The following is a 71,994-nucleotide window of genomic DNA, read 5'->3' on the forward strand; positions in this document are numbered from 1 at the left end:
CTTGGACATCAAACCAGATCATCCCATTCCCCATTTCAGGAAGCCTCTCCCCGCTCCTGGCTGCAGGGCCTTGGCACTCTCTTGACATGGCACCCTAGAGTATGCTGTTCAAAATATTCCCTGCTGGGGTTGTTCCCTGTGGCCCCAATAAAAGGAAGAGATATTGTTAGACCTTTGTTTGAAGAGGAGACAGAAGTACTAATTGGTGTCTGGGTGGTAGAAGCTTCACTTTGGATCCCTATAGGCAATGCCTGAAAAGGTGCTTATTAAATACCCTGTTCTTAGGGCCTGACTGGTAGCTTAATTTCTCATTCATCTGTAGGTCAACCAGTGAAGCTCTTTGGTGAGTAATTGCAAAAGGTAGGCCCAAAGAAAAGAGATACATACAAACTCCATCACAAATTAGCTTTCCTCCAACCTCTACAGATCTGAATAATCTGATAGTCTTTGGGGCAGAAATACATGGTCTTGATATCATTATGGAAAATTAGAAATACTGCCAATACTCTGTACATCATCTGAGGTCTAATTGGACCTTTCGTTGTATACAGATACAGGCAAAGAGGGGTCCAGGTGTGTGAGAATTCCTTCCTCTAAAGGAGGTAAACATCTTGTCCCTGTTCAATAGCCAGTTATTTGTAAATATGCTCCTTATTGAAGCCCACAGGGTGAGTTACAGGGAAACATTTATGGAGGCACCTAAATCAGTGTCCCAGATTACTATGGTTCCAGGACACTTTACCTCTCTTTATCTGCTTCCCTGATGAGAAGTAGAAGAGCTGAGCTTACTGGGGCTGGATTTTCCTCCATATATATAAGATTATAATGAGGAACATTTGCTGGGTCCTGAGGGGATAGATGGGACATCAGATGTAATTATTTCTTACATTGTTTTGAAGACACTGTTATGTTCCAAAAGGTGGGCTGAGTCTTAAGGTTGGTCAGCTTTAAAGGTAATTTGAAGCAGATGCTCAGGTGATCAGATCCACATTTCTTGACACCCTCCACCTCCCCACCCAATAGTATTTTCTGGGGGTGCTGGGGAAACATGGATTGGGAGGGAAGATGAAAACAGTTAGGAAGGATATAGTATTTTTGACTGGGTTGCTCCAGGTTACTACTCTACAGACATCTGCCCATAGAATGAATCTATTGTTTTCTTAAATCAAATGTATCATTTATGAGTCTCTAAATTTTCTGTTTTTATTAAATGGATTTCTCCTAATACATCATTTATTTCTTATACTTCAGTGAAAATAATACTATTTTCAGCATTTGATAGAGAATTTACACACATATCCCATGGGATTCTTTCTCACAATGACACTGTGAGGTAGGTTTTTTTATACTCATTTCATCTGTGAGAAATCTAAGGCTTGAAATGGTTAGATGCTTTGCTTAAAGTCACACAGCTGATATATGGCAGAACTATTACTTGAATCAGGATCTTGACTCCTAGTCCAGTTTGTTCCATGACACCAGAGTTGTAGGTCCACTCAATTCTCCCATCTTCTCAGCCCTCATGCCTCCTGATGTCATCATATAGTCTCCTCAGCAGCTGTGGTTGAAGGTACGGGCAATAATCCCACGGTTTCTTTTGGAGAGAAAAGCAAAGGGTTCTTGGCTATTATAAAGCTGTGCTATGGACTATGCTTCTGGACCAACTTCTGCTTCTTTCCCTCATGTTTAGAGAACTTTTTCTGTTTTTCATGGAAACTGTGAGATCAACTCAGTTGCAACTTTTCTGCCTAAAATAGGAATCACTTATGTTATGATCTGAAGTCCTCTCAGATCTTGACCCAGGTCTCTGTGTGCCCTTGTGTTTTTCTTTCACATGAAAGAATTGTGGTCTTAGAGGTATTAGCAAGTATTGGGGATCATGTAATGCCTCAATCAATCTTTAGTGTTTGATTCCTCCACTGCTTATTTTTGGCCACAGGCCCTGGATGTTTGTCCTTTGCCTTGCAGCAGTCACTGCTGACATGGAGACAGGATGGTAACCTTGTAGCTCAGGGATCAGTAAATGTAAGTTCTTGTCTGATTGTGTCATAAAATTGATCTGGGACTTTGGGTCATAACTTTTTTCTAGACTTTAGTCTTCTAGCCTGCAAAATGATGATTTGGGCATAGTATATGTTGGGAATCTCAATAATTCCATACACTTTGTGTGATTACATGGAACATGACACTGGAGGAAATATCTTCCTATTTTCTATCCTGTTCTTAATAATGTGGCTGTGATACAGAATTTTTTGGCTTTCACATGGTTGTTATTACCAAGAGCTTCTGTTTGTTCCAGGTCACCACAACTCTGAACTTTGTGTCTACTCCTGTACAACAGCACCTTGAAGAAGAGGGAGATACAGGAGGTGGTGAAATCAGACAGCCGTTTAGATACTAGGGAAACAAGATATGCATTTGTGAAATGACTGGACAATAATCCAAGGAAGAACCTGATTAATATTGGAGTCCTCAAAGACCATATATTCTGTAACTTGGCAGTGAAGTTTGGCGAGTGAGATATCTCTAAATTAAGGAATTTTGCAGATGTTAGGGTTTTGGGTGGATTCAGATAAAAGTTAGTGGTATAATGCTAGGGGTCAATATTGACTAAATCTAGCACCAGCATTCATAATTTGGGAATATGAGCATGACAGGAAGCACTTTTATGTAACATAAGTTCCTGAGTATTTACTGAAATCTGGCTATGTGAATTGCTCTAGGTCACAGATATATTAAGATATCTGACTTGGTCTGATCTTCTAGGCCAATGCATTTCCCACTGGACCAAGTTGTCTTGCCTCTTCTGTATTTGAAGATCTTGCAGAAGTATTGACTAAACTGAAAATTATTTCTAAGTGTTTTCTGAGAACGAAAGAGTGATGGTGATGGTGGTTTTAGTGAGACCTTATATCTTGAGCCTCCAACCCCTATATCATTGAATTTAACCTGCCTTTTTATTTTTTTCCAGTAGTCCTTTGATCTTTTAAGTGAGATGATCACCATGATTCTTCTCAATAATTCTCATCTCTTCCCACATAGTTTCTTCTTGGCTGGCATTCCAGGGTTAACTGCTGTCCATACTTGGATCTCACTTCCCTTTTGCTTCATGTTCCTCCTGGCAGTGACTGGGAATGGTGTTCTGCTTTTTCTTATTCGAACAGAACGTTGCCTTCACCAGCCCATGTTTTTCTTTCTTGCCATGCTCTCCTTTGTTGACCTGGTTCTCTCCCTCTCCACTTTGCCCAAGATGCTGGCTATTTTCTGGTTTGGTGCTACAGCCATTAGCTTCCACTCCTGTCTTTCCCAGATGTTCTTCATCCATGCATTCTCTGCCATGGAGTCAGGAGTGCTGGTGGCCATGGCCCTGGACCGCTTTGTGGCTATCTGTAACCCACTGCGTTATACAACCATTCTTACCCCAATTGTTGTGGCCAAGATTGGAGGCCTGGTGGTATTGCGAGGTGTGGGGTTGACCATCTCTTTTCCAAGCCTGGCCCATCGGCTGCCCTACTGTGGCTCCCACACGATTGCCTATACCTACTGTGAGCACATGGCAGTGGTGAAGCTGGCCTGTGGGGCCACCACCGTGGATAACCTCTATGCCTTTGCTGTGGCAATCTTTCTTGGTGTGGGGGATGTGGCCTTTATTGCCTACACCTATTGGCAGATTGTGAGGACTGTAATTCATTTTCCTTCACCTGAGGCACGTGCTAAAGCAGGTAGCACATGTACAGCTCATGTCTGTGTCATCCTTTTCTTCTATGGACCAGGCTTTCTTTCTGTGGTCATGCAGCGCTTTGGCCCACCCACAGCCTCTGCTGCCAAGGTCATCCTTGCCAATCTCTACTTGCTCTTTCCCCCTGCACTTGACCCCATTGTGTATGGGGTCAAGACCAAGCAGATCAGGGAGCAACTGTTTAAAATTCTAACCCCCAAGAGAATTGATCCCACCTGAGTATACTTCTCATGATCTGGACCTCAGGGGCCAGGGTGACCACCCCCTGTGGGGTGGGAGACCCACAGCTCAGGTTATTTGCCTGGTGGGGACAGTGAAGAGAAGCAAATAAAGTTGTCCTGAGTGTTTGGATGTTGGGAAATCTCTTCTGAGGCCTATGCTGTTTAGATAATGTGACAGAAATTTGAGAGGGACTGAAGTATCTTAACTGATTAATCAATGACTAATTTTTTAATACTTTTTCCCTAAAAGCTTATGATTTACTTGTGTTGACAGAAGAAATGCTCTATGAGATTAAGAAACAATTAGAACTTTGATGAATATAAACCAAGTGACTTAGGAGTTCAGGGAGAAATGAATTTGGTACACATTTTAAACATATGAAAACATAGGCCACTTCCCCCCACCAAGACACTGATACATAGCAAGTTTATGGGAGCAGAGAGGCTCTCTCATAAAAACAAATTTGGCATCACAGAAACAGGGTTTGAAAACTATGGAGATACTTTAGAGTTTTCAGCTTATGAGAGAAACACCTAATATATTCATGCTCCATCTCACTCCAGAATTGCAGCTAGAGCTTGAGTTATTTATTCCATATACTTTTTCAGCCTGTTTTTTGAGATGGATGACCCTCTATGACTCCTGTAGTGCTATGTAGTTTTATGCTCTGAGAATCATAAAACTTCTTTTATTTCTTCATTTTTAGTCTCAGGTACAGACGAGTTAAAGTTTATTGCACACACAATTATTGTTTTAACTATTCATTCCCAATGCTGTTGCTCATTTTCTTTTTGTTCTTACCATGGCACTCACTTTAGAATGTTTATTTTTAAGTATTTACATGTTCTGGTAATATATATAGTATTGATTGACTGTTATGTATTCCTAATATATATAAACACCCTTCTTTAGTTCCTTAGATGTCCCTGCATCTTCCAGCCATGGTAGTCTGTGTTCTCTCTGATGTGAATACTCATTTCTGTCTTTATCCTCCGTGTGCCTACTCATTTTGAAATTCAGTTCAAATTTCACCTCCCTGAAGATTTTTATAACTAGATCAGTCAGTTGTTTTCTGAACTGAGAGCTTTGTATACATTTATTTTATTATTCATCACAATTTATAATTATATATAATGATTGGTTGAATGATTTCTGTCTTCCATTTCTACTAAATGGTGAGTTGTATTGTATTCTTAACTTGCTACCTGATAGGCACTCAATAGATTCATGTTCAATAAATAAATGTCATTATTGAATGAACTGCATTCTAGCACATTGCCTCACCAGTTACACTGACATATGTGTGTTTTGAATAAATGAATACATACATTTTTAAAGTGTAACACATAGGCACTCCACAAATATTTATTGGAAAATGAAATAATTTGTGACAAAATTACTGTTGCAATTACAATCACTATTCACAGTCTTGTCTTCACTGCTGTCACCATGACTAACACCCCCTTAGCTTAGTCTTTTCAAATGGTGTAATCTCAACTGGTGGTATTTTAGACACTGCACATTCACTGGAGGTCATAGTTATTCTTACAATGCAGACTCACTGCTTCGTGTAAGCACAGAACAAAGAGAAAACTAATATTTGCCTTCGTTCCCCATCTCATTTGCTCATCTTTTCTTTATATTTTCTTCCTTATCCTGAGTATTTATCAGGCTCTCAGTGTGATGATGAAATAATCTTGAAAATATAGAAATTATGTTAAAATGTGATAGTGTTCTGTTAGAAATTGGTTCCAAGTCCTAGAGGACTAATTCTCTATAGGAGATAATGAGCAATAATCAGACATGGGTGCAGTCAGGTTGAAGCGATATTATAAATGATCAGGGCATAGAAGACAAATGGGCCTGTGTTATGGGGTGGGTAGGAGGAGGGCCAGGGCTAAACTTTTGGTCCCTAGGGGGAGTCTGCCTCAATCTTTCCCTAAGCAGCTCCTGCTGTATGTCATATTCAATGATCCTATTTTTCCTCTGCAAAATATTGATCTTCAATATTAGTAGTAAGAAATTAGCTCTTCGAAGAAAGGGCAAAAGTGGACACCTCCCACCAACTTTTGTCTGTGCTTCATGGGTGGAAGTGGAAGAAAGATCTGTAGGGGGGGGCGTGTAGTGACGGGACTGCAGAGGAAGATTCTTCAGTGGATGGAGGATGAGTGGTGTTTAGCACCAATGGGCTGAGAGATGTCTAGGTACTTTTGTCCAAACTAACTTTGAACAATCTTAGTCTGAATATGCATTAACTCTTGATAACATGAGTTGCTCCTGTTAAGCTCTTACTCTATGGTACTGTGAGCCCTTGAACATAAAGTACTGCAATAAATTCATTTAATACCCACAAATACAAATGAAGCAGATGTTTTCATTATTCTCATTTTATTTCATAATGAAAATATTATAATTTCTCCTAATTGGAGACCATTCATTTTGTCATGTCTTTTTCCCCTCTGGTTTAGTTTCACTGTTCTTGTTCCCAAGTGTAATTTTCACTTTTTCTTGTAAAAACAGGCCAGCGAATGAACACAGATTGTTGCTTTTGATGTTCATGTCATTAATGTATTTCATCCACCACCTCTCCCAGTTGTGGATATATCTCCTAGGTGCTCTTCTTCATTAAATGATGGCTTGGTCAGTATTTGTACTGTATTTTTTGGCCACCCATGATTTTGTAATGGCTTCTGTATTCATGTGAATGACCCATTGATGTTCTTTATATTCTCGAATTTTTTTTTTACCCCCAAAGGTCCCTACCTCATGTCTATTATCATGGCTTATCCTTGAGAGATTACTGTATTTGTTTCCCAGCATTCATGCTTCACTCTTTTCTCTCCACACTCCCAAGCATGAGATTATGATTGTGTCTCACTCTTTTGTTTAATATCTTCACAACTTTCCACTGCTCTTTAACATGACCTACAATGTGCATGCTAAGTTTTTGGCTTACACATCAGGTTCAGTTCCTGAGTACTGCATCCCAAAATTTCATGATTCTTTCAGGTCTTTGAAAATATCAAGCTCCCTTCTATGTTGCATCAGGGATTTCGTGTCCTTTCCCCACTCCCACATCTCTCTTTGCTCTTAATCCATTCTACTATAACTAACTTAAATTAGGGAGGGCTTTCCAGAACTCCTCAGACTGAGAAGATTCTCCTTTTTCTGCTTTAATACATTATAGTATTATCTATAATATTCATAATTGTTATTAGGTATCTGTGATCACATACTGAACATATATCATGACATGAGTTATGATGACAAGGACCATTTATCATATTAATGGTTCGTTTTTTTCTAACATCTAGCAGAGTACTTCTATTTGATGTATATTTACTATTCATTGAATGAAAAATGGGGCTTCCCATAATATGTGAATGAAATAGTTATTGAGTGGATGGATGAAGAATAGACTATGCATTTGAAACACTATCGCAAAAGAGAAATGTGGCCATATGGGTGGACTGACAGCTGCTTTATCAAGGATGGGACAAAGGGAAGGATTTCCTTGGTTATGAAAAAATATTACAGAGGAGGTCTTAGCCCATCTCTTTGGGTACCTGCTGAGATGGATAGGCTGAGAATCTATATTCATCCCCTACTTGCCATGGTACACTGTACTTGAGGTCCAGAGACCTGTCACAATCCACCAGAAGAAAAGCAGAGTGCTCAATTGACCTGAGGCAAGTGGCATTTGTCTTAGGTTAGAGTTTCCAGAAAAAGACTCTGAGGCAGAGGTTTGCATGCAAGAAGCTATTGTGAAGTAGACTTGGGAATGACACCTGTCAAAAATGAGGGAAGCGGGATGGAGCAGATAAAGAAGTTAAACCATGATCAATTTCTCCAGATTCCTGAGCTGACTCCAGGGTAGGCTCTTGAGTGGCCCTTCAGTGTTATTTCACACTGAAGAGAGAGGGTCAAGTCTTTGTATTCCAATAAAGACCAGTCATTTATTGAGAGCTACACTCAGAAAGGAATATTAATCTTGGATGAGGCAGCTCTGTTTGTCTAAGGGACAGTGACTCAATATGAGCTTTTAACAGCCAACATTCACAGCAGATGGAACAATAAACACATTTAATCACAGAGTCCAATGAAGAAATTTTTGGAAGAAGTAAGACTGTCATTACTTGCAGATGACATGATACCATATATAGAGTACCATAAAAATTCCAACAAAAAGCTACTAGAACTGATAAATGAATTCAGTAAAGTAGCAGGATATAAAATTAATATCCAGAAATCATTTGCATTTTTATACACTAATAATGAACTATCAGAAAGGGATACTAAGAAAACAATCCCATTCAAAATTGCTTCAATAATACCTAGGAGTAATTTAAACAACGATAAAAAAGACCTGTACTTGGAAAGTTATAAGACACTGAGGAAAAAAATTGAAGAAGACACAAAAAAGTGGAAGCTTATACCATGTTCATGGATAGGAAGGATTAACATTATTAAAATGTCCAACATACCCAAAGTACTCTATAGATTTGGTACAATTCCTATCAAGATACCAATGGTGTATTTCAGACCTAGAACAAATATTTCAAAAATTTATATGGAACCACAAAAGACCCCACATAGCCACACCAATCTTGAGAAAGAAGAACAAAGTTGGAGAAATCATTCTACCTGATATCAAACTATACTACAAGGCCATAGTAATCAAAACAGCATGGTACCAGCATAAAAATAGACACATAGATCAATGGAACAGAATAGAGAGCCCAGAAATAATTTCACATCTTTATGGTCAGTTAATACTTGACAAATGAGGCAAGACACATACAATGGGGTAAAGAGTTTATTCAATATATGGTGTTAGGAAAATTGGATAGATACATGCAAGAAAATGAAATTATACCACTTTATTACACCATACACAAGAATAAATTGAAAATGGATGAAGGCTTAAATGTAAGGCTTGAAGCCATAAAAATCCTAGGTGGAAACATAGGCAGTAAAATCTTGAAAATTTCTCATAGTGATAATTTTTCTGATATATCTGTTCAGGCAAGGGAAACAAAAGTGAAAAATAAATAAATGGGACTACATCAAGCTAACAAGTTTTTGCACAGCAAATAAAACCATCAACAAGATTAAAAGACAACCCACTGAGTGGGAAAACATATTTGCCAATGATATGTCTGATAAGTGTTACTGTACAACATTTATAAAGAACTTGTAAAGAACTTATGAAACTCAATACTGCCCACCAAAAAGAAAAACCAAACCCAATCCAATTAAAATTAGGCAAAGAACCTGAATAGACACTTCTCCAAAGAGAACATACAAATGGCCAGTACACCTATGACAAAAGGATCAACATCTGTAATCATCAGAGAAATGTAAATTAAAGCACAATGAGATATTATCTTACACCTGTCAGAATGGCTTTCATCAAAAAATTAACAAACAACTGTTGGTGAGGATGTGCAGAAAAGGGAACCCTTATGTACTGTTGGTGGGAATGCAGACTGGTGCAGCCACTGTGGAAAACAGTATGGAGTTTCCTGAAAAATTAAAAATGGAACTGCCTTATAACCCAGATATTCCACTTTGGGGAATATATCCAAAGAAACCAAAGCAGTGTGTCATTGCAGCATTATTTATGATAGCCAAGATTTGGAAGCAGTACAAGTGTCCATCAGTAGATGAGTGCATAAAAAAGCTGTGGTACATTTACACAATTGAATATTACTTGGCTGTAAAAAAGAAGGAAATCTTGTATTTTGTGACAGCATAGAGTATTATCCTGGAGAGTATTATGCTACGTGAAATAAGCCAGTTAGAGAAAAACAAATACCATATGAGTTCACTTAGATGAGGCATCTAATGAAGAAAAAAAAAACAAACGAACAAACAATTAAAAAACAAAGTAACTGTGTTGAGTATGTCCTGTGAGAATGAGAAGTATGAGCTTATTGAACAATGTGAGCTTTCCTAGCTCACTGAGCATGAGGTTTCATAACACAGCCATCCGGATATACTGGCTTAAAAGTGATGACAAGCACTGGACAGACGTGAACTTCTTGGACAGGCACAGGTGCCATTCCCTGCTCTGCAGATTTGCCGGACAACTATCCCTAGGGCAGTAGACTTAGCTCTACATACCTCCAGCCAATCTGGAGGGTATGTCCAGGTGGGTCTGTGTGTCCTCTGGGACCCACCAATTGGCGATAACATCTTGCCTGCCCAGGGCTTTGTACACAGTCGCCAGCTTTGCCTTGGGGAAGTATTGAGAATAAAGTTGCCTTTCAGAGTGAAGGAGACAGAACCAGCATGAAAGTTCATTATGCGATTTCAGGTGTAGGCGAACGAAGTCAGGATTGGGATTTATGGTTTTAAGGAAGTCTATCTATGGCTCACTTCTGCTTATCCTATAGACCTTGTGATAGGAGTTGTTTCTTGGTTGGCTCTTCTGGCTCCATTCTTCAGGTACATCCCTTGGTTTGCTGTACTTGGTTTGCTGTACTTTCCACCCTGTAAGTTCAGTGTGTTTTGTCAAGTTCCCACAATTCCTGGTGGTTTGATATACTCATTTATTTATTTAAAAATTTAATCGCATGGTTGTTTATTTATTCAGCAAACATTACTGAGTACCAACTATATCCCAGCACTTCTGGAGCTTGCCCTGTGACTGCTGTCATAGGCAAGGCACAGTCCCTGCTCTTCAAGGAGGGACACACTGATGGATTTTCTGTGCAAGGTAATCAGTGCAATGAGAGGCTGATTAAGTGACTCGACAGGAAAGAAAAGGACACATGCATTACAGAATTTGGGGACAGCTTTACAGAATACAGGTCAGTTGGGCTGAATTTACATTAATACGTAAGATGGCACAATGTCCATTCTTAGCTAATTGTCCTTTGTGTTCTGGTCAGAGAGCTGAATATATCTCCTCTCTTCCTGGGAATACAGTCCCTTCTGCTTTCCTCTAAGAATCACAGAGCAACCACTTGTTTCCTTTAGTAGTTAATGCTTAATAAGCAGCTCTAGGCTTTTCCTCTGCATTCCTGTACCACAGAGCAGAGGCATCTCTGCCTCTGTCTTTCACCTGTTACAGCTTGACTTCATTCTTCACTGCTCCACCAACAGGGCTCCTGTCACAACGAGGAGTGGCCTTCCACTGATGCACAGCTGTTCCCTGACCTCTCAGCTGAAACATGACAAGTGCCCTTAAACTTGCAGTAGAAGGGGAGTAGTTAAGAAAGAGAGTTAATGTTCTCACTGTGTGGAATGTTAAGCACTGAAATGTGAGTTTTGGTAAGATTATGAGATTATCCTAGGGTGGAGGGTCTCAATAAAACTATGTCACTGTTACTTGAAGTTAACAGTGGCCTTGAATCTGGAAGGGAAACAAAGGCTGGTACATATATAACTACTAGTTATTTCAGATTTTGTAGGTGCATGTTCAGAGTTTTGGGGCAATACTGTACTCACCACTGATTTATAAACAAGACAGTTGGAGTGATGTGATATATTGATGCATAATTCACAAGGACTGAGTTCTTTCTGCCTCTGTCTATAGAAACATATATATGCGCATTCCTCCCTTAGGGAACAAATATAATTATTGCAGACTGTGCCCATATTTTAGACAAACATACAGGACAAACATATCTAGCTTCAAGTTTTTGTTTTAATGGCCTGAAGATGACTCACATGGAGTTTACTTACAGCACCTATTTAATTGGTACTGTTTGTTAACATAGGTGTTAGAAACACTGAATTATCATCACATTTTGACAAGAGATATACATAGTAAATGTTTGAAACAGAGAAGCAGACTCATGGAGACCAGGAGAAAAGGCAAGACCCCAATAATCTGATACATTAAAGTTGATAACAATAACTGTATTGATACAAGATAATTTATACAAGATAACTCTTAAGCACCTTGTATGCAAGTCTTAAGTGTATATGTTTTCATGGATTAAACTCTCTAAAGAATTTTAACCTTGGATGTGACATAATGACATGTGCATTTCAGGAAAAACTCTTTGAAGGGCAGGGTGGAGAGTGACTGGGAAGAGTATGATAGCAAAGGAAGAGAGCTAAGAAAACAATCCAGGTGAGAGGAGTTGGGAGTATGAACTTGGCAGAGACATTGAGGGTTGAGAAAAAGGAGTAGATATAGCAGGGCTTAAAAATAAACTCAACAGGAACTGGTGACAACATAAAAGAGATGAGAGATAAGAATGAGAAAAGAAAGTTTCAAGGTTCTATATACTGTTGGACACATAGGTAATAATGTATGGACAAAGAAAGAGGTAGAGTAAATTTGGGAAGAATAGGTGAGTTAATTCACTCTTGAATATATTGAGTGTGAGATATAGCTACTTAGAGAGCCAATGAAAAAGTGGATTTGTGTTTCAGAAAGCTATTTGAGTTAGATGCATAGATATGGAAGAAGTTAAAGTGTATAAATAGTTAAAACCATGTAAAAGGATCAACTCAACAGACAATGTACAGAATAGCAAAGAGGGAAAGATGGAACCCGGGAATCAACAACATATAATGGAAAGGTAGGTAGAGAAGGTGCGGGGGCTCGGGATACAAGGGAAACAACAGTACAGTGCTACAGTATAAAAACTAAAGGAGACATTTGGAGAATAACTGATTGGTTTATAATGTTCAGTAATGCTAAGAGGTAACACAGAAAATCCTTTCAAGTAGACAGTTCTAAGTTAGAAGTATTTGAATGGTGGACGTTAAGCATGTCTCTAAAAGCAGTGTATTCTTACAAACATCTCTAAATAAAACTTGACCCATCCTCATTTAGATGTGTAGACATGTAGATGTCTTATCTATAAAAAATTATCCAAGATTAAAGATAAGAGAATCTTAAAGGCAGCAAGACAAAAGGAGTTACCTATGAAGGAGTTCCCAAAAGACTATCAGGTGATTTCTCAAAAGAAACCTTGCAGGCAAGAAGGGGCTGGAAAGAAGTATTCAAAGTCATGAAAGGCAAGGACCTATTTCCAAGATTACTCTCTCCAGAAAAGCTGTCATTTAGAATGGAAGGACAGATAAAATGCTTCCCAGTTAAGTTAAAGGAGATCATCATCACCAAGCCATTATTATATGAAATGTTAAAGGGACTTATCTAAGAAAAAGAAGATCAAAACTATGAACAGTAAAATTATAACAAACTCACAACTGTCAGCAAAGGAACCTGAAAAACAGAAACAAAAACAAGCTAAGCAAACAACTAGAACAGAACAGAACCACAGAAATGGAGATCCCATGGAGGGTTATCAGCTGGTAGGGGGAGGGGGAAGAGTGGGGGAAGCGGTACAGGGAGTAAGAAGCAGAACTGGTAGGTACAAAATAGACAGGGGGAGGTGAAGAATAGTTTAGGAAATGGAGAAGACAAAGAACTTTTAAGTATGTCCCATGGACATGAACTAAGGAGGGAATGCTGGAGGGAGGGGGGCTCAGGGAAGAGGGAGAGAAAGGGGAGAAAAAGATGAGATGACTCTAATACCATAATCAATAAAATGTACTTAAAAAAGGAAAAGGAGATTTCCTTTTTTGTATCTTTATTTCCTTTCCCCCTTGTGTTGCAGTTTAAGTCTTTTTCTTTTCATGAAGATGGCAGCCAGATGTGGACAAGGTATTAACCCATCAGGAATGGAGAAGTCATGATTTTCATTTCTTTTTTCTCTTCCCTCTCTGAGTCGTCCATGATGGCCCTTATTAATTCCAGCTGGAGTCTCCTCCATCCTTCTTTTTTCCTAATCGGCATCCCTGGTTTAGAGGAAAGCCAGCACTGGATAGCCTTGCCAATGTGTGCCCTCTACCTCTTTGCTCTAGTGGGCAATGTCACCATCCTCTTTATCATCTGGACTGACCCATCCTTGCACCAGCCTATGTACCTCTTTCTGGCTATGCTGTCTGGCATTGACCTGGTCCTGGCCTCCTCTACTGCACCCAAAATGCTTTCAGTGCTCCTGGTTGATGCCCATGAGATCGGGTATACCGTCTGCCTGATCCAGATGTTCTTCATCCATGCGTTCTCTTCCATGGAATCAGGTGTACTTGTGGCTATGGCTCTGGATCGCTATGTAGCCATATGTCACCCTCTGCACCATTCCACCACCCTACATCCAGGGATCATAGGACGCATTGGAATGGCAGTGCTGCTGCGAGGATTGGTCCTCTTGCTCCCCTTCCCTATCCTACTGGGGAGACTTATCTTCTGTCAGGCCACCATCATAGGACATGCATACTGTGAACATATGGCTGTGATAAAACTTGCTTGCTCAGAAACCACAGTGAACCGAATGTACGGGTTGGCAGTGGCACTGCTTGTAGTTGGACTAGATGTCCTGGCCATTGGCATTTCCTATGCCCTCATCCTCCAGGCAGTGCTGAAGGTACCAGGGCGTGAGGCCCGATTAAAGGCCTTTAGCACATGTGGGTCTCATATTTGTGTCATCCTGGTCTTCTATGTTCCTGGAATGTTTTCCTTTCTCACTCACCGTTTTGGCCACCATGTACCCCATCACATCCATGTTCTTCTGGCTACACTCTACCTCCTTGTGCCGCCTGCACTCAATCCAATTGTCTATGGTGTGAAGACTGTTCAGATTCGCCAGCGAGTCCTCAAGGTGTTGTACATAAAAGGGTAGGCATTAATACATTCCAGGCATTGTTTCAGAAGCTCCTGAATCAGAAACTGCCATGGCTTTCTAGGTTGTGTGGTTAGAGGCCATCCCACATTGAGAAGGCCTTCTAGTCCTACTAGTCTCATGGCAAAGTAGTCATGGGCACTTCATTCCACACCAGTTGGGATGTACCTGGAGAGCTGGATGTGTGAATACTTCCCACATTCATTGTTTGGTTCTGATCCCAACATTTCCTTGCTCTTTGTGATGGATAAATTTGGAGATAGATAGATTGACTCTGGAAATGCCATTTTCTGCCTTTATTTAATGACTGTGCAACATCATCCAGAGTGAGAATGGGAATTCCCAAGCTTTGTGTGGTTTTAGTTTTACAGTGTCCTCAAACCCTCAAGCTGCTGTGAGCTCTAAGTCACTGGAATCCTGTGTAACAAGCATCTCTCTCAAAACATTAGCGATGTCCACAAAGTGAGAAAACACCTTTCATTGAAGTATGGCTGCTACTCATTTATTTAAAAGAAACTTAAGTGGGGCCGGAGCTATAATAGGTTCTAGGAATAATACGTTATAATCCCTTATTTTAAAAAGGTAAAATAGATCTGTATTTTTAATTCATTGTATTTTAACTCATTTATGTTTTTTCTTAGAATAAAGAGAGTTGAATAACACCAAATGTTGAGTATATGTGTGCTTTATAAATATTAACTTAACAAAGTAAAAGTAACCATGTAATTATGATCATCTAATAAGTGTAAAATGTGTTAGAGTCTGGTGTTGGTGAACATACCTTTATTAATAAATAGGGAAATAGTTATGCTACTTGAAAAATGAATTTCTCTTTCTGAAATGTGGATATGGAGTAAGGCCAATTAGTCCTCCCGTTCCTGCTAACAAGAACCAGGTTAAAAGTTACAAGAGTGTCATCACAATTGGTTTATTGCTTCCTGTTTATTGGATGTTATCCTAAGACTTGGCTTCACTCTTCTGTGTGCCTTAACAAGAACGCATTTGTTCAGTCCTGGAGAAAATCAAGCCACTGCTATCTTTAGGTAAGATGCTCAGGTGAGGAGAGGATCCCATTGTGGGATTTGTTAGTGGTAGAAGGATTGGAGTGGACGGCTGGTGTTTTCAATTTCTCTTTTCTTTGTAAATTGTACTCCTAATAAAGAGTTTTCTGTTACAGAGACTGTGTTAAGTCTTTAATTAGTTTGGCACCTGTGGGTGAAATAGGAAGGAGTTGTGTGAGCTGTTCTTATTGCAGGGGAATCACACCATGTCACCACCTTTGTTCTAAGTCTAGGACTTCAACTCTGGTAAGCTGTGCTGGGGGAGCCCAGGCTATGGTGTATTGCATCCATTGGAAAGCAACTTTCTTGACTGGTGGGGTACTTAGTTTGGGTAGGTTATGGAAATAAGCAGTTTTTTCTCTCCTTCCATTTACACCCCTTGCTGAATGTTGGCACGTGGATAGAATGGTGGGATTTGAAGGAGTTTCCTTTGATCACAAGATGGAATCATGAGCTGCAGATGGCAGAGCAACACTACAGAAGAACCTCGATTCCCAAAACTGTCTGGGTCACCAACCCTAACTGAAACCTGAGACAGAAGTCAATTTTATCTGGTTTAAGACACTATCGGGGTTAGCAAAAGTAGGTTTACAGTTTTGAGTACACAAAGCAGAGTTTAAACTTGTAATATTTTTGTAATCATAACCCGAGTGTCTTTTATCATACAAGTGTAAACCTATTTTTGCCTATCCTTGTATTTTTGGAAATCTTTGTTGCAGCTGAGTAACCTTAGGGTCTAATAAGTACGTGTTTATCATCTCAGATCTTCCATGTGGGATGTATATTCTGCCTGAAGTATGTTTTTAAAAAATTTTCATTCGGGATAGAGTCCCCTTAACTAAGTATTGATTATGGCCTTCAAGGAATATTAATGGTCTCCTCTAATGCTTATACCCCTATTCAGTCCTCTTGCTCACTGTCTTGTGAAGTTATGCCCAATTTTATTCTTCTTTAAGTACATTCCACCTGTCAATCCATGAACAATAAAGACAGGGCAAGGAGACTGAATCTTCCCTGGATCCGATTTAAGCACCATTGCAGGGACAGCATGGAGGGTCTTGTATTCTAGTACCTCAAATGTGTGTGTGTGTGTAAATCAGTATGAAATGTATCTCCACAGCATCGATCACACTAAACAAGTTCCAATTACCTGAAAAAATATTCTAATAATTATTGAATGAATAAGTGGATTCTCATGCCCCTTTCCAAATAACATTTTAATATTGAAATAGAATCCTTCGATTGTTTTCAAAATTTAATTTTGACACGGATAATCTTTGTATTCTAAATATATGAGCAGAAGTAGAAATAAATTCCCAAAACATATGTCTCTTCTATATGTTACTGATGCTCACTTGATTAACACTTAATTACTGAGAGTGCCCTTCTAATCATTTTGCCCACTTTAGCACAGTTCCTCATTCACAACCTAAGCACTCTAATTAACTATGTTTTAATTATTTGCATCCAAACTTATTAAAGCAAAGCTGGAAAGTATTTCAGTTATGAATCCAAGAAACTACAAGTCACAGAAACCATTCACCAATAATGATTCACTATTCTAATTCTTTCTCAAAACTTGGTGCTTATTCTTTATTAAGATAAAAAAAGATTCTGCTTCTATTTCTGCCATTTAATTTTCTAATCCTGAAAAGTTGGGAATAAGAGTCAGAGCAGAGGTAACTGATGTTAGCTCTAATATGCATCACAAAATATATAAGAAAATATGGTTTATCAAAGTGGGCACACAAATGTGAAAAAAATAAAATTTTCTTTGGAAAAGGTTTATACTGTTTTTCTCAAAGTCTCTTTATTTTACTCTCATTCAAATGTACTATCAGAAGATTTTTGCATCATTTTCTTATTGTTTTATTTTCTACTGTGCCTGCTGTGTATCTCATCTTGCATTATATTTGTGTTTATTTGTGCCTTTTCTGCTCTCCTTGCTCAGGCATGCTAAACATTTATCAATATTATGAAAAGATTTAAATATTTAAATTGTTTTGTTATCGAAGTAAATGTTAGCTCTGTCTCTTTGAATTAACTTTTTCTTTTCTGGGGAATGAGATTTCTTCATGCTTCTACCACCTCAAAGATTTGTTAATGAAGCTACTTAAAAATATTATTATATATTTTACAAATGTCCCTTTTTCTTCCATGCACTCTTCCCTCTAATAGATTAGCTTTTCTGCTTGTTTAGTGAGGGCTTTCCTTTTCTAATTTTCCTCAGATAGCTATAGATTCTGACTCTTATCTATTTGCTCATATATGAGAATTAATTGGTTTGGGTACTTGGGGTAGGTTTTCCCAGAGGCTGTGAAGGTCACAGATTCTGTGCCCAGGTTGCAGGACTCTGTAGGTCATTGTGCAGGAATTTGCCGATAGGCAGAATTCCCTACAGGCTGCTGAAGAAACCTGAAAAGGTGCACTGGGTTTCCTCTCTTTTCCTAAACAAAGAGAAGCTTTTATGTTTGGAGCCAGAGATGCTACAGTGCATTTTTGTGGGTCTGTGGAGCTGGCTTTCCACGCTTTCTCTCTATTTCTAACCTGGAAGACCAACCCTTCTTTGGAATTGACTCCAGGTCTCTCTGTTTGGTCCCACTGCAATGACAGGGTTTGAAGACACAGAAGCATCTCCTTCATTTTTTTCCTTTACTTTTATTGTTTACACAATTACAGATGCCCCCATTCCCTCCCCCGCCCCCTTTTCCCACCTCCACCCCTGCTTCTGCCCTTTCCCCTTCCATCTGGCCATGGGAAGATGCTCAGAATTACCAATTATTAGGAAATTGCAATTCAAAATTACAATGAGATATCACCTCACACCTCTTAGAATGGCTGTCCTCAAGAAGAGGAAAGGTAAGTGTTGCTTGGTGAGAATGTAGAGAAAAGGCAACCTTTGTGCACTGTTAGTAGGAATGTAAATTGGTGCAGTCACTATGGTAAACAGGGTGGAGGTTCTTCAAAACATTAAAAATAGAACTAACATATAATCTAGCAATCCTGCTTCTAGGTATACATACAAAAAACCAAGACCAGTATCCAGATACCTGCTCCCCCATGTTCATTGCAACACGGTTTACAATAGGCATGCTATGGAAATAACCTAAATGTTTATCGACAAATGATTGATACAGAAAATGTCACTGTTTGCAGATGACTTGATAGTATACATAGAAAACCATATAGACTCCACCAAAAAACTACTCGACCTAATAAATGAATGTGGCAAAACAGCAATATTCAAAGTCAATATTCAGAAATGAAAGGCATTTTTATACACCAACAACGAAATATCAGAGTCAGAGATCAGGACAAAAGTCCCATATGCTATAATAACGAGAAAAACAAAGTAGCTAGGAATAAACCTAGCCAAGGAGGTAAAAGACCTGTACTCAGAAAACTACACAACACTGAAGAAAGAAATTAGGGAAGACACAAATAAGTGGAAGCATATACCATGTTCATGGATTGGAGGAATTAACTTCATCAAAATTGTCCATATTACCCAAAGCAATTTATAGATTCATCACAATCCCTATTAAAACACCAATGACATATTTCACAGATATAGAACAAACACTTCAAAAATTTATGTGGAACCATAAATGACCCCAAATAGCAACAGCAATTTTAAGAAAGAAGAACAAAATAGGAGGGATCCCAATAACTGTTATAAAACTCTATTACAGGGCCACTGTAATCAAAACAGTATGGTACTGGCCTAAGAACAGGCACTAGAATAATGGAACAGAATAGAGAGCCCAGAAATAGACCCAAGTCCCTACAGTCAATATTCAAGGAAGGGGACAAAAGCATACAATGGAGTAAACAAGCCTCTTCAACAAATGGTGCTGGGAGATCTAGACAGCTACGTGCAAAAAAATGAACCTTGATCACCCACTTAAACCACACACAGAAATAAATTCGAGGTGCATAAGAGACTTAAATATAAGTCGTGACACCATAAAAGTCCTAGAGGAGAATATAGGCAGTAAAATCTCAGATATCGCACACAGCTATATTCTCACTGATATGTCCCCTAGAACAAGGGATATAAAGGAAAGAATAAACCAATGGGACCTCATCAAAATAAAAAGCTTCCGCATGGCTAAAGAAAACAACAGTAAAATGAAAGGGAACCAATTGTATGGGAAAATATACTTGCCAATGAAACCTCAGACAAGGGTTTACTTTCCAAAATATATAAGGAATTCACATGACTCCACTCCAAGAATACCAACAATCCAATTAAAAAATGGGCAAAGGACCTGAACAGATACTTCTCCAAGGAAGACTTAAAGAGGGCCCAGAGAGTATGAAAGGGTGCTCAGCATCACTAGCCATCAGAGAAATGCAAATTAAAAGCACAGTGAGACATCACTTCACACCAGTCAGAATGACCATCATTAACAAATCAATAAACAATAAGTGCTGGCAAGGTGGTGGAGAAAAGGGAACCCTAGGACATTGTTGGTGGGAATGCAGACTGGTACAGCCACTGTGGAAAATAGTGTGGAATTTCCTCAGCAAAATAAAAATGGAACTGTCTTTTGACCCAGCAATTCCACTGCTAGGATTATACCCTAAGAATCTGAAACGCCAATTCAAAAGTACCTATGCACCCCAATGTTCACAGCAGCACAATTTACAATATCCAAGTACTGGATGCAACCTAAGTGCCCATCAGTAAATGAGTGGATCATAAAATTGTGGTACATTTACACAATGGAATACTACACAGCAGAAAGAAAGAAGGAGCTCCTACCCTTGGCAACAGCATGGATGGGATTGGAGAGCATTATGCTAAGTGAAATAAGCCAGGTGGTGAGGGACAAATACCATATGATCTCACCTTTAACTGGAACATAATCAACAAAACAAAGAAGCAAACAAAATATAACCAGAGACACTGAAATAAAAAACAAACTGACAGTAACCAGAGGGGAAGGGGGAGAGGGATAATGGGGGAAAATAGGGGAAGGTCCATCAAGGACATATACAAAGGACACATGGACAAAGCCAAAGGGGGTAGGTTTGAGGGTGGGAGGCAGGGATGGGTGGGGTTGGGGGCTTTGGAGTGGTGAAAATGGAGACAAATGTACTTGAACAACAATAAAAAGAAGAAATTATATATATTATATGTATAATTATATATAATTAATTATACATATAATATATATAATTATATATAATTAATTATATATATAATATTGTTGATCAATAGAAAAGGAGGAAATCCTGCCATTTATGACAACATGGATGGGCCTTAAGGGTGTTTTTCTAAGTGAAATAAGTCAGCCAGAGAAAGGCAAATACTGAATGTTATCACTTATACGTGGAATTTTAAAAAACCTGAACTCATACAAATGAAGAACAAATTCATGGTGGCAAGAGGTGAGATAAGGGCAAAATGTATGAATGTGGTCAAAAGGTACAAACTTCCAGTTATTAGATAAATGAGTTCTGAAGTGTTTTAAAAAATGGTAACTTTTAGAGAGACAGACAGGAAGGGAAGGAGGTAGGGGGAGAGAGAGAGAGAGGGAGAGAGAAGAATTTTGTCAATCCAACATGTTAAATCAGAATTATTACAATTTTAACTTTTGTGGTATTACTTACATTGTATATATCTCTCATGCTAGACTGTAGGCTTCAGGAAGTCAGGAGTCTTATACATTTCATTTACTTCTCAATACTACATGTCTGAGTTACTGTCCAAGGCAACAAACATCCACAGTAATTATTTATGATAGTGATTTCAATTATTATGCAAACATGATACCTCTGCAAGTGAATGCTACCTTTTTACTTTTACTAGTTTTAGTGGGATTTTATCCTTTGGATAGGAGGACAGATCAGTCATGATTGGAAAGTATAGTTGGGACCGGAGGAGAAAGAGGAGGGCCTCAATTTCATCCCTCACATTTTAAGTTTTACAATACAGTCCTACCCCCCAACCCAGCTAGATATGGTGAAATCTGCTTTGAAAATTTGGCTCCAAGTACAAATACCCCATCATCTGCAGGGAGGATTGGAGGATCCCCCAAAGCCAAGCTCTAGTAGAATGTAAAATGCAAAAGAGAGAATAGAGGCCTCCGAGTTTCTCACTAGGAAAGAGATTATGGGCAGGTGAGTTTATGATATTTGAAAACAAAGCAAAAGAAACTTCACCTGTGTTCTTACAGATCCTCCACGCAGGAAGTGAAACAGTTAGGTTGGGACATTTTTCTTACCCTTGACGTGCAGTAACCCTACCCACTGCTCCCAACAACTTTTGACCAGTTGTACTAGTGACCCTTCTTCCCGTATGAAAAAGCAAGCCTGAGAGAAAGAGAAGTTTCGCCCAAATTATGCAGCCCTTGTGGTGAGAGGAAGAAAAGGCGCCCTCTGTGGAAGTGGAAGCGAAAGCAATCAGATTCTTCTTGAACAGGCAGCATGCAGGCCCCTTTCACAGACTTTAGATGAGATTGATAATGTTACTTGGGGGTTAGAAAATGTGGGGAGGGGCAGGGCACAGCTTTTTTGTGCTAGGTCTTCAGTAGTTCATATTAAGAAAGCTACTTTTATTTTATGAATAATGGGAAGCTATTGATACCATAATGTAATGTAATTACTATAATGGAATCTTGATAAGGGTGTGAACATTACCACATTACTCACATTTTTATTCCGGTGACTATTCTAGTGCTGGTAATATGGTTGTTGTTAAATACTTATTGAATGACTGGGGCTTACGTAGGGTTAATTAGCTGCCCAAATTTGTACAGCAATCAAATAGCTGAATTTAATTTGGGCTTTGTTAAGAAATTCTGGAAAAGTTCAGCATACCATTTTGGGATGTTGAAAGTGTTTTAAAGCAATGTTTAAGAGGCTGGTCTATACAATGGAGCAGATTAAGTCAGTTTCAGATCCTGCTCCCCACGTCTCAACTACTAGCACCCAGTAGCACCATAACATAAGGTAAGATGAAGCTGCCTGTGAGATGCAGCAGCCAGGCCCCAGTATTCCAAACTGCTACTGTTCCCAGCTGCTTGAAGGAGGGAGTAAGTAGGGCAGTGTGAGGAACTGACTGTGGAGTATAAAACCCTCTAGATTTTTTCATCAAAGCCAAGAATACAGTTCAAGTTCTTGTTTCTAGATGTAGTCAGCTGACTCCTTGGGCAGGGTTCAGGTCTGCTGCAGCCTCCTGAGTTCCAGGGCTAAGGGTGGGTCACTAAGACATGTATTCTTACATCCGCTCCCATGATAAAAGAAGTAAAAGTCCATACGTGGTAGCACTGGATGCATGAATATTCAGAAATCCTAAGTTCTTCCTGGAAGAAGATGCTCTTCTATAATTTCAGAAGTCCCATATACTTGAATACAAAGGGTCCCATATTTTTCACGGTTGGGAACTTCATACAAGTATATGACTGAAACTCATGGGGGCCAACGGCACCCTCCTGATCACCGTCCGGCTGGAGGCGTCTCTGCACGAGCCCATGTACTACCTGCTCAGCCTCCTCTCCCTGCTGGACGTGGTGCTCTGCCTCACTGTCATCCCCAAGGTCCTGGCCATTTTTAGTTTGACCTCAGGTCAGTCAACTAGCTTCTCTGCCTGCTTCCTCCAGATGTTCATCATGAACAGTTTCCTCCCCATGGAGTCCTGCACATTCATGGTCAGGACCGGTATGTGGCCATCTGCCACCCACTATGATACTCATCCATCATCACTAACCACTTTGCTGCCATGGCTCGGAATGCGTTGCTGCTCTCACCAGTCCCCACTCTCTCTGCCTAGCTCCATACTGTGGAAAAATGTCATTGAGAACTGCATCTGCGCCAACCTGTCTGTGTCTAGGCTCTCCTGTGACAATTTCACCCTGAACAGAATCTACCAATTTGTGGCTGGTTGGATCTTACTGGGCTCAGATTTCATACTTATCTTCCTCTCCTACACCTTCATCCTAAGAACTGTGCTTAGATTCAAGGCTGAGGGGGCTGCAGTCAAAGCCCTGAGCACGTGTGGCTCTCACTTCATCCTCATCCTGTTCTTCAGCACCATCCTGCTGGTTGTGGTGTTGACAAATGTGGCCAGGAAGAGGGTCCCCATGGACATCCTGATCCTTCTCAATGTCCTTCACCACCATCTTGAACCCTATTATATATGGGTTTTCTATTTTTCTATTACAGTTGTCACAATTTTTCCCTGTTGTTCTCCCCTGCCCCACCCACCCATACCCTGCTCCCACAGTCAATCCCCACCCTGTTATCAATGTCATGGGTCATCCATACATGCTCCTGGACTAGATCCTTCCCCTTCTTTCCCCCGTCATCACCCTCCCCCGTCCCCTCTGGTTGCTGTCAATCTATTCTTTGTTTCCATGCTTCTGGTTATATTTTGCTCATTTGTTGTTTTGATCAATAGGTTCCTCTTATAGGTGAGATCATATAGTATTTGCCTTCTGCCACCTGGCTTATTTCAGTCAGCATAATACTCTTCAGTATGGAGAACTGTTCCACGCGTGGAAAATGTAGCCCAGTTCCCACTTGGAAAAGCCAGTGGGTGCGAGGTCAGCAGGCAGGACCCACACCCACAGACATGTTCTCCTGTGGGGAATCAGGCCTGCATTGTACCTAGACTGCTATGAGACTTGCTCTTGCTAAAACTCCCTCACCCTGGATTGAGGCAGCAAATGTTTACTGCATATCTTTAACTTCCTAAAATCTGAGCTAAACCTCCCAAGTATGGAGTGTAACCAGTTCAACCACTTTCCCCCTTGAACTGTAGCACCCTTTTCATTGAAGTAATTATCAGCATTCTGTCCTTTGTTGTCTGTAAAAGGTAATCACCTACAGTGAACCTGTGCATAGTAAATGAGGACCATCCTCCGATGTAATGTGCCCAGAAAAGCAACAAAAGCCTGTCCAGGCAGGGGTCAGCTCTCTCTCTTGGTCTCTCTCTAGCCCTCTTGCCCTCTCTCACTTAGAGAGTGGCCATGCCGTCCCTTTTTCTCCACAGGATTTCTGCAGTCCGTGTGTATTTGTCTATTGCTGCCACAACACAGGATCCTGCTGGCCGGGATCCGCATCACTTCAGTTCCGTCCATGCTGCCATGAAAGGTAAGAGTTCCTCTTTTTTTCTGCTGTGTAGTATTCCATTGTGTAAATGTATTATAGTTTTTTGATCTATTCTTTTACTGATGGGCACTGAGGCTGTGTCCAGCACTTGCCTATTATAAATAACACTGCTATGAACACTGAGGTGCATAGATTCTTTTGAATTGATATTTCAGGATTCTGAAGGTATAATCCCAGTAGCGGAATTCCCAGGTCAAAAGGCAGTTCCATTTTTAGTTTTCTTACTGTTTTCCACAGTGGGTGCACCAGTCTGCATTTCCACCAACAGTGCACTGAGGTTCCCTATTCACCACATCCTCTCCAACACTTGTTTGTTGATTTGCTAATGTTGACCATTCTGACTGGTGTGAAGTGGTGTCTCATTGTGGTGTTAATTTGCATCTCTCTGATGGCTCGTGATATTGAGCATCTTTTCATATGCCTATGGGCCCTCTTTATGTCCTCCTTGGAAAAGTACCTGTTCAGATCCTTTGCCCATTTTTAATTTGGATTGTTTGTCTTCCTAGTGTTGAGTCATATGTGTTCTTTATATACTTTGGAGAACAAATGCTTGTTGGAGACGTCATTGGCAAATATGTTTTCCTACATGGTTGTTTCTCTTTCCGTTTTGCTGATGTTTTCTTTAGCTATGCAGATGCTTTTTAATTTGATATAGTCCCATTTGTTTATTTTTTTTTATTTCCTTTGCAGTAGGAGATATATTGGCAAAAATATTGCCATGTGGGATATCTGATTCTATATTTACCTTTTAAAAAATAAAGAAATAACTGGTATAAATAATCTCTTGTGCACTTTTCATCTATGTTTTTCTACATATATATCAAAGTTATATGTATGTATATGTATGTAAAAATATTGTCCCATATCAATGTTACAACAAAAAAATAAAAGAAATGCTAAGAAAATATTTTATTTATTTAGTTTTAGAGAGAAGAGAAGGGAGGGAGAAAAAGATGGAGAGAAACATCAGTGTATGGTTGCCTCTCACACACTGCCTACTGGGGACCTGGCCCGCAACCCAGGCATGTGCCCTGACTGGGAATCCAACCAACGACTCTGGTTTGCAGGCCAGCACTCAATCCACTGAGCTACACCAGCCAGTGCTATACCAGTTATTTCTGATGGGTGAGATTTTGCTTGACTTTAAGTGATAATATCATATAATTTGCATGATAGCATGTTGATATATTATTTTATAAACAGAGGAAAAATTAAAAGCTTCTATTGATTGGGCTGCATTTGTCAGAGTCAGAATCGAAAGGATGAATAGTAAACTGGTGGGAGAAACATATCAGTGTTTATGAGCAGAAAACAAATGTGAGAAGCCAGTGAATTCAAGTACACATTTAAAGGCCACCAGTTTGGAACTCAAGAAGAAACAAAAAATAAGCATGGAAGGAATAGGAACTACAAAGCAGTTCTTTCAGTCTCTATTGGCTTGATTGTAGCATCCTTTTTGAAATTTCAGTTTTGTCCATCAGTCTGTTCTGGGGCTATCTCCTCACAGCTCTATTGATTTTCAGGTGCATTATTCTTGGTACCGGTGAATAGAGTTGTGTTACAAAGATCCCAGCAGAAAAGGCTCCTGTCCAGTTTGCCCACTGTGTTGCTATCTCTTTGTTCTCCTCATTGTATCTATTACAGATGGGCCTAATGCCCTGTGTAATATAAAGGGACAGGAAGCTCCATCAAGGAAGCAGACTGCTACAATTACACCAATTCCAAACGCATTTGTAAAAGGAATCAGAAGAATAAGTTCTTGCCTATTTTCTAATGTAAAGTATCTTTCAGACAGTGACATCTGTGGTGGATCAGATGAGACAAAGATATTAAATAAATTATTACCTAACTAAAAAAATTCATATCTCAAATTATTTCTCTGTTGAACATATTTTTTGCCTAAACCTCTCCCAGACTCCTTTCAGATTTATTCTTGATTTATGTAATTGCACTATATGTATCTCCTCCTGTAATTATTAATTATTTTATATATATGCATTTATTTTTCATTAGAATTTCATTTGCATGCAATGGGAGTTTCATTGCTGGGAAAATAGGAAATGGTTGAATACCCAGTTCAACCTGTTCTCAAAATTTAATTTGTCTTGTTTAAACTCCCATCATTTTTGACTTATCTAATTCCTGTGATTGATCCACTTCTAACATTTAGATTTTAGTAAGAAACATCTTACTTTCTGACTAACTTAAGGCTCACATTTTCAACTATCTTTAGAACAGTCACAATTGTTGGACATCAAGACTACAAAGCCATTGATAGAATCCAATCTATACTATTATTCATCTCTCTTGTCCTGACTTTACTCCTTGTCTAGCTTAGCTTCTATAATGCATCCTTTAATTACTTATGCATCTTGTAAACAGTCTAACCTCCTTTGTTCTCTCCCTCCACTGTAGTTGCTTCAAAAAATCCAAACTCTATTCAAATTTAAATGCTTGTCTCCTGTGTGAAAGATTGAAAATTGCTAAAAAGAAATCTCCTACATAAGTTTATTGATTTCACATTAAATTTATTATTACATATCTCAGGTATAAACTTATAAATACCCAGAAATCTTACTGTGTGATATAGTAAATAGGCTCATACTCACCAAGCTGCCCAAGGCAGCATCCTAAGAATTGTATTTGATTTCTACATTGAATGCCTCATTTCTAATTCATCAGTTTATCTACTTGATTATTCTTCCAAAATTTGTTCACTTCAGTTCATTTCCTCTACCACCAGTCTGGTTCAGGCCACCACCATTTCTTGCCTGGACCATGTAATAGTCTTTTGCCTGGCTTCTCTGCTCCTACTCTTGTTTTCTCATCTATTCATACCTCTTTTTATTAAAGCTTTTTTGATCCATATTATCTAAGGTAATGCTCCTGTGGTAATGCCTTGTGATGGCACATGACAGGATCATTATATTTGCTTTCATATAATTATCAAAGCTGCATGTATTTATTCTATATTTTATCTCTGTGTTCAAAAATAAAATTAAAATATGTAAAATTAGATAATATATACACATGGTCCAGTTAGTATTACTTCTGACTTCATATAATAAAAAATCTAACTAATGATGGCTTAAACAAATTAATTTTTTTTCCTTCCATGTGAAAGAGTTTCAGAAAGCACATCCAGGGCTGAAACTGAAGCTTCACCAGTATCTCTCTTTCTGCTTTATTACCCTAAGAATCTGAACTTCATCCTCAAAGTTGCTGATAGTTTAAAGTGATTGCTAGAAATTCAGGCATCGATCCTGTGTCTGTTCCATGAGGAACAAATGAGTGCAAATGACCTACATTTCACAGCTGAGGTAACCCATATCAAAGGGTCTTCTTGGAAACCATACCAAATGATATATACTAACATTTGGAATCCATATTTTGGCAATATAGATGGGTACTCAAATAAAATCATGGTTTTTCAACTTACTAAGGAAGAATGGGGGGTATTGGGTAAGCAACTAGTAGTCTCTAACATACCATTTTATTCCTGTCTGCCAAGCACACATATGTCTTGCTCTTATAGGTTTTTTGTGCATCCTTTAAGAGATAATTTTATTATATATAAAAAATATATAATAAAGATACATTTATTTATATTCATCTGTTGTATATTATAACAAAATTATTTTTGTGGAGCATTCTATGTACTCTTGTTTCTTTGCTATCCAATATATCTTAGAAATTATTCTAAAAAGTACATTTAGAGATGCCTGTTTTCTTTGACAAGCACATACTTAGAAAGAACTCTTGGTGAGGGTAAGGACCATGTTGGCCTCATTCATTAGTATATACAGTGTCTAACAGTTTGTGGAGCAGAAGGTAGTTAGTAAGCATTTGTTTAATGGATCGGACATACAAATAGCAAATGCCGAAGCTAGGGTTCAAGTCTACTTGTGATTTGAATGATTTTATTACCATGATCTCATCCACAACCGTGATGTGTTAAGTTGGGTTGATCAATTTTCTTATATTGTACTCTCTTTGCATTCTTTCGAGATAAATATATTTGTTGGTTAAAAATGTTAACAGATTGCTGAATTCGATTTGCAAGGATTTTCTTTCAGATAACAATACTTACAGTCACATTCATTGGTGTAGGAAAGCCTGCAGAAAAGAGTAATTTATAACACGGAATTGGAATCAGGCATGTGGCTACCATGGTGTCTAATTGTGTGACTTTGGCCATCATCTTTCTATGTGTCTTCTACCCAGTGGAGATAATAGTTTTTACTCCAAAGAGTTGCTCATTCATATCTAAGGAGATAATTCAATGAGAAAATATTTATAAAGAACTTGAATAGTTTAGGTCACTCAGAAAGTACTCAAAACATTGGAGTCTTTATCATAACAAAAGATCCTGAATTTTAGTCTCTTTTCCTCCATTTTAATCCATGTTTGTGTTTCAGGCTTATGCACCAGATCCTTGACTTCTGGATTCTAGGCAAGTTTTTACTTCAGTTTCAAACCTCTCCATCCTTTATATCCCAGCTCCCTACCTGCAGGAGCACCATTTGCAGAGTTCCCAAAGGAGACAGCTCCTCTTTCCCCATGTCTCTGCTTCCCAAGCCACCTTTTTCCAGCTGGGTCTAAGAGGGTGGGGTAGGAGAGGAATAAGGAGCTTATAAAACTCAAGATTTATTCATTTAAACTCAAGTCCCAGCATGGTTAGCACTACGGCTGAGACGTCATCAAGGACTCATCCTTTTACATTTTCTGTAAGTTCCAGAGTCATGGGAGGGTAGTACAGACTGCATTAGATCTGTGTAGGAAGAGTAACAAGGCAGGCAGAGGTCCTTTTCTAATAGGCAAGCTTCAATAAAGAGGGAGAAAAAGGCAATGAGGAGGTGGGTGGGGAGGTGACTCTGGATGCATTAGTAACCAGAAATTTTGTAAGAAAGCTCCTACTTTCTCTTTATTCACTCTGCATTCCTAAAAGAGGGATCTATTTCCTTGCTTAGTTAGGAGACTTAACTCAAGTAGATAATTGGACTTCACCTTTCATGACCAGGAAATAATGGAGGTCTATAAACCCAACAATGGGATAAAGTGTATATGATGTAAAATTTTTTAGTATGTCACTGGACACCTGGCATATAAATTCAGAAAATATATCGAAGAATTTTCCCCCAAACCCTGTCCCAGTAGAGTAGTTTAAACTGGAGAGAGAAAACTTTCTTTGGACTGATAGAAAGTTCTCTTTCATGTTTTGCCAAACTCAGTTTCTCCGTGATCTCTCTCTGATGCTCCTACTTTTGCTTTTGTCCCTAGGCTAGCCATTTGTATATTTTAAAGTTCTCACCAACCTTCTTTGTTTTATGCAGGTCACACACCTGTAATTTGTAATGATGACACCTCACGCCCCCCAAAAAAGGAATCAATGCCTTTTATCATCATGGAACATGATTATGTCTCAGTTTGACAAGGAATTTCTTAATACATACTGTCCTGAGTTGGATAGAATATTCTAAGTGGATCAACCAGAACAGAGTTGAGAAAGATTCTCAACTGTTTTGCTCTTGATATTGTACTTCTACGAAATAAATTAATGCATATAGTATACTTAATGCCTGGTACATCCTTGACACTGGTATATATCAGCTAATATTGTCAATCCAGTTTTAGAGTCCCTATATTAACTTTTACTCTATGTACCACATTATCCATCTGTGTTCAAGTATACACTTCCACGTGTCAGAACATCAAGGAATCCGTTCCCTTTTCCTTCTCTCCTATTTCAGATTTTCTCACTCCCTGCCTCCCTTCCCTCCATTCTCCAGTGCTAAATGGTGAAGAAATGAACTTTAATAGACTTGGCTGGCCGGAGGCAAGTGTTCTGTGCTAATGAGTTTCAGGCTATAGAGATTTGGTCTTTCCACAAGTAAATGGACATGTGGTCAATGGAAGTAAACACATAGGAGAATTGATCAGCAAGAGGCCTTTGAGGAGGAGCATAAACAGGAACGGAGATTATGTCAAACAATCCTAGAAATCCTTTTCAAAGTGCTAAGAAGGGCATTCTTCAGAGATGAGGAAATAGGATATGGGGAGAATAAGGGTCAAAGAGGAGAGGAAAGCCTGATACAGGGAGAGGAGATTTTGTATGGAGGAGTTGGTTATGATTCAAGAAAATTCTTACCAACATAATTAGGAACAATGAAGTTGTTTTGTGTTTTATTAAGGCAAGAGCAAAAGACTTATGAGTCAGAGACCTAACCCAGGATTTTACCATTAACCAAAGGCAAGCTCTTGATCTGTACCTGCAAACAGTGTGGCATGAGCAAGCCCCCAAGTTCCAACATCATGAATTTTGTGCCATTCTCTGCCCCTTGCAGTCTGCCGTACAATGATGCGGATTCCGCCAAGGGCTGGGATCCGTGAGTTGTGGCTGCAGTGGACAAATTCACACGGACTACTGAGTCCTGTGGAGAAAAAGGGATGCTGCCGCCACTCTCTCAAGAGGAGAGCTGCTCAACCCTTGCCTTGACAGGCTTTTATTGCTTTTCTGGGCACATTACAATGAGGATGATCCTCATTTACTATGCACAGGTTCGCTTTAGGCAGGAGAGGGTGTTGCTAATTGCATAAAAGAGGGAGGATATTTGCAAATGTAAAGGGAAAAGTGGTTAAGCTGGTTACACTCATCCTTGGAAGGTTTAGCATAGATTTTAGGAAGTTACTTTAAAGATATGCAGTAAACATTTGCTGCCTCAATTCTGGGTGAGGGAATTTTAGCAAAAAGCAAGTCTCAAAGTGGCCTAGGTACAACGAGGGCCTGATTCCGCATGGGAGAACCTATCTGTGGGCGTAGGTCCTGTGTGCTGGACCTTGCTCCCCACTTGCCTTTCTGAGTGGGAGCTGGGCCCATGCCACGCAGAATTGTCTCCTATAGTACAAACCCTCAGGGACCATCATTTGTAGCATTGATTAGAATGTCTCTTTTTCCTGCTTCAGTGTTCTCTTTAGCACACTGAAACTCTGATTAATGTTCTCCTCTCACATTCTCTTCTTGAAATAATCCATCAATATCAAACACCAAGGTGCAGTAATTCAGGAGTCTTTCTCAATGGGCTTTTTCTAAGAATCTATGTTGTATTAGAGAATATTGTGGTGTATAAGTGGAAAAGCACACTTAATCTATCCTCATGCAGTATAGGGTAGGGTAGAGGGAGACAGATAGGTATAAAAGCTATGTGCTAAGGGGTACAAGGAAAATTAAGATAACAATTGAAATTGCTTACTAAATGGACTGACTACTCCAATTATTTTACTTTCCTTCTGAGTTTTTAATTTTCCCTAAACAAATAAGCATGCTACAGCAGCCTTCTTTTTTGTCTTGCTTTTTACTTCACTTATAAGCTTGAGATGAGGTTCTTATCTACATAGTCAACCCTCCCTATTTATACTTTTTCTACTCCATTCTGGTTTCTATTGTCACCAGTCCAATGAAGCATTTTGGTCCAGGTTACTAATGACATCACTTTAATAAGATTTAATAGCTATTAATATGCTCATGTTATTGAATGTCTGCTTAACTGAAAAGTTGGTCATTAACTTCTTGAAATTTTTGCCTTAATTTTCCTAAGTTGCTGTATTCTAATTTTCTTCATGCCTTTCTAGACCCTCTGTTACAGAACAGGTGGGGGTGGTTCATGATATATTATTACAGAAAGAGTAATATAGAAAGACACCCTTTCTGTCTCTGGGGGTCCTCCCCTCCCACACACATACCTACTAGGTTCGCAATGCCCACCGCCAGAGGAAAGACGTCTCTCAATGCCAGAGACTGGTGAAAAGGAAAGAAATTATTTATTTAAAAGTTGCACAGACTTAGAGTAATGACTTAATGTCTTCATTAAGATACTAAAGTCCTCTAGAATACCCACAGATGTGCAGTCCTTCCCTCTCCCTCTGCCTAGTCTGGGGTACCGTATCTCAGGAAAAGAAGTACAAGTCTGTGATTCAGGCTCCCGGCACCATCAGCTGGGTGGCTGCTGCAGTCTCCAGTTAATCCAAAGCTATGTGGCACCTTCTCATGGTCCACCAGCAAGAGTCCTTTCTCCCCCGCTCTTTTCTTCCTGGCAAAGTCTCTCTTGCTGCCTAAGCTGTGTGGCAAAAAGGAGCACTCCAAAACCACATGGTCCTCTTTCCTCTCCCCCAAAACCTCGTGGTCCTCTCTCTTCTCCTTCAGAACCACATGGTCCTCTCTCTCTAGGCTGCCATGCCTAGGTTTAAATCCCAGCACCCATCTTTCTCTGCAGCCCCATTTCCAACTCCTCCTACAATCAGTTACACCTGCCAGCATTCCCGTATTCTTCCAGCTTTACTGGGCTGCCATAGTAAGTCTGGGCAGGTGTGGCCCCAAGGCATGGAGTCTATCTTCTCCAAGCTCTCACTCAGGTGCTGTAACCAGGGGGAGTTGCTTCTCAGTTACATCTTGGGTGGAAGTCACTCCCATCCCCCTGGCTCAGAGCATGGCCACAGCTGTTTACCATATCTATGAAACCAGTTAAAGGTTATATACATGTTAAATGACCATGCCAGGGGTTAGCTGCAAAGCTATTGCTATACAAAACAGCTCTGAATGACCCTGCTCCATGTGTCCCTTCCCCCAGCTCAGGCTTGTGGGGGTGAGGATATCCTATATCTATTTTTCTAATATTTCCTGGACACCTTGAGTTCTGGACCCCATTACAAATCTCCTCTTGGGGCCCTCCTCTTGGCTGTACCCTGTTTCACCTCCAGTTATATCTCTTCCTCTCTTTTTACCTGTTTAGTGTTGCTATTTTCCAGGATTTTAATCTCAAGCTTAAACTTTTCTGACTATATCAGCTATGTACTGCTTATCTCTGAATTTTTTATCTTAAACCAGGATACTGTTAATATGTTCAAACCCCTCATTTCCAATAGCCTCAGATGAATCTCTATGTGGAGATTATGAACATCTCAGCTTTGATTTATGCCCATGTACACTAAACATACTCAGTTGCCTGTGTTTCATCTTAGTGATTCGATTTATTTACTCATATCAGAAAACAGGGGGCCACTCGGGGCTGTTCACCTATCGTCTCTTTCACAACTACTTTGACACTAAACTCTGTCTACCTAACCACTGGAATATGCTCCTTCTTCCCATTCTCAGTGCTTCAGTCTTTGTTTAGATGCTTACTACTTCTGATCTGGTCTATTGTATCATCCTTTCTTTCTACTTCTGCTCTCTTTTTACCCAAATCCATCCATAATATTGCATCCAACATGATATTCCTATAGCCTATATCTAGTAATAGCTCTCTCCTAATATAAATACTTTTATTATTTTCTCTTTATTTATAAAATTAACTATAAAATTCTTAGCGTAGAAAAGGTCCATCATGAGATGACCTTCTTTCTTTTTTTAACTCCATTTTCTGTTCATTCTTTCAACTCCCCAGCATTATGTCTCCAACCAGATTAAATATTACATAGAATTTCGCTCCAAACATTTTGTCCAATGCATTGCCATACTTTTACACAATTTCATATACCCGAAATCTACCACCCACAGCTATGTGTTGTCCATATCCATCAAAACTCAACTGAGGTGTTAACAACTTTAGGAAGACTTCTTTTCTTCTCAGGCTGATTTAAGAAATTTTCTTTTTTATCCCTTTATCACTCTGTTCATAAAAATAGCAATTAATTTATCCTAAAAATATTGTTTGGCACCACTTCCTGCCAAGCACGGTGCCAATGGCCCCTACGTTTATGGCATGGAAATGGCATGATTAATTGGACTTGGGTGGAAAAGTATTTAACCAAATTATCTCACAAATGTATAATTACACTGTGAAGGTGAAACAAAATACTATAAAAACATGAAATAGGAGACTGTGATGTCTGGAGAGGGTTAGAGAAAGCCTCCCAGAGAACGGAATATTTGAATTGAGATGAAAAGGATGAGTAGGAAGTAAGTGGATGTATGTGTGGAAGCATAGGATGCACAGACTTTCAGGAAGAGTGGGAGCAGGAGTGCATGTTGTATTTAAAGAGCTGAAAGGACAGTGTGGCTGGAGCTCAGAAGGCACACATGAGAGAAAGGGGTGTCCGATGAGACTGGAAAATGAGGAAGGAGGCAAATGATATATGACCTTATAGTCATTCACTCATTTACATATTTATTAAGTAATTTAGTCAGTGAACCAGGAGCACCTATGAAGGAAGCTACTTATACACTATACCTATGGTGATGAAAAAATCAACAGGAATGGCTTCATCCCTCATGAACGTGCAATTTAATATAGTTCAAGTTAAAGCTTTTGTTTTATTCTATTAATAATGAGAAACTAATGGCACATTTCAAGCAGACGAGTGGCAAGATCAGATTTTTATTTGAAAATATTTCTCTAATTTCAATGTAGGTAATGACTTTACAATGAATCCTAGAATACATTGAGGCAAATTCATTATTTTATTTGAGAGATAATGGTACTTTAGTCTTGGATGGTGACAGTGGAGATAGAGAAGTAGGTGGACCCAAGAGCTAATTAAGAGGAAAATTTGACAGGTCTTGATCTTGGGTTTGTAATGGATAATATAGGTGAAAAATATGTTCAAAATTCTAGTCTTCAGCTTGTGGAATAGTCCAGCTCCATATGCCATTCACTGAGATAAGAGATGCTAGAAAAAGACCAGTTTTGGAAGAAAAATCTTAGGTTAATTTTGGACTTGGTAAGTTTTGGATATCTTTGAGAGACCCACATTTGTATGTCAAGTAAGCCTTTAAAAATTTATGTTAGAGGTATAATTTAGTAATCATCAACATGTTTGAAGATATAGGAAAAGAAGTGGAAAGAAAGAGCAGAACAGAATAGTACAGGTGAGAAAAGAAAATCAAAAGGAACCCATGATTGAATCTTGAAAGTGATGTCAAGGTAGTAGATGAAAAATAAGTCAGAGAAAAAGAGAAGGAAACCAGGAAGTATGAGATAAACCAGGAGGTTGTGATACAAATTAAACCAAAGAGAATGTTTCAGGGAAGAGGAACTGATCAATTGTTTTAGCAAGATTCAACAATCTACAGGTAATTTTTTTGAGAGCAGTTTTCTGGAAACTAATTGAGAAGGAAGCCACATTGGAGTGACTTGTGGAATGGCTATGCAGTGAGGAAATGGAGACAGTAAGAATAACAGTGTTTGTGAGAAGTTTGGGAGTGAAGGAAAGGAGAAAAAGAAGTAGATGAAAGGCAAAAAAAAAAGGCTTTCTAATTTTTATTTTCAAAGATGAAAGATACTGGAGGATATTTGAAAGGTAGGGCAGGTCCAGTAAAGAAGGAATTATGACTCGAAATTGGGGAACTGCAATGCACAATTGATATTACAAATACAGGTGAGGAAGGCTAAGATTCAACATAGGGGTGGAAGGTTTTGTTGCCAGTGGAAATGGGGTCCTTTCATGGAGTTGCAAGAAAAGCACTTCCAGGGACCCATACATGGGAGGCTGAAGTTTAGTGGTAAGATTTACTGGGATTGAAATAAGTGGCTGACCCCAGGTTCCAGGTGTCTCATCTCCACCTTATCTGCTGTGGAAAAAGTCAAACCTTGTCTTCATCAGGCCCAGAAATAGGACCAGTATCCAGAAATTCTGTGCCATCAGTTAGGTCCATGTTAAAGCTTAGTCTAGTTCGGCCTCTGTTTCCATTCGGCTAGCTAAGTCCTTTTATTTTATTTATTTTTATTATCTTTTTTATATGTATTTTCCATTACCATTTAGCTCCCTTATATCCCCAACCTCCCAGCAATCACCACCTTGTTCAATCCTTCTTGGGCTGGTGTTGGGCCCTCCCCCTAACCAATCCACATCCTAGATTTCCTGAGGTTCTCTGTTCCTTATCCAATCCAATCCTTTTCACAGGCGAGGCTCAGTTCCTTATGGTCACTATTTTAGTTTCTACTGTGCATATGCTTACCTCCCCCTACACCATTTTGGCTTTTAGTGGCCGTATGCCCAGTGGAGGAATTTCTCTTTTGTTGGTTTATCTTTCCCGTGGTAACCTTGCTAATGACTGGAGACGATCTTTCATTTCCACTTTGTGGATTAGGTCCTGAAGGGGGACGATGCAGCAGTCACCTGGGGAGGCTATGAGTGCTGCAAATTCCTAGCGTAGTAGGCTTATTGTCCAATTCAGTTCCCTAGTTTATTAGGCTCAATAATGTCTGATTCTTTTTGCTCCCTTTCTTTATTAATAACTAGCTACCTATGCTAACAGTTTGACATTTTGAGGATGGACAGATTCTATTTTAATGGGAGTAAAAAAGGAAAGGATAGGACAATGTACAGGCAGATTTGTAAGTTTTATCTTGGGAAGTTAAAGAAAATCTCACGGACGCACTCACTTTTATCTGTGAAGTAATTGCTGATGTTACCTTCCAGAGAAGAAGAATTCAAGGACTGAAAAGAATGAAGAAGTTTTAAAAAAAAGGTCTTGGCAAAAGGGGAGAGTTGATCAGGAAAGCTTTCTAGGTTGGACAGGAAATATTGAGGGCTCATTTAAAGTTGGTAACCATAAGTTTATAGTAAAATCAACCTTTCCTGTTGTTTTAGGCTTATTTCAAAAGCACTGGAATAGTCAGATGCAGGTCTTAAGAAGTAAATGGTTATTTTCAAATAGAATTGGAATTTTAGCAAATGATGGATTTAACTATTTTATAGTCTATTCTATTCTAGAATGCCATGAGTTGGGGAAATGTAAAACAAAATTATCCATCTTGACTTATATTGGTATATGGTAGTAGGTAAGGACCTAAATAGAGGTCCCCCCTGAAATGTCAACAGTTATCTCAAAATACCTATTAAAAGATTTAAAACAACATCCATTAAAGAAACTTCTTGTTCACCATTAGGTTAGATGCCCCCTTCATCATATGTGAGATTATTATAAAAACTAGTTGTGTTTTTAGCCTATCTCCCTTGTACTACTAATACTGCTTTTCTTACACTTGTACTATATTGACGTAACTTGTAGCAAATTTTTAATGTTGTGAGGTTACTCCGTATTATCCTCTTTTTAATCTAGTTTTTTCATCAATTCATTTTTCTTCATAGACCATAGCATTATTCCTCAAGTCTCACCACTGTACCAAAAAGCAAGGAAAAAGAAAAAAAGAAAAAGGAAAAAGAAAAAAACTTTTTAGAAGGAAGTGTCATACCTGTTTTTCTATATTCAGATCTCTCAACAGAGTACACTGTCTTCACCCTTCTTTCAAGGTACTCACTCTTTGTCTAAGGTATATGACAACATATATATTGTCATATGCTTAAAACAATATATGTGTGCATGTACATATAGCATTTTGAATATTAAACATTCCTGCTTATTACACTAAAAATAAAATAAATTATTGACTGGAATTTACCTTATTTGGAAAGTCTCCTGTATATAATTAGTTTACTAAACACTTAAGTGAAAGGGATACTTTTGAAGTCAATTTTTAAAATTACCTTTTATCTGCCTGTAAATAGTTAAGAGAAGCCTTCTGAGCTCGAGTCATTCAATGACTTCACCCAGCAACTCCTCCACTTCTCCAGTCACTGAATTTCTACTCATCTGCTTCCCTAACTACCAGAGTTGGCAGCATTGGCTGTCCCTGCCCCTCAGCCTCCTCTTCCTCCTGGCCATGGGGGCCAATGCCACCCTTCTGATCACCATCCGGCTGGAGGCGTCTCTGCACGAGCCCATGTACTACCTGCTCAGCCTCCTCTCCTTGCTGGACATTGTGCTCTGCCTCACTGTCATCCCCAAGGTCCTGGCCATTTTCTGGTTTGACCTCAGGTCCATCAGCTTCTCTGCCTGCTTCCTCCAGATGTTCATCATGAACAGTTTCCTCCCCATGGAGTCCTGCACATTCATGGTCATGGCCTATGACCGCTATGTGGCCATCTGCCACCCACTGCGATACTCATCCATCATCACTAACCAGTTTGTGGCCAGGGCTAGTGTCTTCATTGTCATGCGAAATGCCCTTCTCACTGCACCCATTCCTATTCTGACTGCCCAGCTCCGTTACTGTGGAAAAAATGTCATTGAGAACTGCATCTGTGCCAACCTGTCTGTGTCTAGGCTCTCCTGTGACAATTTCACCCTGAACAGAATCTACCAATTTGTGGCTGGTTGGACCTTACTGGGCTCAGATTTCATTCTCATCTTCCTCTCCTACACCTTCATCCTAAGAACTGTGCTTAGATTCAAGGCTGAGGGGGCTGCAGTCAAAGCCCTGAGCACGTGCGGCTCTCACTTCATCCTCATCCTGTTCTTCAGCACCATCCTGCTGGTTGTGGTGTTGACAAACGTGGCCAGGAAGAGGGTCCCCATGGACATCCTGATCCTTCTCAATGTCCTTCATCACCTCATACCCCCTGCTTTGAACCCTATTGTATATGGGGTTCGGATCAAAGAGATAAAACAAGGAATTCAGAAATTGCTATATAGAGCAATATGAATATGTAGAAAAAGTTTCTACTTTCTTTTCCCCCTTCCTTCTCGGTAATTTTTACCTAGTCAGCAAGGTAGAGAAATGCCTGTGAATGAGTATTTATTATACATGGGGAGGCTCACTTCATCACTGACCTAGATGCCTTCCTTTATTCTTTTCGCCTGGTTCAGATGAAGGTAGGCAAGGGGGAGAAACTCATATTTCTTGAGTAACTGCTTAGAGCCTTGGCAATTATATTTAAGTAATTTAATCTTTACAACATCCCTGCAGGTATCATTACTTACATTTAACATAGTGAAGAAATGCTTTTAAGAGAGGTAACGAATAAAGATCACATGTCTGGAAAGCATTAGAGACAAAAATCCAGGCTATAGAGTTTAGGCTCTTTCTACAGAAATGCTCCTTCAAGTACAGTTGAAGCTGTAGACCAGACTTCCACTCTACTCTCCTTTGACCTGTGATTGTCCTTCTGGCTGTCCCTATGTATTTTCTATCTATACCTACCTCTTTGAGAGCCAGGGTGTTCTTAGATAAGACAGAGTCTTACCCAACAAAGCATCTGCAGGACCTCCTCAAGAGAAGAATGTTTATAATACTATAAAGCAATACCAGCTTTCTATTCTATCCTGCATAATCTTGTCTCTTTCAGGGAGTCTTGAAAATGAGGATACAGGTGGAAAGAGAAGATACCAATGGGGTGGAAAGTGGAGAAACTGAGCAGAACAGTGGGCTGGCCATTTCCTCTTTATGTTTGAGCTACACATGCAGTGAACTGAAAATGAAGTCTCATTTGATCTGTTGACTCTGATCCAGAGCTCTAGCTGAAGGTGAAAAGACATGGCACAGTATTGGGTTTCTGGATAACAGTGGGCAAGCCAGGAGAAGATATTGCATCATTATTTTTAGAGAATATGATGTAATCAATTGGTTAAAAGGGTATTGGAGACTTGAAATGACAAAAGGGGATGAGGTAACACAGAGACAGTAACTGCAGGAAGAACCTTACACTTGGGAAGACGTTGGGTCTTTAGAACATAGAACCCATTGAACTAACTGGGTCGTGCTACTGAGGATGAGTTCTGACTCTAACTGGTACTCACATCACAGGACCTCAGAGGAGGTACTCTTAGAGTTAAAACCTCTGAGGAGAGGACTCTATCCTGCTGCCATTGGTACCTCTGAGGGAGTTCAGTGAGGCTGATTTGATCCTGGGAGTTCTAAAACTCAAACCCAAACCCAAACTAAACCCCAAACCCATTAACCATGCAACCAACCAACCAGCAAATCCCAGAGACCAGAATCTACCCCACTGCCAGTGCAATGAGTCATTGCTAAGGGATGCTGACAAGACAGGGACAGACAGGAAAGAACAAATGCCCCCTCACGTGTTTCAACCTTCCAGTCTTTTTTGTTGCTCTCTCTGTGGGTGCTACTAAGAGGGAGTCAGCTGACAAAGAGTGCCAGAGTTGATCCTGAGCGTCTCAAAGCAGAGTTTGAATGGGAGGGTTTAGGGCTGAGAGACAGGAGTTAATGACAGCCCAGTTCCTCTTGGCTGAGTCTGAAAGCCTGTGACCACATGGGGGACAGCTGTGACAGCATGCTGCAGTGCATGATGCCTCCCAGGGAGCTGGAGACAGAGTCAGGTCCTCCAGTGCAAGTAGGTGAAGAGATACGATGTAATGTCACAGGGGCAGCTTTCGTAACTATGAAAGAATTTAGCATTACGTTGGCAGCAGGAATAGAGATTGACTGCCCCACACTAGCAATTGGATAGAGCAATGGCATCTCACTGATGGGGTGGGCTCTAGGTTCTCCAAAGCCACACTCAGTAACAGTAGGAAAGAAAATGACACCCATTTGCCTGTAAGAAGGAGCTCTTAATACTCTCATGATCTTGGGCTTTGCTCTCATTTCCTCAAGCCAGAGCCACAGGTGTGTCTTGGTATTTGTCTTTTTTTTTTTTTTTTAAAACAAGAGAATCATCTAGTAAGGCTTCTCTGCATCTCCTGGATGCTGGAAGGGTTTTATCCACCACTATCTTCCCATTGTCCCCAGAGGACAAAATGACCATCCTCAACACTGATTGTCTAAAATGATACTGGTAATATCAGTGTCCTCATATACTGATAATAATGATAGTAACCATAATGAAATAAAGAGATCAAATTTTCTGAGCACTGGCAAACTATCAGTGTCTATGCATGATAATTTTTCATTTTCATAAACACTTTCTGTGGATAATGATAAAAGTGAGTTTTTAAGCAAATCTAGCAGAAAAGATAGAATTCATAGAAATATGATACATATGGCCAGGTGCTAGTTTCAAACATTTGGTGCACTTTGTTGGTCTCTACAGAAGGACTTTGTCTAACTCTGCCGTGCTTTCACCCAGGTGCACACCCAGAAGGGACTCAAAGAGGAGTCTGTTAGCTGGGCTTCTCCAGTTCAATGCAAATGGCCAGCATAATTATGAGACATTTACTCAAACTGGGTATACACAGGGACAGAAACTATCAACTTGTAGGGATTCGTAAAGGATGTAGAGACCAACACACCAGTTGTCATTTCCCATAGTGACTAGCAAAATTGTGGCCCACTGAGGGGCTCAGTAAACACTCCTTTGCTTAAGATGTTGAAGTGGCTAAATGAAGACTTGACAAACAGTGTTTGCAATGGATCTCTAGTTCCACACTAGTAGAGCCCTAAATACAAGGAACAGACAGGCTACATACTTAAGGTTGGATCTCTGGTTCTAAGGAGAGAGGTTATGAGAACCACTGTTTCTCACAAAATGGTCAAGCCTAGTGCAGGTGGTTTAAGTGGTCCTAGACAGGTTTGGGGGGTAAAGGTGATGAAGGAACAAGATTACTCAAAGAGCCAGATATTGAAGGGCAAACACAAATCTGCTGTAAAGTTTCTAAAGCATTAAAAAATGAGTTTAGCAGAAATCTTTGAACGAATCTTCAGTGGCTAGAATGAATTATCATAAATAACAGGCATTTAAAATTGGTAGGATACAAATGCTACAAATTTTCAATTATAAGATAAATAAACAGTTGGGGGAGTGATTTACAACATGATGACTACAGTTAGCACTCTGTACGGTATATTTGAAAGTTGAGTAAATTCTAAAAGTTCTTATCACAAGGAAAAAACGATTTTTTTCTTTTTGTATCTATATGCGATGTTGGATATTAACTAAACTAATTGTGGTGATCATTTAACAATAAGTGTAAGTCAAGGCATTATGCTGTATGCCTTAAACTTACACAGTTACTCTATAAAAGTTACATCTCAATAAAACTGAAAGAAAAAAAATAAATTGATGGGGCACAGATGTTTTGCCCGTTTAAGTAAGAAAATCTGTGAAGAGTCACTTTGCTACTATAGGCTGACTATGGTCTAATTGCACTGGGAAGGGGGATTAGGAGCATGAGGAAGGGTGGGAGGGGGCTTGCCAATGCTGGTTTGCAGGTTAGTCACATTTGCATGAATAATTTACAATGAACACAGGGCCTTTGAGAAAGAGTATCTAAAACCACTGTACACTGCTGTTCAGGAACAGAACAGATTTAAATCAAGACCCAGTGGCAAGAGAGAGTAACAAGTGCCCTGGAATTAAATATCTGGAGGAAAAAGGGAGTCTGTTTGGGGGACAATTGCTCAAAACAGAGACCTAAATATTGTTGAGCGAACAAAACTACGTTTTCTACATATCATAAAATAGAATCGGGGAGCCTGAGTACATAGTCATCCTGCAACTCTGTTGCAGGTTTGGGATATATTGTAAGTGTACGGGTAATAGACACTCAGTGTGGGACATCAAGGCTGTGCAGCCCTGGAGTCTAAACAACTTGGCTTTACTGCCGGCCTCATTGCTGGAAAGTCAACATTGCCCTCTTGTGGCTATCAGTGGAAATAGCAATACTGGAGTGAAGTCAGTATTCACCCTCTGCTTTTGTTTCAAAGGGGACCAACAACTTTCTATTGAGAAAACTCCTGAGATCTCCAACACTTAGGGGAAGGGGTAGTGGGTAGCTCCAAGAAGAACATACTGTGTTTCCTGCACATAATACAAAGGGGAATTTGGATGAATAATTAAAAAATAAAAGGGATATGACAATTCATACTCTAATTTTCATTTCTTCAGTGACATTTAAGAGTCAACATCATCAATGATATGAGTCAAGTATTCTTGAAGGTAGGATGCACGCTGGTAGTTAATAAGATGTTGCATTAGCGTTATTTGGCTAAGGACTATATGTAGTAATAATATTTAATTTTTTTTTGCTTACTCAACCAAAAATAAGCTATTGAGTTTGTGTGTGTGTGAACACAGTACTGATTAGCATAGATAGTTACAAAGAGATAAAGTACTTTCAGACATTATGGTCAAAATAGCCCATGAAGGATTATTATTCCCAATTTTCCAGATTAGGCAACTCAGCAAAAAGATAAATCACTAGTGGTCATTCAGTGAATAGGGACTAGAGTCAAGAGTGAGAAATTAGACATGTTTGCCAACTACATCCATCATTCTTATTAGATTGTCTAGGGATCGAGCTACCTTTTTAAACTTCAACTGAATAGCTCTGTAGTTTTCTGAAGTTTCACATACTACAGATTATAGACAGCAAAGGCAGTGCATGTGAAAATCCATCATATACTGAATTAGACACTGCAAATAAAGTTAGTTACTACAACAAAAGCATCACAGTAAGTTAACACAATGTAAGTTTACTTCTCATCCATATCGCATTCCAATGCATGGGGGCTTTGCTTCATGTCCACATTTAGGGACTGATGCTTCTTCCATATGTGGGTCTGTGCCTAGGGATCTCCAATGGTGCTTCAGAATCTGGCTGTCATACAAGTAAAGGGAAGAATGTCTAGAAGGTTTTAAGTCTCTGGGAGAGACTGACATCATTTTCCCTATCACTCCATCTGTTGGACTCCTCACATAGATCCAGCTGCCTATAGGGGAGGCTGGGTCCCTGAATATTCATTTCTTTTTTAAAAAATTGATATCGATTGATTTTAGAGAGAGAAGAAGGGAGGGAGGAGGGAGGGAAAGAGAAAGAGAGAGAGAAAGGAAGAAATAGATTTTTGTTGTTCTACTTATGCGTGCATTCATTGGTTGATTCCTGTGTGTGCCCTGATCAGGGATCAAACCTGCAACCTTGGCATATCAGGACAATGCTATAACCAAATGAGCTACCAGGCCAGGACTGAATATTCATTTCCTAAGAGAAATAATCTGAGAGACTGTTGTATGAAAAATTTATGTAGCTGCTTCCCAAAACAGACCATCCAAATTCTGATCTAGTCCCTGTGAGTAGTACAAAGTGAAACATCTCCGGGGGTATGTGGTCTTCTCCACCAGGTCCAGATGGGATTCCTCTTGGACCAGCCCCCTCCCACCACATGTTCACTGGTGGAGCAGACACTGGGGACCAGCCGTAAGGATTCCCAGTTGGAAGTAAAGCATGGAGTTCATTTAGGAATAAATCTGTCAATGGTAATGCTGCAATACTTTTGGAGCAAGCATTGCAATATTTTTACCTTGTGATAGGTAAGCTCCCTGATAACAGGCTGGTTCTGTTCTCTGGGAGGAACTCTCCAGACCATTGTTTCCTCTGTCCCCTTGTTCTGCCTTTGGGCATTTGTACCTTCTTCAGTGTCCCGAATTAACATTAAGTGAAGCAGGCACTGGAGCACGTGACTCCATTTGCAGACACTACACTGGGAGCCTGCTTCTGTTGTAAAATATTAGGTTCAATAATTGTTTTAATTCTTAATCAAACACCTTCTTTAAAAGCCAAGCTCATGTCTCTTTGGCAATGAACCCCCTCAAAAAACTAACATATTTTGATCTGTGTTAGGTCAGTTCCATGTGCTAAAAACTCACACTGTTGTGTGAGCACTTGACAATTAGCTTTTGTGATCGTAATGTAAGTGCTTGACATTAAGGTTTTGATTGCTGAGGCATCCACTTCGAAGACAAAAGACATTCATCTGCAGTAAACTCATTGCCAGTTACACAACTAGATAAAGAGCCACTTTCATAAATGGGCCATTTTAGAAGGCTCTGGTTGACCTAGCTGACTAACGTTTTGCATGACCCCATTTTTCCCTTCCTGTGCTTAATTCCTGCTCCTATGTTTTAAATTCACCAATAAAAAGTGAACATGTGAGACCTTGGGCACCACACCCTCCGTCCCAATAAGGGCAGAACCCCAGGTTTGTTCTCTCTGTCTTTCTCTGTACCGCTGACCTCACTGCGTGGCCCCAGGTGTACTCTATATCCTGCAAGACTTGTGAGTAATGAACCTGATTTTTTCAAAGTTTCCTGGTGACTGTTGCCAGGTGAATCTTGTAATCATAATAAGAACCACAAGGGCTGCTCCAGCCTCAGTAGTGGCTCTAGTTGCGGAAATGTCCGTGGGCTTTCTGCCCAGGTGAGTGCCTCTAGGCATTTCTAGCTGATAATACCACCATTTATAGGCTGAGACCCACACAAAACACACACACAAAGAATTTTCTTAGGCATAGTTTAAAATTAAAGTTTTTTTTCTCTTTCCTCATGCCCCTACTTTTCTATAGAACTGTGTCTACCTAAGGCTGTCAGACTTGAGTTGGACAGCTACACATGTAATGTCATCTCTTCCCAGGGCTGGTTTCTGAGTCTTTGTTACTCAGACATTCTAAGTATTTCTCTTCACCTTTGATCTCCCAAGCAGCAGGGCAATTCGTTGAGACTCTGTATTTATGGACTTTCCCTATTATCATTAATTTCTGCTTGAACACTTTCTGCTAAGCTCATCTACTTCTCACAATAACTTGTCAAATGGAATCAACAATTGCAAACACACACAGTCATTTTGAATTGTTCCAATTATTTCTCCTAGAGTTACCACCTAGTGGGCATGTCAGCTTTCCTTACTTGATCTTTCTAGTTTTGGATGCCAATTTTGTCACTGTCTGCAGCCTTAGTCACAATAACTTGCCAGCTGTTGAAGCAAACAATTTCAATTTGTCCACTGTTCAACACAATACAATTTTATTTTTTAATGACATCCAGTCCAATGCATGTGGGAGGGGGAGGCTCTCCTCCCTGCAGTCATTCAGGGACCTAGCGTCCTCCATTGTGTGGTTCCACTGTTTTCTAGGGCTTCAGGCCTTCCAGTGTATTATCTGCAATTGGCCAAAGGTGGGAAAAGAGAGAGAGTATAGTGGATACCAAGAAGGTTGTTTAGACATATGCCTGAAAGAGGTGAACACCATTTCCTTGGCCAGGCATAATATTATAGCCTCACCTAACTGCAGATGAGCCTGGAAAAGTGAATGTATCCGTGTGTCTAGGGGGAAGAAAAATTCTGGTAACCTTAGTCTTGTCTCAGCCACTTGCATACATTGCTTGTCAACTGAAATCCAAGTTGTAGAGTGGGAAGAATGAGAAGTGGAAGGAGGACCTCTGCCGATTTTGTGACTCTCCTGGTCTCTTTGAGACACTGTCAGCCCTAGAGCCTGGTCTACCTCTTGTTCGCCCCCTCCAGATGTCTTGTTGAGTAGCTCATTAGGTTTTATTTTAGACTCACAGGAGAGAAGCAGGGGGCCCTTTGAGATCCTTTTCATGTTCTCCACCATCCGCATCATCTGTGGCAGAAGGAAGAGAGGGCCACTGTGTGGAGCTGCGTATCAACTGTAGAAGTTGATATGGGTGTGGTGCAGGGTGAATTCCTCCCCAGAGCAGTGCCTAGCTCAAGGCTGTCTAAATATATTCCTAAAACCTTCCTTGACATTCTGCTATTTGATATTCGATTCAAGCAAGCAATGATTTTCTGCAGAGCCTTTGAGTTTATGCAGAACTGGTGGCGTGCCAGGAGATACTGTCGTCAGAACATGGTTGGGAAGGGGGACGCAATATTCTTGGAAAGAACAGACCTTGGTGGATTTTCTCTACTCAGTCACCATATTTATTTCATTTACTTGGCTGTTTATAATAGGAAAAAAATGTGTTCCGTTTCAGAAAGAGGCATTTTCCTTAGACCTACACTTACCCTTGTAAAAGTAAATATTGATTTGTCTGTAGATTGAGCCAAAAGTGGGATATTTATGGGTCCATATTTGTGGGCCTCCTCACAGCTGAGGTGAGACCAGTCTCTGACCTCCCAGCTAAAGCTGCTGACTTAAGAAGACGTCTGAGAAACTCTGTACACTATGTTTATCCAGGCAACTAATATGTTGGCTAGAACTTATTTCTGAGACTGTAAGATTTCTTTTCTCTTCATTTCTTTTTCCTGTTGTGGGGTAAATAATGCCTTCCGTAGAAAAATCAACTTCACTTTCCTTTTTGCACCATTGTCCTTTTCTCTTAGCCAAAATGGAATGCATAGTTCACCAAAATAATAAACATGTCGTAATGGCCATTATGCCTCGTTCTTCCTAGTCTCCACAGAGGGATGAATTGATCAATATGCCTAAATGCTCTTACTTGCTAAGTGAACATTGAATCTGTGGCTGTGATGGGAATGTTTATTAGGCTCTACACCAAAAAGGTTTTCATTTTAAATGATCATCCAGATAGAGAACATAAGAACTTGGATACTCACAAGAGGAGCAAGTCGAACTAAGAAGCACAGACCCCCATTCTGCCATGCATCTTGAAGGGCTATCACCTCAGTGGAGGAGCCAAAAAGAAACACACACACACATGTTTTTATCTTGAATTAAACTTTAGAGAGGAATCCAACAAGTTTCCCTCAGGTAGGTTTGATTCGGAGTTTATGCTGCGTGGCCTGGGATATCCCAAGTGGAGAAATTAATATCAAGTGTCCTTGGGATGATCTTCAGGAATCTCACAGAAATAGCTGCTGACCATGAACTCACAACCCAAGATGACAAAACATGAGCAAGCACCAACAGAGTTAGATATAAGAACTTTGAAAAATAAAACGATCAGATATAAGTGATTCTCTCATGAGGAGCTGCAGCTGAGATGGACACTGCAGGGCTGGATGGCGATGGTGGCGGAGGGGAGAGCAGCCCCCACTCTTGGTCATTCAGGAACTTAACCAGAGGGGCCTGTCACTGGGGGTCAAGCTGTCACTTTGCTCAAGCCAGGAAGGTTTCCTAGGTTTGCAGTGAGACTTCCAGTGAGACTTTGGTTTCCACAGAGATTCATGCAGCTATCAGCACCCACACCCCCTTGGTCACTGGGAATGAGGCCCCAGACATTCAGAGTCAATTTTTCCCTATCAGGACACCCACTGGAGCTGATCCACAGGGGCTTCAAGGCCACCTACTTGCCCTCTGTGGCTGTGGGCTGGGACTGGGCAGGGGTTGACTGAAGCATGGAGCCTAGCCTGGAGTGGTTGGCCAGCTGAATGAGGAGCTTAGTGGCAGTACCTGGAAGTCCCTGTTGCCCCCCTCTGTTGATGGCAGCACAGCTACTCTTAGGAGTTTCAGCCTAAGTTAGACCCTGTCTGGGAGCTCGTGGCCCCACTTCAGGGCATGGACCTTGGGAGGGAACAGAACAGTCAGGACGTTGTGTGTGGCATATGCATGTACAAGCTGTGGGATAAGCCAGAGGCTGAGTGGATCTTCAGCCCAAGATCCACACATGCCCCCTGCATGGGCCATCTGCATCTGTGTCAGAAGAGTTGACAGTGCCTCCCACAGGATGTCATCAAGTCCTGTCCCCAGTGCCATGACTATTCTGGCTATGTCATTCCTCACAAATTCCTGGTGAGCAAAGGGGCCAAGAAGGACTCATCGGGAACTTCAAGGTTTGGACCAGCCAGATCCCATGCCAGTTCTTCACGTGGGAGAATGTTCGCTGTCCCTGCAAGTTTGACCGCAGTACCTCACCAGCTCCTGGATAAGACCGGTTCTCTGACCCTCCCTGCCCTGGTAGTGTGCAGCTGGCCTCTAGGAATTAGGTAGTAGGAACAACAGCAATGTTAGGGGGCTCTGAACCAGAGGACAAAGTGTTCAGGGATCGTGTTTTGGCCATAGCCATCTGGGATTTAGAACTCCTGCTCGATCCTAACAGTTCTTACCATGGCCAGTGTAACTAGGATCAACTCCATGGGGGTGGGGCTGAGGGTTTGCTAGACGGTAGGTCTTTTTCCCTTTTGAGGTTTGGTGGGCGATGCACCCGTGTACTTCTATGAACATGGGGAGGGGTGGAGGGCTCTGGAGAAAGAAGAAGAGTTCTCACCCTCTTGCTAGGGACTTGGATTTTAACTTTGCTCTTTGGTAGAAAGATTCTGAAAGAAAACAATAAAATGGACCTAAACCATAAAAATTATCTGACATAAGTTATAACAACTATGTTTGAAGTGGTTAAAGAAACAAAGATGGAATCCACAAACATGAGAAAGGCTCATTAACCTATCAGAAAACCAAATATATTTGAGAAAGAGAACAACAATGCATTCTGAAAAATATAAGATTAGTCACTGACATAAAGAAAAACATGATAAAAGATTGATGCAGCTGAATTGAGAACTGGTCAAATGGAGATAAAATTGAAGAGCTTAATTAGAAAGCAGTACAATTTGAAAGAGACTAGAATGTGAAATAGAAGTGAAAGTGTAAGGAGAATTGTAGAAGGAGGCTCAATATACCCCAAGCTGAATTTGTACAGAAGAATATAGAAAATAAGGGGGGGAGAAATATTCAAAGGGATAATCCCTAAATTATATTCTGATGCAAGAAGCTTAATCGTGAGCAAAATAATATATTTTTTAAAATCTGTACACGTTTCTAACATTCTAAAACCCCAAAGACAAAAATTTCTAAAAGAGCCAGAAAGTGATACATTATTTACAAAGGAATGGCAATTTAACAGTATATTCTCAGGAGCAACAAAGATGTTAGAAAGCTGTAGAAATACATATATGTGACATAAAATTATACTATAACATATATATTACTCTACTTATACAATATATGCATTAAAATACTTGTCAATATCCAAACATTTACCATCTGAATTGTCACTAAAAATGTGCTCGAATTAGTAAAATAGAAACCTACTTTAAAAGCACTGAAGAGTTAAGATCGAAAGATAAAACTAGGAGAAGGTTATCCTGAGAGATAAACCCAGGATTTAAAGCTGCTTCTATTCTTAGAACTTTCAGCAATCATGAAGAGGTCAGTATAAAATGGAGGAAAAATTTGGCAATTTCTGCACATGAGGAGAAAAAACCAAAGGCCAGGACTCACTGAGAATAGAGTCTGATAATAATCCTCCCAAACTCACATTTTAAACTTGAGATACACAATTAGGGTGTGGTTGAAATGAAGTTCACCAGTCTTTTTGTTAATTAGTAGCTCTTAACTTATGTGATAATATGCACAAAGCCCTATTTCTAAATAAGATTGCATTCACAGGTACCTGAGGTTAAGACTTCAACATGTATCTTTTTGGGGACACATTTCAAGCCATAACATTTTTTGATTTCTTATTATAAATTGTTAACTTAGTTGTTGAATATAATAAGGATCAGTTTTTAATATGTATCATAATATTCAATATGTTGAATATAATATGTAATCAGTTTTTTATAAAATTTAAATGAAATATTGGGTAATAATTGGAATAATATGACACATAAAAAACTCAACAAAGACATTATTACTGGTACTAGTGTAATTCCTGGTGTGACTTTATGTTAAGTTTTGTTTTCCTTCTCTGAGGTGACAGAAACTGTTCTTCGATGTACGGTATTTCTAACATTTAGTATAATGCTCTATACGAAAGAGTAAAAATGGTCATTCCATGAAAAAGTAAAAGTGATTTCATCCTTTCAATAACCCTCTGTCAGAAGGTTCATATCTCCTTATTTAAGATGAGAAAATTGTGACTTCAAAATGATAAATTTTTTCACTAATATCATGTAGCAATTTAGTGTCTCTCTAGTTTTATATTCCAAGCTCTAAACCTATATCATACTGTGCCTATATGAAATAATTACAGAGAAAAATAATATTTTAATATTAGAAAATACATAAATTAAGTCCACTAGATCAATAAATTAACACATAAATATTATATAGTTAAACTCCATAAATTTTGAGGCTAATGAAAGAGTTAAAAAATGAATTATTTTTAAAAATGTGTAGAACAAAAATAAAAAGGCAGCTTATTAATATGGAAGAATAATTCTTCCTTTTACAGTATATAATTGTTATTAAAATCAGAAATATGTTCAGGTTTTTCTAATCAGATTTTTGAAATTATTTACTAACACATTTCTTATAATATCAACTGGATACAATAAAATTCAACTAGTAAGTGAAGGAAACATGTTGTAAAAAATTAAAATTCATCATTATTTGCAGGTAATACAATTTTCTTCCTGAAATATTGACAGAATAGTCTGAAAAAATTGTTATTAAAAGTCTTTAGTGTTGCCAACTAAAAATTCAGGTATATTTTATAACAATAAAACCAGTTAAAAATATCTTACCCAAAGTACACAGAGTAACAACTGCAAGCATACACATACCCATTGTTGAGGATCATTGAGAGAACGTAATCTCAGGTAGACCAGCAAGCTTGACCTGGGTAATCAGAGGTACTTCATTTGCCGCCCCCGTCCTTGGAATGTACATTCACCCACAATTCACACACTAAGATCTGTTTGAAGAATGCAACTTTAAGAGAGTAAAGTGTTGTTGAGATCACCTGGACAGTATATGTCCAGTTAAGGGCTCAGTATAAACATTTTAAATTTCTAGCAGGTGATGTGGAGACCTACTCATTGAGTGGCCACTTGAGACAAGCTTTGTTTGTAAGTTCCTTCGCTTATTAAAACTAACACATACAAATATTGAGTGGTCTGCCTCTTTGTTCTCTCCTTGCCCTCCATATAGGAGCAGTTTCAGATTCCACCCAAAGAACTGCTGAGGTTGCATACTAACACATACATGCATACATGCATGCATACATACGTACATACATACATATGTAGTGTTGGGAACCGCCCTGCCTGGTTTCAGAAGCTGTAACTCCCCATGGCTAAGGCTAAGTAAAGAGACCTTGGGACCATAAGGCACTAGGGAGACAAAGCTTATCCTCCTAGCAGGGGCATAGCCTCTGCCCCTTTTACTTCAGCCTGCTTGGCCCTGGGGGGGGATGACTGGTTAGCCAATGACGGGTAAGATTCCTCAAGGGAGGGACAACCAAGACAGGCACACTTGCCAGGGGGCTATCAGTGAAGGACTTAGGGGACTATAGATAAAAGGGGGTGATGGACCCTCACCCCTCGGCTTTGTCATAGCCTGAGTCCTCATTCTGTCTGTAAGAAGTCTCTGAATCTCTTAGCTGCCTGCATCTCCCACCTGATTTTAAGCCTGAAACAGCACTGGAGGTGGGTATGGCCCTGTGCTGGAATGGGTGGTTTCTGGGGGCAACCAGGCCTACAAAAGAATACATAAAATCCTGTGAAACCTGTTTTGCTAAGAATACCCTCCATTTAAATATAAGGATCCAAGCATAAAATGAGTTTGTTTCCCAAAGTTTTATGGCCCTTTGGCTATCTGACCCTGACTCAGAATAAGCCCTTATAGTTCTTTGAATATCTATTCCTTGATCATTACTGCCTGCTGATGATTGATGAGCTTTATGTATATGCCCTGTATTCCTATGCAAACTAAACCCAATAAAAGCCCATTGAGGAACAGACTCAAGACCTTTCTCCTCTGAGAGATTGGCCATCTTTCTTACCCAAGCAGATCATATCTTGGTAGACTTATTCTCATCCATGGTGGCCTGGGGGAGTTCTGTGGGCAGAGCTCCCCCACAATGTAGATGTGTGTATTTATATATATTCTTATTGTCCCTAGGAAAATAATGGCTGTCTGATTCTGAATCTCACCATACATCTTCCCAAAGGAGCCATAACATCAGAAGGAGTATAAATAAAACTAGATTGGCACATTCCCTCAACATTAATAGACAGAGACTGGTATAATTTCAAATAATTTTAAGAAGAGAAAAAAAGTAGAATTAGAGTTTTGTCACTAACTTTAGGTTCAGTATGTAGGTAAAAGGAAGTTTAAAAAGTTAAGTGGAAAAGAGGAGAGGGATGTGAAAGAAATACACATAGCACAAATAAAATCTCCAGGAATAAAAAGAAAAATCTACACTAAATGCAAACAAAGGTCAAGATGTCATTAAAACAACATTGGCTACAAGAAAGTGCCTTGAAAGTGAGTAGCAGAGGTGACAGCCTCAGAAATGCATTGTTTCTGGGAAAGTAGTAGAAAGCTGAAGGAAAAAGGTGCCTCTTTAGAGATGTCATAATAAAAAGAAAAGAGGAAATGGAGGGGGACTCAAGATTCTAAAGAAATAAAAAAAGACCAGAGACAGGGCAACCCCTCCCTGCTCTTACAGGAATGTTGTTATTCTTTAAATAAATTGACATTCACGATGACAGGAAAAGGGTGGTCTTGAAATTCTGTAAGCGAAATGATGATTAATGGGAAAAATAAGTTCGAATCTATAAAATGCTACAGTAAGAGGTAAATAAAATTACCCTATGTACACAATTTAATTTAAGATGTATTGAAAATCTAAATATAAGAGATAAAACTATAAAACTCTTAGAGGAAAACGGGAGTAAATCTTTATGACTTTGGATTAGGCAATTGTTCCTTAGTTAAAAGAAACTGTTATAAATAAAAGAATGACATATTACAAAAGATTGACAAAGTTGAGTTGAGAATTGGTCATATGTTGCTGAAGTAGAAGAACTTAATAAAAAGCAGTACAATCTGAAGAGGAATGAAATGTGAAAAAGAAGTGAAAAGATTAAGACAACTGGATAAGAAGGCCCAATATACACTTAACTGGGATATAGATAATAGGGAAAGAGGAATATTCAATGGGATAATGGCTGAATTATATTCAGATTAAAACAATTGACCATAGCAGAATAATTTTTAAAAATCTATACGCATTTGCTAAAATATATATAAAAAACCCAGAGACAAATTGTTTTGAATAGAACCAGAAGGTGATACATTACTTATAAAGGGACAGCAATTTGACTGACGGTAAAGAGCAAAATTACAAGTTCTGGCAGAAATAAGGCCTGTTAAGAGTATGGTTGGTAGGGAGGGTAATAATATGGGTGTAATAAGTTATGGTTTTAATTTGATCATTTCACATAAAATTTCATATGGTGTGCTTGAGTGTGATATTGTTATGTTACAGAATTACATACTTAGGATTTTGTAATAAAATATTTTGTGATAAAATAGGGTCATTATTTGTGCCAGGCCCTGTAGGGATGAAAAAGCTGTGGAAATGTATATGTATATATATTTACATATACATATACAAATATGTGTACGTGTATATTTATATATTACATATCTGTTATATATAACATATATAGCAGGTCCTCAAATAATGTCATTTTGTTCAATGTTGTTTCACTACAATGTTGATTAGAAAAAATTTTAGTCTATCCTGGGCCACTGTGTGTGTGTAGTTTGCATGCTCTCCCCACATCTGCATGGGATTTCTCCAGGTACTCCAGCTTCCTCCCACATCCCCAACATGTGCATGTTAGATGAATTGGTGTGGCTCAATTGTCCCGTCAGTGAGTGTGTGTGTGAGTGTGCCCCTGATGGAAAGGCATCCTGTCGAGGGCAGTTCCCATGTTGAGGGCGGTTCCCACCCTGTAACCTGAGCTGCTGAAAAAGGCTCTTGCCATCCTCAACCCTGAACTCAAATAAGTGGGATGGAAAAGAATTATCTTACTTGTTTCTATTAATTTTTCTTAAATATATGTATAGCTTATATTTATTTTAATGTTTAATATAAGAAGTGTTTTGGGTCTTTATTTAGAAGTTTGGTTGTGTTTTTGTGACCAGAAATATGCTGCAGGAACTTATCTCATGTTTATATAAGTTTGCCTATGATAAAATTAGTTTTGTTATATGTCATTTCACTTAAAGTCATAATTTCCAGGAACTTACCAATGATCCTAAGTGAGGACTTACTGCATATTTTAAATTATTATATTATTCAATTAATATGCATATAAAATACTTGTCAATATTCAAATTTCTACCCAGCGACATTGTCACTAAATATGCTGCTTGATGCACACCTATGTTCATTGCAGTGTTATTTACAATTGCCAATATTTGGAAGCAGACCAAGTGTCCTTCAGTAGATGAGTGGATAAAACAGCTATGGTACATTTATACAATGGAATACTACTTGGCCATAAAAAAGAAGAAAAATTTACCCTTTTTGACAGCATGGATGGGCACAGAGAACATTATGCTAAGTGAAATAAACCAGCCAGAGAAAGACAAGTACTGTATGATCTCAATTATATGTGGAATTGAATGATCAGAATAGAGGCAGTCTCAAAGAGAGCATGCTGATGGCTCTGGAAGGGAGGATTGAGCCAAAAAGAAAAAAAAACAACTCATGGACATGGACAACAGTGTGATGGTTGTGGAGGGGAGGTGGAGGGTGAAGGCAGACAAGTATCTCAGGGGGATAAATGGTAATGGAAAAAATACAATAAAAATAAATGATTTAAAAAGCTGCTTGAATTACTGCTAATAGCATAGAAACATAGTTTTAAATACAGTAATGAGTTAAGATGGAAGAATAAAAATCTAGGAGAAGGTAAAAACTAAGATATAAATCCAGCACTTAAAGCTACTTCTGCTTTGAGGACTTTTTCTAATCATGAAGAAAACAATATAAAATGGAACAAAAATTTGGCAATTTCTGGGCATGAGGAGACTAAAACCAAAGCCCGGAACCCACCAAAAATAGCGTCTGCTAATCGTCCTTCCACAACATACATTTTAACCTGGAACCCTGGGATATACAATGAGGGCGTGGCTGAAGTTCATCTGTTTTTTGTTAACTGGTAACTGCTAACTCGATGACACCAGCAAAGAAACTATTTGTGAACATGGTCACATTTACTGGTACCTGGGGATTATCTTTTGTGGGACTTATTTCCTTTCAGTGGGAAACATTTTAACCCATAACACGTATATTTTTTATTCTTCCTCAGAAATTGAGGAAGACTCCAGTCTCTCTCTGCCCCCTCAACTTTCCTTACACTGAATTCTATAGTCCTCCCACCCCTCAAATACATATTTTTTCCTCCATGTGCATGACCTTTGTTCAGCTCTCAATCACTTCTTCTTTGGACCATTCAGGACTCTCCAACTAACTATAGTTGTTGACTGTAATAATTTGTATCTCATTAGTTTGTGACGAGAATTTAAAAAATCAGCAATGCTCCCCTACCATCTCCCTCTACAGTTGCAGTGCTAAAGATAGTTTATTCAGTTCTTACCCGCAGGTCTATCCATAGAAATTTTCCTGAGGAGAACCTCATCACTCACTTTCCCCCTTCTTTTCCCAAAGTTTCTTTTTCTTTATTTGGACAGCCCCCAAGAGCCTTTGATATCCTTTGCCCACACTCTATTCACAATGCTAAATTAAGCTGTTTATAACATACTCTCTTGAGAAATAGACCACAGAGATTCAGGGTGCAGATGCCTCTCCAGGAAACATGCGCTTTGAGCAATGGAGAGGGAAAGTCCATAGTGGAGCCAGGGCCCATAAACACATCCCCCAGAGCCCTTGAAGGGACAGTTTACATGCTTTGTCCAACAGACAGAAGCAGCAGTAGTACAGCCTTCTGAAGATGGTAAGTCTCAAGCCGGGTCCAGGAAAATCATGAGGAAGAAGATAACGATGACAGGAGGGGCATTTGGGAACCTGGTGTGTACAGGAGATAGAACTCTTTCAATAGGGCATAGATGCCAAAGGTGCCAAGATGCTCAGATCCTGGAATAAAGGTGAGTGGCACAGACTGAACTAAAGCTTCTATTTCATTCAGAGCTGAGGCCGAGCAACACTGTGGACTTACAAGTGTTGTGGGTCCAAAACTTCTGTAGGCTCAAAGACTCCCACCCATGTCATGGCTGGGAGGTCAAGACTGTGCCTGGTTGGGTCAGAATCTCCCTTTCTGCACTAGTCTCAACTAGTCTCTGCACTAGTCTCAATCTATGAGCCAAGGTGATCACCCCTTTCCTAGGCAATCCTATCTGGGCGTGGATCTTCTGTTGTTATTTGGTTAATTCAGTACTTGTCTGACCTTCACAGACTGTCAATATTTTATAATCAAAGACTACATTTTGTTCATTAGCTCTTAGGACAAGGAACCACTACAACTTCCTTGTGAATATCAGTCTGTGAATGCAAACTAATAGCATTGGAGTATTGTAGCTCGAAACAATGCCCAGATAGCCAATAAACCCTCATTTCTCAGGTCAGGAGGAGAATGCAGACAGACAGGAAAAATGATCCCAGCTATTAAGAAATTTAAAAGGGACTATGAAACAGATATGAAAGTGCATTACTGCCTGGGAGAATATATCTGTGCTGTAGGAGTTCTGAAAAGGACATTTTTTTCTGTCTCAATTAAAATGTCCTCCTTTAAGGATATTGTAAACATGTTTTAAAGATCCTCAGTGATGTTCTTGACTCCAGTCCCTCTCTGCCCCCTCGACTTTTCTTACACTGAATTCTGTAGTCCTCCCACCCCTCAAATATATCTTTTTTTCTCCATGTGCATGGCCTTTGTTCAGCTCTCAATCACTTCTTCTGTGGACCATCCAGGACTCCCCCAAAACAGAGTCCCTACCCTCTGTGTCATCCCCCTTTGTCCCATCTATAGCACATCACCCCTTGTTTGAAATCTTCTGTAGTTCCTCACAGCGTCTAAAACAGGCTGGCTACCAGGTGAACTCGCAGAGCTGCAGAACCACTGCATACCTTTGATCGTTGTCTTCTGACTCTGCTCTCCCACTTCTGTCCCCCAAAGAACTCAGATGTATGAGCTCTCACACCTCATCGCTAGTCATTACTGAGCGTCCACATATGCAGGCTTTTCTTCTTCTACCATTTTGTACAAGGATAGTATCCCTTCTCCCCTAGGTGAATGTTGCCTCTTTTTATATCCTTGTCTGATGCTCTTGGCTGTTTGCGTCTCTGGGCCTAACGGGACCCCAGGAAATGATAGATACTTTCCCTCCATACAATAACACCTTAGGCTTAAGTATCATTTATCTATTTCATAAATTATAAAACTCAGTACCAAGGTCATGGAAAAATATAAGAGCAAACTTAGAATTTCTGTCTGAGGCCAACTGTTTAACCATAGCACATTACTTTATTCGTCTGTATTGTTGTCCCTTTCCCACTATTTGTAAGATCATCTTTATTGGGGCCACAACTATACAGCATGATACATGCTTTTCTCAATTTTTCTCTATTTAGTTCTCAGAATATTTTCACTAAGTTTATGCTGGACATTAGTATGCTTAACATTAAGTCCAGTACAGGGAAGGCACTGACTATTTTCTCACTTGTTCAAATAGAGCAAGTCACTGGGAAGATCCAGAACTTGAGATTATTGGAAAGGAAGGTGTGTTTTCAGATACAGGTATGTTTTTTACCCTTATTTCTCTGATTCACAGTGAGGGTGACTTTTAAAATCACAAATGAAACTACAGGACAGAGCTGATAATATGCTTGCCCCCCCTACACCTACTTTAACCCCTGAATCCTTGGTTTCTCAAAGGCCCGTTAAAAGTTGTGTGTGTGTATGTTATTTGTACTGTATCTGGAAAGTACGAGATATTCACAAGTATTATTATTTGTATTAGGAAAGTATGAGATATTCAAAATAAAAATCCATGCGCTTTACCTTCTCTGGGAACTGCAGTCTGATATTTTCTCACACACCCTCCTGGAGCAGACTACCAGGTGGAATTGTTGAGCAGGGTCAGTAATGCTGACTGTACTGGTTATGTGGCTCCTGGATTCCCTCTCTCTACTTGCCATCAATCCTTGGCTTTTTTCGTATTCTTTGATATGACAACCATAACTGTGATGCTTCTTAGTACTTGGCCACTCTGTACTTTGTTTAGCAATGAGGCAAATAAGATGGTACCCAAATAGAGAAACATCTGGAATCAAAGCACATGAGTTTACAGAGCATAGATTCCATATGCTGAAAAAATTAGATCTCAGCCCCAAGGAATTATAGGTAATTTTCCTTACCAGATAAATGGATTCCTATGTAGGTTTATATGGCTACACTCACATACTAGCTAGCTTCCATTCTGCCTTTGGTGAAGCCCCTGGTGTATCTCTCCATACTGACTGTCTCTGTCACCACAACAGGAAATTCAGAGTCCCTTCTAAAGGATTCATATACAAGTAGACACTGTTGAACCTTCACAAAGACAAATAATAACAAATTATCCAGTAAGAGGATGATAAACACTATGCCTTTAAACTGAAACCCTTTTTGGGTCTGAAAGAAATCACTGCCTTCGGGTGGGGTCAAGGGCTGCTCTACCTCTAACCCAGTATGTTCTGATGAGTGAAAATATAGAATCTCAATGTCAGTCTCTGCCCAAAAGCATGGAGTCAGGTAACAGAGCCCTCCACATGGCTAACCCTTCTACACTGAAGGAGGGAAGGGGTTAGTTTAGTAACTGTTCTGGCTGAGTCTAAATCTTGTGTGGTGGCTGGAAGCACAAACACTAAGTCAGATTCCCTGATCCTTCACCCCTCACTGGCTCTCTGATCCTGTTGCAACTACTCTGCTCCCTTTTACCTGTACCCTTAGTTACCTGTGAAATTAGTATAACAGTATTAATTACTCTGAAGTGTTTTTTAAAAGGATAAAGTGAGATTGTGAATGTAAACATTCTGCATAATGCTTAGCATATGACAAGTTAAATGTCAGCGATGATTGATGATGACGATAATTTGAAAACTCCATGGAGCAAGGATAATCTGAAAACAATCTAAATGTATAACAAGGGGATTGGTTAAATAAATGTTGGCACATTTGTCATAAATAAATAAATAAACAAACAAATAAATAAATAAATAAAACCTGCATTGGGACGGGTTAAGGGCTGCAATGGAAACTGAGTTCCACTGCATCTCGAACATACACTTTCAATGGTGATATATTCTGTTGTACATTTTAAGGGACTCTGAATTTCTAGCTTGTACAGGATTCTTTACATGGCATCACCCAGCAACTACTCCACTGCTCCAGTCTCTGAATTCTTCCTTATCTGCTTCCCTAACTACCAGAGTTGGCAGCATTGGCTGTCCCTGCCCCTCAGCCTCCTCTTCCTCCTGGCCATGGGGGCCAACGCCACCCTTCTGATCACCATCCGGCTGGAGGCATCTCTGCACGAGCCCATGTACTACCTGCTCAGCCTCCTCTCCCTGCTGGACATGGTGCTCTGCCTCACTGTCATCCCCAAGGTCCTGGCCATCTTCTGGTTTGACCTCAGGTCCATCAGCTTCTCTGCCTGCTTCCTCCAGATGTTCATCATGAACAGTTTTTTAACCATGGAGTCCTGCACATTCATGGTCATGGCCTATGACCGCTATGTGGCCATCTGCCACCCACTACGATACCCATCCATCATCACTGATCAATTTGTGGCTAGAGCTACTATGTTTGTTGTAGCCCGGAATGTCCTGTTTTCTCTTCCTGTTCCAATCCTTTCTTCCCGACTCAGATATTGTGCAGAGAACATCATCAAGAACTGCATCTGCACTAACCTGTCTGTGTCCAAACTCTCCTGTGATGACATCACCTTCAATCGTCTCTACCAGTTTGTGACAGGCTGGGCCCTGCTGGGTTCTGACCTCATCCTTATTGTTCTCTCCTACTCCTTCATCCTGAAAGCTGTGCTAAGGATCAAGGCTGAGGGGGCTGCAGCCAAGGCCCTGAGCACCTGTGGCTCCCACTTCATCCTCATCCTCTTCTTCAGCACAGTCCTGCTGGTTCTGGTCATCACTAACCTGGCCAGGAGGAGAATCCCCCCAGATGTCCCCATCCTGCTCAACATCCTGCACCACCTGATCCCCCCAGCTCTGAACCCCATCGTTTATGGTGTGAGAACCAAGGAGATCAAGCAAGGAATTCAGAAATTGCTGAGGAGTTTGTAATAGGTAGAAAGGATCAGGTCCATCTTTGGCATTGTTAAAAAAGTCTAGAATTATTTTTATGTTGGAAAGAAAATTTCACTTTTAATTGTGGAATAAATTCTGATTCTCCTTTTTCCTAATATCTCAGACAACAATGGAAATATTCCTCTGTGTATCTTTGTTTCCTATGCTTCAAAGGAAACCTCCATTTCCTGGATTTTCTGGTTACTTAGGAAATATCCTAGATCAAATTCTTAACTAAGGACTTGCCAAGCTTTAGCAGAATGGGTTGGAAATGGGAGTGTTTGGCCACTAAGGAAACAAACTTTACACAATCATTTAAAAAAGATCTGTCTGTCTCCTGAATTGCAAAGGAAACAGATGCCTCTTGTGTCTCCTGATTTAGTCATGGCTTTGTGTTGTGAATTGTTTCTTGAGCTGAAGTATAACTTAGGTTGGATTTGAGTGTTTTACCCTTGAGCATCTCTGACTCTTCTCTGGCACATATGCAGACACGCCTCTGGCTCCTCAGAGACTCCCAGATCCTGCTAATATTTTCTGTCTGTACAAACCCTCTGGGTACAGCGTATCTTATTTTTTCTTTCTTTCTACTAGGATGTTCTTTCTTCAAGTTTTCTTTTTCTTTTTCTTTTTTGTCTGTAAAGGATAAGGACAATTGTTTAGTTTTTCTGGGGGCAGGACTGGCGAAGCAGTTGTATTTGATGTTATATATTCTTTTCTTCATTATCTTAATCTTTATGACTTTAAAGCCTTTACTTTGTTCCATTTCATTGACCTATATGGACTATAGAACTTTTGCTCGAATTTCAAATAACATCCCTATCCCACTCTGACCTGTTTTGTAGATACAAATCAACTGTTCTCTTCATTCCCTTGATTGTCCTGTTTGCTTCAGCGTCCATCCCAAGCTGTGGCTGGTACTGATGTCAACAGTGTTTCAGGCATGGAAGCTCTAGGATTGGATTTTCACAGATAAGTGTGTTTGACTATTTTCAATCCCTTTCTTAATGATGCTACACATAAATCCAATACTTCCCAGAAATATTTTGCAGTAGAAACCTGTATCCTTTGAGGATGACAATGAAATGTTTCAAGTTCAGCATGTTTCAAATATCATTTGATTGATTTACAATGGGACAATCCTACTTTTTTTATATTGAAGGTTATATTTGCTGAAGGAGTTTAATTGAAATTTAATACTTTGTAGTATTTTTCCTTTTGTGTATCATTTTATTTTTCTAGTTTTATTGAATATAATCACATGTACCATTGGTTTAGCTTAAGATACACAACATAATGATTTGATATATGTGTATATTGCAAAATGATTATCACAATACCTTGTTAGCATCCATCACCTCATGTACTTACAGTATTTTGTGTGTGCGTGATGGAAACATTTTTGTTCTTCAGGATACCTCTGTTTGGCATCCTAAGACACCTGGTCCTGCTCTACATTTGAGAGGGTTAAATGCCACTGCATGTATGCATTTTTGAAGTGCTGGGTTTTGAAAGAACCTTCTTTAGCATCTATTACATCACATTTCATAACATTGGTCTCATGAAGGTATGAAGGGACTGATCTGGCTGAGCTCTTTGTCTTTTTCTTTCATCCCCTCTAATCTCTTCTTTCTGTAAAGTTACTGTGAATTAAATACCTACCATGTGCCAGACACTTTATATACATTCTTATTTTACCTCTGCATTTGCCCTGAGACATTGTTATGTTGGCCCTAGATGAGGAAACTGAAGCTAAGAGAAGTCAAATGGCTGCCAAGGTCACAGCAATCAGGCCAAGATAAATCCATGTCACCGGGCTTCCTGAAGCCTGAACACTTTACCCAAAAGACTGCTGGTCTCAACCTTGGCAACAACATAACCTGCTGAGTTACAAAAAACCCTTGAGTTACATCCCAAGCTTCTTACAACCCCAGCAAGCTCGGTATCTGGCATTTAGTAGACACATTATAAATATTCATTTGCTGTTCAGTAGTTTATAGCAGGTAGGAAGCAATCTATAATGTTTGAGTCATAGCATAATTATACACTTATAAACAAGTCCCAGTATGGTTGTTGAAAGGAGATATGTCCTTGCTTCATGAAATACCACAATACCTTTAAAAAATCATTTACTAATTTTATTATGTATTTATTTCATATATTTTAAATTTTATTAAAACATAATTGACATAACATGTTAAAGTGTACGATACAATGATTAGGTATATGTATACTGTGAAGTGATTACCATAATAAGTGTAGTTAACATCCCTCATCTCATATAGTTACAATTTTTTTCTTGTGATGACAGCTTTTAAGATCTACTGTCTTAGCAACTTTCAAATACACAAAATGTTATTGTTAGTTATAGTAACTATGTATATATTACATCCCCAGAACTTATTAATCGTATAACTGGAAGTTTGTACATTTTTACCACTTTTACATCACCTTTACCTCTGGCAACGACATATCTATTTTCTGTTTCTATGAGTTCAGATTTTTTAGATTCCACATATAAGTGATCCTACCGTACTTGTTTTCTCTGTTTAACTTAGTTTACTTAGCATAATACCCTCTAGGTCCATCAGTGTTGTTTGTAAATGGCAGGATGTCCTTCTTTCTCATGGCTGGATAATATTCCATTGCACATATATACCACACCATCTTTATCCATTCGTTGTTGTTGATGGAAACTTTGGCTGGTTCTATGTCTTGGCTATTGTGAATAATGCTGCATGGGAGAACACATATATGTCTCATCAATATTCTGTTTTCATTTCCTTCAGATATATACCCAGAAGTAAAATTCCTCAATCGTGCATTAGTTTTATTTTTAACTTTTGAGGAATATTCTTATTATTTTCCATAGTGGCTGAACCAATATATATTTCTATCACACCAACAGTGCAAGAGGGTTTCCTTTTATCGGGTATACAATATAGTGATTCAACAATTTTATACCTTACAATGTGATCACCTCACTAATTCTGGTAATAATCTGTCACCATGAAAATTTATCACAATATTATTGACTATGATTTGTTATTCCTTGATGATTAATAATATTGAACATTTTTACATGTACCTGTTGGCAATTTGTCTGTATTCTTTGCTAAAATGTCTATTCAAATTCTTTGGCTATTTTTAATTGGAATTTTTGCTACTGTGTTGTATAATATCTTTATATATTTGGGATATTAATGTCTTACCAGATATAAGATTTGCAAATATTTTCCCAATAAGTTGCCTTTTCATTTTGTTAATGGTTTTCTTTGCCATGCAGAAGCTTTTTAGTTTTATGTACTCCCACTTGTTTATCATTGCTTTTGTTGTCTGCTTTTGGTGTAAAATCCAAAAATATAATTGCCAAAACCAATAATAGCTTACTTCCTATGTTTTCTTCAAGGAGTTTTATAGCTTCAGGCCTTATGTTCAAGTAGTCAATCCATTTTGTTTTGGCATAAGACAGGGGTCCAGTTTAATTGTTTTGCATGTTGCTGTCTAGTTTTCCCATCATTATTTATTGAAAAGACTGTATCATATCTATATCATATAGAAGATAGATAGATAGATAAATAGACCAAGACTTAGATGGAATTAGAGATTTTCCCCAAAATTCTGATTGCTGTTTTAGGAGACCTTGGAGCAGAAAAGTAAACTAAAGCATGCCTCTACTTCTGACCTGCAGAGTTAAGTTTCTGATTTAAAAAATTAAAAAACAAAACAAGCACCATTAACAACTCTGAAAGAAATTAGAAGAAATAAATCAAATATAAGCAGAGAACAATAAAACAAGAGGATATGTATAATAGAAAACACCAACAAAGTCAAAAGTTGTTTTGATTGCCCTGGCTGGTGTGGCTCAGTGGATTGAGTGCTGGCCTATGAACCAAAGAATCACTAGTTTGATTCCCACTCATTGCACATGCCTGGGTTGTGGGCCAGGTTCCCAGCTGGGCACACGTGAGAGGCAACCACACACTGATGTTTCTCTCCCTCTCTTTATCCTTCTCCTCCCATCTAAATAAATAAATAAATAAATAATTTTTAAAAAGTTGTTTTGAAAAATAAGAATAAAAGAAATAAATATTTAGGAGAAATAAAAATACCCAAATTTAAATAACCTATAATTTAAAAAAAACTATCAAAATTAAAGATATTTTAAAAGATGATAAAACTATACTTTGAACTACTATGATAATTAATTTGACAATAGTAGAATATAAACATTTCTTGGCAAAAAACCTTCCAAAAATGGCAAAAGATAAGCAGTAAAAATCTGCATTGTTATATATCTGTTAAAGATGAGGAAATCATAATGAAACACTTTTTCACGAAGAAAACTTTCAGCTTAGGTACCTTAATGGTAAAATCTTCCAGAATGAAAGAAGACAAACTCTTTTAGAGAATAGAAATGGGGACTTGACTTGGGGTGGCGAACACACGACACAGTGACAGGTGATGTGCTGTAGAGCTGTGCACCTGAGGCCTGTAGAATTTTGTTAACCAGTATCGCCTCAGTATATTCAATAAAAAGAAAAAAAATAGAAAAAGAGGGAATATTTTCTAATTCATTTTCTGAGGTTATTATAATCCGGCATAAAACACTGCCAGGAATATTACAAGAAAAGAAAATTTCAAGCCAACATATCTTATGAACATAGATATAAATTCTAGATAAAGTATTTAAAATTAAGTACATAAACAGCAAAAATTAATACATTATGAACAAGTGAGGTCTATTCTGGGAATGTTACTTTAACATTTGATAATAGACCTACGCTTAATTCACCTCATTAACATTAACATAAATAACAAGAAGAAGAAGTACAGATTTACAAAAATAAAAAAATAAAGAAGAAACACAAATTTCTCAATAGATTTGGCAAAGTCATGCAATAAAATTCACCATTTATGGCAATAAAAATAATCTCAGAAATTTAGGAATAGAAGGGAATTGCCTTATCTGTTAAAGGTTGTCTTCCCAAAGTCTACAGCCAATATAATTCTCAGTGTTGAAATAGTAAATACTGAGAAAAAAAGGAAAAATGTATATGATTGGAAAGGAAGAAGTAAATGTCATTATTTTCAAGTAACTTCATTCTGTGGATGGAAAATCCAAAAGCAACAATAAATAAAATATTAAAGTTTGTAAGTACATTTAATAAGATTGCTATGTAGAAACTCAAACACAAAAATCATTTGTATGTTTATGTTCTAGAAACAAAAAAAATAACAACTAAAATAAGTCAATACAATTTACTATCGCATGAAAAATAGTAAATACCTGGGAATAAAGGTGATGTGGATCCTGGCCCGCAGGATCTGGTGTTGTGGCTGTAATTTAGAAATACACTTGGACTACAGAAATCCTGTGGAGAAAAAGGGATGGCATGGCCACTCTCTAAATGAGAGAGTGCGAGAGGGCATGAGAGAGCCCAAGAGAGAGAGCCGTCCCCTGTCTAGACAGGATTTTCTTGTTTTTCTGGGCACATTACATGGAGGATGGTCCTCATTTACTATGCACAGGTTCACCACAGGTGATTACCTTTTAAGAACAACAAAGGACAGAATACTGCTAATTACTTAAAAGAGAAGGATGTTACAGCTTGAGGGGGAAACTGATCACACTCCATACTTGGGTGGTTTAGCACAGATTTTAGGAAGATGAAGATATTCAGTAAACACTTGCTGCCTCAATTCAGGGTGAGGGAGTTTTAGCAAGAGCAAGTCTCATGGCAGTCTAAGTACAATGCAGGCCTGATTTCCCCACTGGAGAACCTATCCATGGACGTGGGTCCTGCCTGCCAACCTTGCTCCCCACTGGCTTTTCCGAGTCGGGGCTGAGCCACATTTCCCACGTGTGGAACAGTTCCCCACATAAAGGTGTGCAAGTTGTCTATATTTAAACTAGATGAGAAAACATTGATGAGGAAAATTAAGGAAGACAAGTAAATTGAGAGATATATCATGTTTATTGACTGGAAGATTCAGTAATGTAATGGCATTAATTCTTTCCAAATCGATATATGGATTTGAGATAATTCCAATAAAAATATCAACAAATATTTTTGTGGAAATTGAGAAGCTGATTTTCAAATGCACATGCTAATTTAAAGAATCTAAAAAGCAAACAAGACATAATACTACACACTTCAAGAATTTTTATAAAACTGCAGAATTAAGATAGTGTGATATTGGCAAATAGACAAATTGATCAGCATGGGGGGTACAAGAAAAAACACATAGTTATATTGTGATCTGATTTATGGCAAATGTGAAATTGCAAGGGATTTCCTTTTTAATATATGGTGCTGCAGCAGAAATTAGATTTTGCTATCAGCTTTAGTGTGGCAACTCATTGTTTTCCATCCTTCAGGCCCTTGGGATCCCCAAAGGGCAAATGCATCCGGGAAGCATGAACCATCACTATAAATTCCTACTCACTATAAAGTATCACTTCACAAAGCCCAGAGGTTTTATCATCCAAACAGATGACTCTTCTAGAATATGGATGAGCCACTAAAAGATTTTGTAAATTGGTTCCCTATTAGATAATGGAGTCCAGATTGAAATCAAAGGCAAAGAAATCAGGGCAGAGGAAGAGATAATGGAAAGAGTAAGATGACTTAGAAGCATTAGTTATAAAGTCCTTGAAAAAAAGAAATGGAACAAAAGAAGCGATTCTTAATTAATCTTCATAATAGAGGGAGAAAGAGTGGCATGGAACTTCTAACTTTTGTGAAAACCATGTGTGATTTTGTTATACTCTCCATCCATTGACTAGTGATCTCTCTCTCTCCCTTTCTTTCTCTCTCATACACAGAAACACACACATGTACAATTCGAATAGAGTTGAATTACTAACCATATTATCAGCGGTGGACCACAAAATATTGATCAGAAGAACAATAAAAAGAATATTTATGGCTACTTTTTGTTTTATAGTTTTTTCTCTTCATTCTTCTGTCCATATATACCATGATGATGATATGTATCAAACACATTATACACTGATGACTCCCAAATATTTATACACAGCCATGATCTTCCCTGAGTTTCAGGCATATATACCTAATTGTCTATCTGATGTGTCCACTGGATATTAATTTCCTTTGGTAAGTATCTCAGAGTGGAGTTGTTGAATAATGGTGAAGATGTATTTTTCACTTCCCAAGAAATATGCCAAAAAGTTTTCTAAAGTAGTTATATACTTCACATACCAACTACCAAATGTATGGGAGTTTCAGTTACTCCACTTCTTCTTTATTACAACGTCATTCATTTTCCCTTTAGCTGTTTAAGGAGAACAAAAGGGATTCATTTTGGGATATTAATTCTCATTTCCCTGTCATTTGCTATTGACCACTTGCATATCTTCTGTGAAAGTGTCTGTTCATCTTTTTTCCATTTTAATTGGTTCATTTGTATTCTTATGGTGGATTTTTAATTCTATTTCACTTTATTTTTAACACATTATCTGGATTAATTTAATTATTTTTGCAAGCTTATTGTCTTTCTTGCTAATTCAGAATGTAAGAGTTATGGGGGAAAAAGACTGTTTATCATCACCATGTATCTTAGGTATTCCCAAATCTAACACCAGCTATAAAGTACATAATAAATATTAAATAAATAAACACGTAAAACTTTTATGTCTCAGAAAGGCATGGAGTATCCAGGACACCCAGACTTTACTTTAGAATAACATTATGTTCTCCTAAGAACTAAATCTTAGCTGTTTAATTAAATGGATTTCTTGCTATCATAACTTAAGAATATGCTGCAAACTTATTTTAATATTTAGTTATAATTTAGTTAATTTATTATTTAATATTTTAATTACAAAAACTTATTTCTTAGAGCCTGAATACTTGCATTTTCATACTTTAAGCCCATAATAAAACCTAGAGAAGAACATCTTTTCAATTTTGTTTGCTCTATTCTTTCCAAATGTGTTTAATCTCCAGAACCTTCCATTTTAGTATCATTCATTAACATCTTCTACCATTTGAGAGCTTTTCTGATGCCCTAATGATTTCCATTTATGAGGCTTTGCTAAATGTCACTTAGCCCAGACTGAGTAATCTAAATGGAAATGAATGACTGAGTGAGGCCAGTAAGACTGTAATTTCTAAGGAACAGAGAAGAAAATACACAAGAGAAAAACCCCAGGACTTACCAAGTGCGTGTTCCAGGGGCTGTAACATGCAGGGTGTGCTTGGAAACAACAGGGTGTGCTGACAGATGGCCCAAGAAGTCAAACTTGCTTAGGGATATCTCAATCTGTAGAGCTTTTTACACAATTGATTTGTCCAAAGTCATCAACACTGCAGGGTTCAGGACAATTGGCTCTGCTTCTGTATGCCAAATGCCATATCAAGTGTTGGATTTGGTCATCTTGGTTGAGTTCCATGTCTATGAAGCATTAGCATGCTTCAAGCCAATCTAAAAGGACTCAACTTGGCTATCATCTCAAAATTCTGGGCAACTGAAAGCTGGGTCTCTATACATGATCACCAATTTTGCTAGCTGAATATTTTCATCAAGGGCAACTCTGATGTTCATTGAGCATTTATATGTATAAGAATAAGAGTCTTAACAATTCCATCTTAGAATACAGCTAAACAAGCAGAATCTACATCAGCATACCTGCATGAAATGGGATGTCTCTTTAGCACTATTTAATATACTCTCAATACCCAGTTATGGGCTAATAAATAATTTATTGTTTTCATTCTTTTGTTTATATGATTAAACAACCCTTCTCCACCTGTGTGACTTTCTTTGTTATTTTAGTAGCTAGGTATAATTAAGTAACACTCAATCCTGCTTCTCTCAGGGTTGTTATACCCCTTTTAGGTGTCTTTAGATACTTATGTTCTAATCATGGCATTTATCAAATGTTTGTTATTCAGATGGCAACATCATTCCCCTTTTCAGATGTTGTACTTGGTTGAAAGTAGCAGCAGTAAAAGAGATTAAAAATTAATTATGGGCATCTTTCATACCAAAAGTGAGAAAATAAGAGCAACTATCGCTATTTTTAGGTAGCAAATAAACTGAAAAAAAAAGGAAGTGAAATGAACAGACTTGCCACGGACAATCATTAACAGTTGTTTTAACGGTCAAAATTGGATTTTTTATTTGATTGTGTTAACAATCAAACCAAATGTTTTGAATTAAACAGTGTGATTAAATTTTACTTTAACATACAAAACAAAACATTTAAACCCATAAAAATTAGATCCTCTTTGAAGTCAATTGTTTTTAAGAGTATGTATGTCATTGAGAAGTAAACTCCTGCTTCTGATATAGAAACCTGGGGAGAGAGAAGCTCGTGAGAAACAAATCCCCATCTATGGTGGCAGGAGAGCAGGAAAAACATTCTGAGAAGTTTGACACTGTTATTATCATGTGTCCTGCTTATTTATGTGACACTTTGGGGCTGAGTTTGACTTTTCAGATTTTATATTGGACAGCCAATTGAACTTCTGAGGCAAGATCTAAGAAGAAACACAACCATAATTTCCATGTGATGACATCGATCTCAAGGAAAAACAAGACATTGAGATCAAAGGAGGGATTTGGAAGGCATCACAACAATTTTCTTTGTACCATATAGGAGCAATGTAATTGGGCTCTTTTACAAGCCCAATGTTTAGTGCTTACTTAGATCTCAGCCTATAATGGCAACTTATAGAAGAAAGAAATAGAACAGATTTGTTAGACAGAATAATGCCCACGCTAAACTGTGTTCATGCCTTAGTCCCACTGAACACCCAAACTGCTTAATTATTTTGTTTTAACTACTGAATTTTATAATAAATTTTAACATAGTTGGATATAAGTTTAAAGCATATAGGAGCATCAATATATAGAGAATCTATGACTCCCCGTATTGCACATTAATGAGATTTTTTTTTGCCTAAACACATTTGATTTATTCTCTCTGTGACAGGCTCTTTTCTCTACCTCTTGCTTCTTTAGTGACCTGAGAAATCTTTAAGAACACAGAGAGATTCATTCACTGCTGTAGTATTTATGTCAATTAGCTTTCATGATATTGTAAATATTTTTAACATGGAAAAAAATAAAATGTGATACTGTCTTAATGACAATAGGGATCTTGTTATTTCTAGAGTCACATGCATGAAATTTTTACTGTTTTATAAACCCACTGATGTCCAAAAATTTGGCTTCTGTGAAAAAAGGAGCTTAACTCATATTCTGCCTGCTGCGAATTTGTGCTTGATTCAATATGAACTTCATATCTACTCATTGCAGAACTGATGTCAACAACTTCACTCATCAATTAAAAGAAACAAATAAAACTCTCTCCTACCATGTTCCATGTCTCAGTGAACAACAGCAATATTCACTCATTTGCAAAAGACCGAATCCTGGAAATTAAAAATAACTCAATACTCTATTTTCTCCCCCAAATCACATCAAACAGTGTTCCCTGCCAATTTATTTTATATATCATTGCCTTGCCATCTCCATTACCATTTATTTAGATCAGGTTAGCAGCATTTCTTTCAACTTACTTCAAACTCTGATCTGCCCCGTCAATCCATTCTCCATTGTAACATTACAGAAGCTCTTCTAAAATATAACTAAAATTACATCATTGCTGAGACTGTAGGAGAGCATCAAATTTGGGCTG

General features: G+C 38.8%; 4 protein-coding genes and 1 pseudogene across 8 annotated transcripts; all 5 read left to right on the forward strand.

The window, feature by feature from the left end:
- The first annotated feature begins 196 nt into the window (after nucleotides 1–196).
- On the forward strand, nucleotides 197–6,278 carry LOC112317588 (olfactory receptor 52E4). 3 transcript variants are annotated; one of them, XM_045183624.2, is made up of 2 exons: nucleotides 197–360; nucleotides 2,300–6,278. In XM_045183624.2, the coding sequence occupies exon 2, from the start codon at nucleotides 2,996–2,998 to the stop codon at nucleotides 3,956–3,958; it is 963 nt and encodes a 320-aa protein (XP_045039559.1). In that variant the 5' UTR covers nucleotides 197–360; nucleotides 2,300–2,995; the 3' UTR covers nucleotides 3,959–6,278. The 3 variants fall into 3 exon arrangements, with proteins under 3 accessions (XP_045039559.1, XP_045039557.1, XP_045039558.1); XM_045183622.2 differs by having other exon boundaries at nucleotides 197–343; XM_045183623.2 differs by lacking the exon at nucleotides 197–360 and adding an exon at nucleotides 1,966–2,025.
- Nucleotides 6,279–10,263: 3,985 nt separating this feature from the next.
- On the forward strand, nucleotides 10,264–15,727 carry OR52L1 (olfactory receptor family 52 subfamily L member 1). 3 transcript variants are annotated; one of them, XM_045183633.2, is made up of 2 exons: nucleotides 10,264–10,411; nucleotides 13,657–15,727. In XM_045183633.2, the coding sequence occupies exons 1-2, from the start codon at nucleotides 10,334–10,336 to the stop codon at nucleotides 14,608–14,610; spliced, it is 1,032 nt and encodes a 343-aa protein (XP_045039568.2). In that variant the 5' UTR covers nucleotides 10,264–10,333; the 3' UTR covers nucleotides 14,611–15,727. The 3 variants fall into 3 exon arrangements, with proteins under 3 accessions (XP_045039568.2, XP_045039564.1, XP_045039565.1); XM_045183629.2 differs by having other exon boundaries at nucleotides 10,324–10,458; nucleotides 13,546–15,727; XM_045183630.2 differs by lacking the exon at nucleotides 10,264–10,411 and adding an exon at nucleotides 11,903–12,047 and having other exon boundaries at nucleotides 13,546–15,727.
- Nucleotides 15,728–23,092: 7,365 nt separating this feature from the next.
- Nucleotides 23,093–29,230, forward strand: LOC112317618 (olfactory receptor 56A1-like; annotated as a pseudogene).
- A 232-nt stretch (nucleotides 29,231–29,462) lies between these two features.
- Nucleotides 29,463–41,161, forward strand: LOC112317633 (olfactory receptor 56A1). Its single transcript, XM_045183626.2, has 3 exons — nucleotides 29,463–29,518; nucleotides 37,881–38,042; nucleotides 38,298–41,161. Exon 3 carries the CDS (start codon nucleotides 38,330–38,332, stop codon nucleotides 39,272–39,274), a length of 945 nt encoding a protein of 314 aa, XP_045039561.2. The 5' UTR covers nucleotides 29,463–29,518; nucleotides 37,881–38,042; nucleotides 38,298–38,329; the 3' UTR covers nucleotides 39,275–41,161.
- Nucleotides 41,162–60,380: 19,219 nt separating this feature from the next.
- On the forward strand, nucleotides 60,381–61,322 carry LOC112317638 (olfactory receptor 56A4-like). Its single transcript, XM_024574717.3, has one exon. The coding sequence runs from the start codon at nucleotides 60,381–60,383 to the stop codon at nucleotides 61,320–61,322; it is 942 nt and encodes a 313-aa protein (XP_024430485.2).
- Nucleotides 61,323–71,994: the final 10,672 nt, after the last annotated feature.

This window comes from Desmodus rotundus, chromosome 5, assembly GCF_022682495.2.
Source record: "Desmodus rotundus isolate HL8 chromosome 5, HLdesRot8A.1, whole genome shotgun sequence".
In the NCBI taxonomy this organism is placed as follows: domain Eukaryota; kingdom Metazoa; phylum Chordata; class Mammalia; order Chiroptera; family Phyllostomidae; genus Desmodus; species Desmodus rotundus.

Coding starts and splice junctions, on each gene's coding strand:
- LOC112317633 (XM_045183626.2), top strand. CDS start 38,330: ATGACTTCACCCAGCAACTCCTCCACTTCTCCAGTCACTGAATTTCTA.
- LOC112317588 (XM_045183624.2), top strand. CDS start 2,996: ATGATCACCATGATTCTTCTCAATAATTCTCATCTCTTCCCACATAGT.
- LOC112317638 (XM_024574717.3), top strand. CDS start 60,381: ATGGCATCACCCAGCAACTACTCCACTGCTCCAGTCTCTGAATTCTTC.
- OR52L1 (XM_045183633.2), top strand. CDS start 10,334: ATGGCTCACTTCTGCTTATCCTATAGACCTTGTGATAGGAGTTGTTTC. Junction 10,412..13,656: donor CTTCTGGCTCCATTCTTCAG/GTACATCCCTTG, acceptor TCCCTCTCTGAG/TCGTCCATGATGGCCCTTAT.